This window comes from Oncorhynchus mykiss, chromosome 5 (assembly GCF_057628025.1).
Source record: "Oncorhynchus mykiss isolate SJ-2025 chromosome 5, ASM5762802v1, whole genome shotgun sequence".
Classification (NCBI taxonomy): Eukaryota; Metazoa; Chordata; class Actinopteri; order Salmoniformes; family Salmonidae; genus Oncorhynchus; species Oncorhynchus mykiss.
In genome coordinates, this window is record NC_143026.1 from 11980644 (window position 1) to 12047564 (window position 66921).

The 66921-nt window shown below is 43.6% G+C and overlaps 1 protein-coding gene across 1 annotated transcript; it reads right to left on the minus strand.

The window, feature by feature from the left end:
- Positions 1-2245: 2245 nt before the first annotated feature.
- Positions 2246-39226, minus strand: ajm1 (apical junction component 1 homolog). Its single transcript, XM_021601673.3, has 2 exons — positions 39015-39226; positions 2246-7702 (listed from the first exon to the last, which is right to left on the minus strand). Exon 2 carries the CDS (start codon positions 7643-7645, stop codon positions 4346-4348), a length of 3300 nt encoding a protein of 1099 aa, XP_021457348.2. The 5' UTR covers positions 7646-7702; positions 39015-39226; the 3' UTR covers positions 2246-4345.
- Positions 39227-66921: the final 27695 nt, after the last annotated feature.

A 66921-nucleotide genomic window follows, 5' to 3' on the forward strand; every position in this document is an offset into this window, starting at 1 on the left:
GGATGATAGCGGGGTGAACAGGCAGTGGCATAGCTGGTTGTTGTCCTTGATTATCTTTTTGGCCTTCCTGTGACATCGGGTGGTGTAGGTGTCCTGGAGGGCAGGTAGTTTTCCCCCGGTGATGCGTTGTGCAGACCTCAGTACCCTCTGGAGAGCCTTACGGTTGTGGGCAGAGCAGTTGCCGTACCAGGCAGTGATACAGCCCGACAGGATGCTCTCGATTGTGCATCTGTAAAAGTTTGTGAGTATTTTTGGTGACAAGCCAAATTTCTTCAGCCTCCTGAGGTTGAAGAGGCGCTGTTGCGCCTTCTTCACCATGCTGTCTGTGTGGGTGGACCATTTAAGTTTGTCTGTGATGTGTACGCAGAGGAACTTAAAACTTTCCACCTTCTCCACTTCTGTCCCGTCGATGTGGATAGGGGGGTGCTCTCTCTGCTGTTTCATGAAGTACATCATTTCCTTTGTTTTGTTGACGTTGAGTGTGAGGTTATTTTCCTGACACCACACTCCGAGGGCCCTCACCTCCTCCATGTAGGCTGTCTCATCGTTGTTGGTAATCAAGCCTACCACTGTAGTGTCTTCTGCAAACTTGATGATTGAGTTGGAGGCGTGCATGGCCACGCAGTCATGGGTGAACAGGGAGTACAGGAGAGGGCTGAGAACGCACCCTTGTGGGACCCCAGTCATGAGGATCAGTGGGGTGGAGATATTGTTTCCTACCTTCACCACCTGGGGCCGCCCGTCAGAAAGTCCAGGACACAGTTGCACAGGGCGGGGTCGAGACCCAGGGTCTTGAGCTTAATGACAGGTTTGGAGGGTACTATGGTGTTAAATGCTGAGCTGTAATCGATGAACTGCATTCTTACATAGGTATTCCTCTTGTCCAGATGGGTTAGGGCAGTGTGCAGTGTGATTGCGTCATCTGTGGACCTATTGGAGTGGGTAAGCAAACTGAAGTGGGTCTAGGGTGTCAGGTAGGGTGGAGGTGATATGATCCTTGACTAGTCTCTCAAAGCACTTCATGATGACGGAAGTGACCGCTACGGGGCGATAGTCTTTTAGCTCAGTTGCCTTAGTCTTCTTGGGAACAGGAACAATGGTGGCCCTCTTGAAGCATGTGGGAACAGCAGACTGTGATAGGGATTGATTGAAATGTCCGTAAACACACCAGCCAGCTGGTCTGCGCATGCTCTGAGGACTCGGCTAGGAAGGACGCGGCTAGGGACTGTTGTTGTTTGTGTCACACTCCTTTGCTTTATCTTGGCCAGGTCGCAGTTGTAAATGAGAACTTGTTCTCAACTGGCCTACCTGGTTAAGTAAAGGTGAAAAAACCAACAACCTTGAACTGTATAAAGAACTTGGTGTAGTACAATGACCAAACCAGGCTCTTCATAGGCAAGGGAATCTACATTTTACTGGTGTCTTGACTTAATATTATATATTATAACATTAATATGATATATTATATAACATTAATATATTATATTACAATATATAATATTATATAACATTAATATAGGAACAGTCTCTATTTGAGTACATTAATCATTATGTATCAGTAGTGACATTTTTCCACTCTCTCAAACATCATTTATAGTGCTACGTCTTTGGGCAACTTACCTCTCCAAAACTCTGCAAATGTTGGATACTTGAAATAGGACATAGCCTTTGGTGCTAGGGAGGCTCATGAAAGGAATGGGCCCAGTACACTTACTGCATGAGTTTCAAAGGCAATTGAATGGGCTGTTCTTCTGGCCCAGATCCTCCCCCCCCCCCCCACACACACACACACACACACAAACACACACACACATTGTCACATATGGGCCACTGTTGATCAAACGGGTTCACTTCCTTTCATGAACTAATGAGTGGGACTAGTGCCCCCTGCCAGCCTGCACTTAGCTTAACCCTCCACTTGCATTTTTACCTCACTCCCAGTGGCCATCCACTTAGTGATCAGCCACTTGGGGATATCTATGGTAGCTTTGCAGGGGAGCTGGGTAACAAGGGTAAATGGTGCAACGGGTAAAAGTGGTAACTGGTTTGCTTGTCCTGCTATTGGCTGGTGTGAGACCGAGCTGAAAGGAGCTCTTTCTTTATTTTTTCAGTGACTGAAACGGACACACTTGCACGCACGCACACACACAAACTCACAAACAACATTTTAGCCAAAGTCATGTGGCCCATCACACCAGAATCACGTGGTTGTATTTCCACCTAAAGAACAGGCAGAGAGCATTGACCAGTGTTCCCATTCCATTTATTAGATATGTTTATAAATATCACATACTCAGATACATATGATGAAAGTAGAAAAAATACAACAAACAACATTTTCTAAACATTTTTTAATTTGAGGTCTCTTTATTTCCTTGTTTTAACTTGAATGGCTGACACAATCAAAAATATCAATATTTTTTTCTATAGTATAATAGTTCTCAACCATGTTTAAATATCAAATCATCAAGCAGGTTATTGTATTTTGTCATCATTGAGGTTATGATAAAGCTGAGGAAAATAAATACAACGACATGCAGTCAGTTCGTTCTCATTGCATCTGTACACATCCAGTCAGCCAAACAAGTGTATCTGAAATATGTGCTACAGGCTATAAACAATAGTCCTTCCTCAGAAAGTGTTAAGCTATGATATGAATGTAAACTATGCTGATATCTATGTAAACCTGCTGCTGACAGATAGTTGAGCTCAAAAGAGCAGTAGATACTGAACATTGGTTTAAAATAAACTATAGAATTCATAGAGTAATGAAAAATTGTCAATTTCACGCAGAAACAATATATATGTATGTGAGACCCTTGTCAAAGAGATCTGTCTAAAATAACATTTTAGAGAAATGTTCTCTGTAACATTTCCTGGATACTGAGGTTTTGTTCGATATTTTAATCTGCAAACTAAGGCTAAATAAAATTATAATTATGAGACAACATAGCTGTTCATATCCCATTTTCTTTTTGAAGGTTCTCATTCTCATACAAAAAATATCACACACGTAATCAACCTAGTGCACCACAAATACACAACTAACTTCTTCAAGCATTTAAACTTTACATACCATACAGCTACTGTTGCCAAACCTGGCTCACCTTTTTCTAAGGACAATAACTGTAACAAATCTCGCTCGCTAATTCATATATATTATGCTCTGTAAATTATGTAAAAATAGCAATTTATAAACTAGCTTATGTGAGATTGCATGATTCCACGGTACCAACCATGTCTAAAGTTGATGAATGATTGACTTATTTTACTATTCACAGTGTTTCAAATTGAACAGTACAAGCCAACACCTATTGTGTATAACACACGACTGGTACCATATCAATCATTTTATGTTTATCTTCAAGTCCGTTATTGCTCCAGTAATTCTACCAAGCATACATTAAAGCACCATTGAAATAATTAAACTCACGTCAATAAAACCACTTTCAGGAATAAGGTAACAATTTACAGCACTACCAATCTAAGCAGTGAGACTTTGAAACCCCTTTCTAAGACAATTAGATTAGCACAGCTTTCCTTTTTTCTCATTAAACAGTGTCTTTCTGCGCATTCTGAGGAACTAGTAGTTTAAATCCACCCAAAGTATTGTATTTTGTTAATCTTATTTTCAATTACATCAAAAACGGTTTATTTTTGTTAGAGTTTAATAAAATATGTCACATTCTAAAAGAAGGATAGTTATGTCCCGTGGATACTGGATAATATAATATAATATTGTATAATATAATATAAATAGTATTTCTGTATCCTTTTATCAAGCGCAAATAACCGTTTTACTAGAATGTGGAAATGATCCTATTAAGCATTTTCCTTTGCATAGAAAGTATTTGAGTAGCTAAGAAAATAATACATGTTTTTTAAAATGTTCTGCGTTATATGCCACTTCAATCAGATATGAAAAATAGTCACGTTTTACTTAGCCTCAAATAATGCATTTAGAAATGTTTAATTAATACAAACAAAAAAAAGTTTTACTACCAAAAGTCCTGCCCCAAAAAGAATAATGCAGAATAATAGAATAGAAAATGACCTGGCACCAATACATGATTAATGTTGTGAATACATTTACCAAATGGTGAATTAAGTTGATGAAAGATGAAAGATGAAAATAAATAAATAATGGAGCCGGTGGTACTCATATCCGCATCTGACAGGCAATATTCCAAGAATGAATAATACTGACCACACAGACATGAATATATCTCTTTTCAATAGTAAAATACATATCTACAAACATTTATAATAAATAGGCTTGATATATAGATATGTATAACAATATATATGTATTTCTATACATATATATGTACAACCAAAGGTGCACTTAAATAATGTCATCGAGGAGATGGGGGGTGCCTACCCAGTCCAGTGTTCTGGGCTCAGAAGCAGCCATGATCATGCACATGAACTGCTTACCAGTCCTCTTGTCAATGGGGTAGATGGTTGTGGGGGTGAACCTCCTGTTACTTTCCACAAACTCGCAGAGCTGCTGGTATACCTTTGGATATTCGTGGCGTAGAAAAACTCCTCGAATTCGTAACTCCCGCTGGATGTTGATGAAGCAGATCTCCCTGGCCTTCCTGCCCTCCTCTCCCTCATTGTCGATGTCAGCCATTCCAGGGGGTGGCGTGAGGATCAACGTCTCCATATCCCTCTCTTTCTTAAGAACTTTACTCTTCTCCGGGCTGTAGGAGGCGAGCGCCACCTTGGCATATTTCCTGACAGTTGGGGCTTGATTCCTTGGTGAAGGTCCGTCAGGCATTTGTTCGCCAACGGCAATGGATACATTCAAGAGGAAACATTCGTTTGGGTCATAGTCCTTGCCTGCCTCCTGGAGCTCCTTGCAATACTCCCCCAGGTTGTCCTTGAAGCCGTCCAGCTCCCGTAGAGACAGGTAAGTCGGGGACATCTGGAGGCTCTCCAGGCCGTACTGTAGGAAGTTACCGGACAGCCCTGGGTTTGGGAATCCCAGAAAGAGCACTCCCCTTCCCCGGGAAAGGAAGCCAACTTTGGCAATGCGCGAGAAGGCTTTGTGGACCTCGACAGTCTCCCGGCAGTGCTTGATGACATGGCGGCACACGCTGCCGATTCGGCCATACAGGCAACTCTCTTTGTGAATGTCCCAGTCCTCCCTGCGGCAGTTGCGGGAGCAGTAGTAAGTGTAGCAGCTGTGGCAGGATTTGAAGTATAGGCAAGCATTGAATAGGGTCTCTGTCCGTCGGCATTTGTTGTTTGAGCACATCATGCTGTCGTCCTCGTCTGGGCTCTGGTCTGGGGAGCACTCGTCTCCACTCCTCAGGGCATCACTGCTGCAGTCCATATCTCGAAGGGCGTCAGGGTTCATTCTAATAGAGGTGGGTTGCTTGTCCAGGGGTGGTTCCTCTGACCCTGCCTTTGAACCTTTTCTGGACAGAGATGCTGCTTCTTCTTCATCGATCAGCTTCTTGAGTTGGTCCAGCAAATCCTCACTTGGCCTCCTAGTGGCAGGGGGTTTGTAGTCAGTAACGAGATCAGCTAGAAGCTCATCAAGTTGCTCCAGGCTTTGCTGTAGAGAGGCGCTGTTGTGCGTCTTTTCTTTGGTAGAGTCCACAGAGCAGGACATAGTGTCTGGCTGAGAAGCTTCTGGAACCACAGCACTTTTAGAGTGCAGCACATCCCAGCTGGCTCTTCGTGCCTCAAATTTGTTAAGGTTGCCTGGTCGAATGTCATTATCAGTGATGGTGATCTCAGGGGCGACGAACCAGAGCTTACTAGAAGTGGTCTTCCCTGACTCCGATGTTGGGCTTTTGTCAATTAGAGAGTTATCAGACAAAGACAAGGCTGCATAACGTCTCGGTGAACTGGAAAGGTTGACAACTACTGGCTGTGGTCTGTCATCTTCGGCCGCAGTGCGCTTTGCTTGGGCAATAAGATTCTCATAACTCCGACCCCGCTGAACTGGAATAGGCTGCTCCCTCTCCACACGGGAGTTGAGGATATTATCCCAAGACCTCGAGTAAGGTTTGGAATCGGTGCCGATTCGTGGTGGCTCAATGCACGGGTTAGCATACCATGGTGTTAGCGCTGGCTCTTGCCTAACAGCTCTGGTCGGGGTGACCTGAGAGCCATACGAGGCAGGGTGATGGGTGGAATAACCAGACACCTCAGAGCCGTACCAGTCATCTGGTTGAGGCTGGACGACTCGCGCATGTCGACGTCCCTCTGTATAATATGCCCTTGCTGGAATGTGATGCTCCTGTGAAGGTGTATACATCTCATTCGCGTAATATATCCGCGGGGGAACAGACTGAATTTGATAAGTCCTTAGATCATCTCCATAGAATGTTCTTGCCGGCGGGGTTTGAATGATATATGGCCCTGGTTCACTTGCTGCATAGGCTTTCGGATATGCAGCTTGAACTGGGTATGGGTAAGATTCTACTTCCGTGTAATAGGATCGGGCTGGTACAGTATGCACCACGCGGGTCCTTGGATCCTGTACATACTGCATTTTGGGAGTGAGGTTTTGGCTTGGCATACTATAGCGATCATCCTGATAGTAAGTCCTAGGTTGGGGAGGGGCTGTGGCCACATACCTCCCAGGGTCATCTGCATAAAATAATTTGGTTGGCACATTGGGGCTGGAATGAGCCCTGCGTTCCCTGCCATAATAATCACCTGGGGAAGGCATTCTTTGCAGAGGCATCTCCATGGGCTGAATGTAACTATTTGGCATGCTGCGGGAATACTGGTATGCCTGCCCATACTCACCACCAAAAGAGTCAGTGGGAGTTGAGGTCCTTGAGAAGGTGAAATGGCGAGGTACTGTCAGGCTCCTGCTTCCTCCACTAGGGTACCTCTGCCAAGGTATGTCAACTCTGGGTGTAGCAGTCTTCCGTCCAGCATTTTGCAAGACAGCCACATCTGGTTTGATGTCCACCCGACACCTGACGTGAGGGCTGGTGGCTGGCTTGTCAGGCCCTCCCTCTTCTACATGCTCAGCAACATAGAGGGGTGAATATCGGCTAGCATCACTCCTCTGTGGCTGGAGCTTGATGGGATGCACCTCATGCATTAGTGCCCTGGTTGCTGCGTAGGAGCACTCCCTACGTGGTGACACCTCTGGTCTCCAGTTAGGGTCCCTAGGTGCCCTCCGGGCCTCCCTACCCCTCCTCCCCATGGAAGGGGACTCCTCAAAGGACACAGGGGTAAGGTTAGTTTGGACTCTGGGGGCACTTTTTGACCTGGTCCTTTTCCTTTGCACCGGAACAACCACCTCACTAGCCATGTCTGAGACCAATGGCTGAGGGGTCAGTCTGTGGTTGAAAATGTCCGGTGCAGAAAAGCGGTATCCCTGCTGGCGGCCCAAGGCATTCCAGGCCATGTCTGGATTAGCAGCATGCCTGTCAGCCCTCCTGTACGGGTGCTCCATTGAGAATGTGTGGTGTTTAGGGTACTCCAGTGACTTGTAGTCAAAGGTACGGCAGTGCCTCTTGTTATCCTGATTGTTGTCCAGTGTGCTTCGGTTTGGGGAATCACATTGTTCGGGGGGTTGGGAGGACTTGGAGTGCGAAGAAACAGGGAACACTTTTATATCTTTATACACAGTCGATACCAGTATGTCAGGCGGGTCTGTGCGTGTCATCTTAAAGGGACTCTCCTAGTTTCCCCCATCAAGTTGGTTTAAGGTTGACGTTCCCTGCTGAGGTAAAAAGAAAGAAACATGTGTAAGCAAAATTCTTGTTCATGTGTGCAATGTAATATGCATCACATGTATTGAATATACAAATTCATAAAGGATGATTGTCAGAGTAGAGGGTGAAGAGCTTGACGTAAAACGTGGGACCATTATATAGTACACTCACATAGACAAAGAACTGGAATTACCACAGATTGAAACTGGTAAATCAAAGATATCCTCGATCAACATGCATTTGCTGTTGACACTGCATCTAGCCCTAAGGTTAAAATAAAACATTACTCAACACTTTTTGCCCATGGTGTACAGGAGAAGAAGCACACAGAGCTATCTTAATCCTGATCCCCATAGATAGACCGATTAGAGCTCTAGCAAGCAGTCAACACTGTCTATCTAACTGGTCCTTGTTTACGCTAACACACACCCACACAAGCTTCACACTAAATAAACCAGCGTAAATAATTCTGTCAAATCCCCAAATATGATGAAATGAGTTACGGATGAGTTAAGGGTGAGTTACGGAAGAGTTACGGATGAGTTAAGGATGAGTTACGGATGAGTTACGGATGAGTTACGGATGAGTTAAGGATGAGTTACGAATGAGTTACGGATGAGTTACGGATGCGTTAAGGATGAGTTGCGGATGAGTTACGGATGAGTTAAGGATGAGTTAAGGATGAGTTACGGATGAGTTACGGATGAGTTACGGATGAGTTAAGGATTAGTTACGGATGAGTTAAGGACTGAGTTACGGATGTTTGTAAATAGAATGGCAGTTAAAACCCCATAGACATAAATAATAAGAGGGTTAGTAAACATTTCTTTATGCATTTTAATCTTAATGTTGTTTGAGTATTGCATAGTAGGTTTGATTCATAACAGGCCTGTAATGACTACGTAATTACTAATATCAAAGCCGTGTGGATGGAACATTAATGGTATCAATGTGTTACACCTGCAACTGTTTTTCCATTATCATAAAGTATTCATATTTTGTGTATAAATGTAGATTGTTTTATAAACTTTTATCGGATCCCCAAATTAATATAAACTGCTGTATATTCCTAAACTGAAAATACTCCATTTCAAAATATGTAACTTCTCTCACTAAATGTTCCATTTGCACAACTTCATTAAAACACTTTTCTCAACTACTTGTTCTTATCACAGTTGACAGCAGAACAGCAAGAAATGGATTCAAGGCTCAAAATAGTTTCTCTTGAGGCTTTTCACTTCATCTCGTCTTAGATAAATGTCAAGGGACCAAGCTGCCAACACTGCCAGAGACGGAACAACAATCTCATTTACTAACGACAACAACCATGACATCAAGAGTACACCAAACTGCAAGAACACCATCGATTTACAAACGCCTGAAATAGTACTGAGCTCACTAACATACCTAATCTATCTGACAACAGACAAAGATAATGGATTTATGATTTAATTAAATACTTGGAAGCATAGCATGTTTTAAGGATTTGACCTACAGATAACCTTTGCTCCCAGTCAATGGGGGTTTAGTTATATTAGGGCATGAGTAAATACAGGTGTTCCCACAGCTTGGTGCTAAATCCATTTCCTCAGTCTAGACAGATATGCAGTGAAAAATGTACTGTACGTTCATATGGGCACCTGCAACGTAGCAACACCGCAACAACACCAGCTCTGTGACTCCTATGGGGCCCCAGGTAAGAGAACCAGAAACGGTTACCGCTGCTACTTGCAAACCAAGGTGCATTATTCTACCTAAAGGGCACACGATTGTTGTGGTATAATGTGCAAGTTGATTGAGAGACAGCATGTAGCATACCTGAAACGCCTCGCTGGCACATCAAAAAGCATGACACACTATGATACACATGATACACCTATGGCTAAAAGCATTAATGCTTGATGTAAGGTGAAGACTTATAGAAAGGCTTATAGAAGTTGATGGCTAAATGTTAAATAAGACAATACTTGTCATATACAGTACTTGTCATGTACCTCCTATTAATGCCTTCAGCCAAACCACAAGCTGCAACTGTGTTCCTGTGACACACAAGAGGAAAAAGAAAACTGGATTAAATTCGCTGTCCTCTGTCTACAAGAGGGAGGTTAAACCCCCCCCCCCCCCCCCCCTTCTTTCTATCCTTTAAGGGTTAACTGTTTTCAGCATTCATTAAAAACACGCTCAAGTGTGAGGAACAAGAAGCTCGTATTGTTTTGTGTTTCTGGTCCGACCTCAGGGATATGTAAATGAAGACCATCAAGCATCACACACGTTCCCCACAGGATTATGTTAATCCGTTCCGTGGTGTGTCTCACTTGGCGGCTTCTCATGATCCCTCAAGATCACGTGACCATCATGTGGCCCACAGCACTCAACCTCTGCAAAGAAATATCTAAAAACAACCCTATATACATCACACCGATCCACAACGGAATCCCCACGTGATCTTTCATGAATACGGCTGCATGTATACGTGCCAACGTGGGAAGGGAGATGCATTCTCAGCTCTCGTAACAGGATTATCTCGCCCTGTTTTAAATGGCTCAGCACAACTGGAACATAAAAGTGAATGACAGAGACACACAGTTGGCAAGGAGAGAGAAATGCACTGTAATAGTATTAGTAGTGACGTCAGTGTTTCCACTAAATGAGTTGCCACCACTGCAATTATTATTTTAAAAAATGTTTTCGTTTCTGCTAAGACTCGCTTTTAACATCAGAGTGACAAGTTACAACAAGTTACATATCTTCCTCAGATTCTACTCCCGGACACCTCCAGGAAGGAGCTAACTAGCGTTAGTGCAATGACTGGAAGCCTATGGTAACTGCTAGCATGCTAGTAGATACCATAGACTTGCAGTCATTTTGCTAGCGCTAGTTAACATTGGCTCGCGAAACTACGTCTAACTTCCTTCATACTGGACACAGAGACATAACAATCGTATCCATGAGTTCATCTGACTCTGGGGAACTAAATAAAGGGCTTCATTGCCAAAATCCCGATGTATCCCTTTAAGGTCTAGCCATTATATTACTACTCTATCATAGCACTACTGGGCCTCTCCATCCACCTTTCTCTTCCACGGCACTATGCTTTATTGGGGTCTTCACATCTGATCGTAATCATGTGAATGTGTGTGAATGGTTGCAGGTGCCAGCTGAGCCTACCTGCCCGTACTTCTGCCTGCGCAGATGGACATGAATTATTCAGCTAAGATTCTTCCTGGCTGTGCAGTTCATTCATGAGCAAAATTCCTTACATGGCTCATACAATCGCTACGCTGATCTGGCATGTGCACCGTCCCTATTTGCCAATTATTACAACAAACCTGGTCGTTCCAAAATGCTATTTTGGGAGAGAGAACTAAGTGGTCTGCTGCTGAAAATGTATTAAATGCCATATGGATACATTAAAATGCACCCGCATTGCCACCATGTCTGTACCAAGCTCATGCAGGCAGGTTCTTTATACAGTATTGTCCCCATATAGCATGTGACACAAACATTTTGAAAAACAAGCTAACAAACAAACTAAACAGCGAAGATATGAATAAGAGCCTTGTCTCTCAATCTTGAGGGACCGCGTAAAACAACGAGCTTTGGTAAGAAATGCAGCGATGTCACTTTGGTGAACAAGCAGTGGTGTGTAAAGCGAACTCATCAGATGTTCACGTCATTCAGCACATGGAAGGAGAAATAGGCCTACGCATTGTCACAGAGGGCTCTATTTTAACAAACCTAACGCAATGGTCAATCTAAGCATTGGTGGTAGAGCTATAGGTTCGGGGGGAAACCACGAAATAACAACTTGTTTTAAATATCACACTTACAGGCACCATCATTTCTCCATGTGGGCATCTGTTATTCAAACATCCAGCACCAAGCACATCCAATCAAGCACATCCAAACATTTCACAGTAGCTGGACAAGGATCCAATATAAAGAGAAAGGGAGAATGTCCACTCTGTTGTCCTGCTCCCAAATATGTTTCAAGAACATAATCGCAACCATTTTACAGATCAGATCCCATTCACACAACTCCAGAAGTTGATCTGTACACGTGCCACGGACGTCGTCACCATAAAACCAAGGTGAATCCTTCTAATATGTTTGGTTGTAATAAATTAAAACAAACAATCTTATATTTATTTGTTTACAACAATAAATACATGTGAAATGTAATGATATCATAACATGGCCAGGATTTTAAAAAAGACACTAGCCTTTGCTGTTGAACCAGCCTTCATTATAGTAGGCCTGGGGTAAAGGCAGCAGTTTCTAAATAGGAATTATACAAGCACCAAAAGTATATTATGCCATGTGCATATGGGCAGTGTGTGTCTAGACTGGTTAAACTGCGTTACCGATGTCAAAATTCAAAATGTTCTTAAGGACACACCTCAAATAGTTCCACCCCTCCTATCTGAGAACAAACGAGCAACAAACAATAAGACAGGTAAATGACCAATCCTTGTCATGTATTGTCATGTTGTGTCTTTCTGTCCTTTCCTTTCACCCTGTCTCCCTCTGCTGGTCGTACTAGGTTACCGTTTCTGTCCCTCTTTCCCCCAGCTGTTCCTTGTCTTCTCTGACTACCTCATTCACCCCTTTTCCCACCTGTTCCCTTTTTTCCCTCTGATTAGGTCCCTATATCTCTCTCTGTTTCTGCTCCTGTCTTTGTCGGATTCTTGTTTGTGTGTCTCATGCCTGAACCAGACTATCATCGTGTTTGCTGCAACCTTGTCCTGTCCTGTCGGAATCTACCTGTCCATCTGAGCCCACGTGTGTTCATCATTAAAGAAACTCTGTTTGTTAATTCGCTTTTGGGTCCTCATTCACGCACCTGACAGAAGAATCCGACCAAGAATGGACCCAGCGACTTCGGATCCTCTCCACTCAGCCGTCGAGATCCAGGGAGCGATGCTAGGCAGACACGAGCAGGAATTGTCTGCTGCTCGACATGCCGTTGAGACCCTGGCCACCCAAGTCTCCAACCTCACAGAACAGGTTCACCATCTCCGCCTCGATCCACCGGTCACTTCCAGGGCTTTCGAATCTCCGGAGCCCAGAATCAATAACCCGCCGTGTTACTCTGGGGAGCCCACTGAATGCCGCTCGTTCCTCACCCAGTGTGATATTGTGTTTTCTCTCCAGCCCAACACTTACGCCAGGAGCACTGCTCGTGTCGCCTACGTCATATCTCTCCTTACTGGACGGGCTCGTGAGTGGGGCACGGCAATCTGGGAGGCAAGGGCTGAGTGTACTAACCAGTATCAGGACTTTAAGGAGGAGATGATACGGGTTTTTGATCGATCTGTTTTTGGGGAGGAGGCTTCCAGGGCCCTGTCTTCCCTATGTCAAGGCAATCGATCCATAACAGACTACTCTATTGAGTTTCGCACTCTTGCTGCCTCCAGTGGCTGGAACGAGCCGGCTTTGCTCGCTCGTCTTCTGGAGGGTCTCCGCGCAGAGGTAAAGGATGAGATTCTCTCCCGGGAGGTTCCTTCCAGCGTGGATTCCTTGATTGAACTCGCTATTCGCATTGAGCGACGGGTTGATCTTCGTCACCGAGCTCGTGGAAAGGAGCTCGCGTTCTCCGTTGCCCCCCTCTCCGCATCACTACCATCTTCCTCTGCCGGCTCGGGAGCTGAGCCTATGCAGCTGGGAGGTATCCGCATCTCGACTAAGGAGAGGGAACGGAGAATCACCAACCGCCTCTGTCTCTATTGCGGTTCTGCTGGTCATTTTGTCACTTCATGTCCAGTAAAAGCCAGAGCTCATCAGTAAGCGGAGGGCTACTGGTGAGCGCTACTACTCCTGTCTCTCCTTCAAGATCCTGCACTACCTTGTCGGTCCATCTACGCTGGACCGGTTCGTCAGCTTCCTGCAGTGCCTTAATAGACTCTGGGGCGGAGGGCTGTTTTATGGACGAGACCTGGGCTCGGGAACATGACATTCCTCTCAGACAGTTAAGGGAGTCCACGGCCTTGTTCGCCCTGGATGGTAGTCCTCTCCCCAGGATTCAGCGTGAGACGCTACCTTTAACCCTCACTGTTTCTGGTAATCATAGCGAAACCATTTCTTTTTTAATTTTTCGTTCACCTTTTACACCTGTTGTTTTGGGCCATCCCTGGCTAGTTTGTCATAATCCTTCCATTAATTGGTCTAGTAATTCTATCCTCTCCTGGAACGTCTCTTGTCATGTGAAATGTTTAATGTCTGCTATCCCTCCTGTTTCCTCTGTCTCTTCTTCACAGGAGGAGCCTGGTGATTTGACAGGGGTGCCGGAGGAATATCACGATCTGCGCACGGTGTTCAGTCGGTCCAGGGCCACCTCTCTTCCTCCACACCGGTCGTATGATTGTAGTATTGATCTCCTTCCGGGAACCACTCCCCCCCGGGGTAGACTATACTCTCTGTCGGCTCCCGAACGTAAGGCTCTCGAGGATTATTTGTCTGTAGCTCTTGACGCCGGTACCATAGTCCCCTCCTCCTCTCCCGCCGGAGCGGGGGTTTTTTTTGTCAAGAAGAAGGACGGGTCTCTGCGCCCCTGCATAGATTATCGAGGGCTGAATGACATAACAGTGAAGAATCGTTATCCGCTTCCTCTTATGTCTTCAGCCTTCGAGATCCTGCAGGGAGCCAGGTTTTTCACTAAGTTGGACCTTCGTAACGCTTACCATCTCGTGCGCATCAGGGAGGGGGACGAGTGGAAGACGGCGTTTAACACTCCGTTAGGGCACTTTGAATACCGGGTTCTTCCTTTCGGCCTCGCTAACGCTCCAGCTGTCTTTCAGGCATTAGTCAATGATGTCCTGAGAGACATGCTGAACATCTTTGTTTTCGTTTACCTTGACGATATCCTGATTTTTTTCACCGTCACTCCAGATTCATGTTCAGCACGTTCGACGTGTCCTCCAGCGCCTTTTAGAGAATTGTCTTTTTGTGAAGGCTGAGAAGTGCACTTTTCATGCCTCCTCCATCACATTTCTCGGTTCTGTTATTTCCGCTGAAGGCATTAAGATGGATCCCGCTAAGGTCCAAGCTGTCATTGATTGGCCCGCCCCTAAGTCACGCGTCGAGCTGCAGCGCTTTCTCGGCTTCGCGAACTTCTATCGTCGTTTCATCCGTAATTTCGGTCAGGTGGCAGCTCCTCTCACAGCCCTTACTTCTGTCAAGACGTGCTTTAAGTGGTCCGTTTCCGCCCAGGGAGCTTTTGATCTCCTCAAGAATCGTTTTACATCCGCTCCTATCCTTGTTACACCTGACGTCTCTAGACAGTTCGTTGTCGAGGTTGACGCGTCAGAGGTGGGCGTGGGAGCCATTCTTTCTCAGCGCTCCCTCTCTGACGACAAGGTCCACCCATGCGCGTATTTTTCTCATCGCCTGTCGCCGTCGGAACGTAACTATGATGTGGGAAACCGCGAACTGCTCGCCATCCGGTTAGCCCTAGGCGAATGGCGACAGTGGTTGGAGGGGGCGACCGTTCCTTTTGTCGTTTGGACTGACCATAGGAACCTTGAGTACATCCGTTCTGCCAAACGACTTAATGCGCGTCAGGCGCGTTGGGCGCTGTTTTTCGCTCGTTTCGAGTTCGTGATTTCTTATCGTCCGGGCTCTAAGAACACCAAGCCTGATGCTTTATCTCGTCTCTTCAGTTCTTCAGTAGCCTCCACTGACCCCGAGGGGATTCTCCCTGAGGGGCGTGTTGTCGGGTTGACTGTCTGGGGAATTGAGAGGCAGGTAAAGCAAGCGCTCACTCACACTCCGTCGCCGCGCGCTTGTCCTAGGAACCTTCTTTTCGTTCCCGTTCCTACTCGTCTGGCCGTTCTTCAGTGGGCTCACTCTGCCAAGTTAGCCGGCCACCCTGGCGTTCGGGGTACGCTTGCTTCCATTCGCCAGCGTTTTTGGTGGCCCACCCGGGAGCATGACACGCGTCGTTTCGTGGCTGCTTGTTCGGTCTGCGCGCAGACTAAGTCCAGTAACTCCCCTCCTGCCGGCCGTCTCAGGCCGCTTCCCATTCCCTCTCGACCGTGGTCTCACATCGCCTTAGATTTTGTCACCGGACTGCCTTCGTCAGCGGGGAAGACTGTTATTCTTACGGTTGTCGATAGGTTCTCTAAGGCGGCTCATTTCATTCCCCTTGCTAAGCTTCCTTCTGCTAAAGAGACGGCACAAATCATCATCGAGAATGTTTTCAGAATTCATGGCCTTCCGTCAGACGTCGTTTCGGACAGAGGTCCGCAATTCACGTCTCAATTTTGGAGGGAGTTTTGCCGTTTGATTGGGGCTTCCGTCAGTCTCTCTTCCGGCTTTCACCCCCAGTCTAACGGTCAAGCAGAACGGGCCAATCAGACTATTGGTCGCATCTTACGCAGTCTTTCTTTTCGCAACCCTGCGTCTTGGTCAGAACAGCTCCCCTGGGCAGAATACGCCCACAACTCGCTTCCTTCGTCTGCGACCGGGCTATCTCCTTTTCAGAGTAGCCTCGGGTACCAGCCTCCGCTGTTCTCATCTCAGTTCGCCGAGTCCAGCGTCCCCTCCGCTCACGCTTTTGTCCAACGTTGCGAGCGCACCTGGAAGAGGGTCAGGTCTGCACTTTGCCGTTATAGGACGCAGACTGTGAGGGCTGCTAATAAGCGTAGAACTAAGAGTCCTAGATATTGTCGCGGTCAGAGAGTTTGGCTCTCCACTCAGAACCTTCCCCTTAAGACGGCTTCTCGCAAGTTGACCCCGCGGTTCATTGGTCCATTCCGTATTTCTCGGGTCATTAATCCTGTCGCAGTTCGACTTCTTCTTCCGCGATACCTTCGTCGCGTCCACCCGGTCTTCCATGTCTCCTGTATCAAGCCCGTTCTTCGCGCCCCCGCTCGTCTTCCCCCCCCCCCCCCATCCTTGTCGAGGGCGCACCCATCTACAGGGTCCGTAGGATTTTGGACATGCGTCCTCGGGGCCGTGGTCACCAGTACCTCGTAGATTGGGAGGGGTACGGTCCTGAGGAGAGGAGTTGGGTTCCCTCTCGGGACGTGCTGGACCGTGCGCTGATCGAGGATTTCCTCCGTTGCCGCCAGGTTTCCTCCTCGAGTGCGCCAGGAGGCGCTCGGTGAGTGGGGGGGTACTGTCATGTATTGTCATGTTGTGTCTTTCTGTCCTTTCCTTTCACCCTGTCTCCCTCTGCTGGTCGTACTAGGTTACCGTTTCTGTCCCTCTTTCCCCCAGCTGTTCCTTGTCTTCTCTGACTACCTCATTCACCCCTTTTCCCACCTGTTCCCTTTTTTCCCTCTGATTAGGTCCCTATATCTCTCTCTGTTTCTGCTCCTGTCTTTGTCGGATTCTTGTTTGTGTGTCTCATGCCTGAACCAGACTATCATCGTGTTTGCTGCAACCTTGTCCTGTCCTGTCGGAATCTACCTGTCCATCTGAGCCCACGTGTGTTCATCATTAAAGAAACTCTGTTTGTTAATTCGCTTTTGGGTCCTCATTCACGCACCTGACAATCCTTGCGCAACTTTTTGAAAATAGCAGATCGCTGTCTTTAATTGGTCGAAAATGCAAACTAACGTGCGTTTGACACTTGCGCCTCATTAACGCCAGCTGAAAATACAGACCAGAATGGACGCGCTAAGGACTAGGTTTAAATGGTCTCTTCCACAACTTGCTGAACCCAGCTGTGTGCTACTACAGTATGTGAAGACACAAGAAGCACTTAAGTCACCAAGAGGCATCACGTTCCTGTTGAAAGGCAATGGTCGTTACGATTCAAAGCCAGGGAGTCAAATCAATGGCTCCACTGAAAGTCCCTTATCCATCTGAATGTGTAACACTTAAAGACTAGTGCACTTGGAGCATTCAGTTTCCCTAAGCATTTCCCCTGCCAACCATAGTATTACGGCCTTCACCTGTTTTTGTGTTAAACCATTCATTAAAATCTAATAGACACTGATGAGCTGTGTAACAGATCTGGAAAGATAAAGTGGTATGAGTGACACGCATTGTAGCAACTCCCCCCCCCCCCCCCCCCCCCCCAAAAAAATATTTTCATATACTGTATCTTGGCCAAATTTAGACTTAGCAGCCTGCATTTTGAACAAGACGTCAGCTGTGCTTTCATGAATATGATAATAGAATGTAAGAAACTTAACCTCGAAAAAATGTCCAAACAAAGTCAACCCCACCACCTGGCAGTTACTTACAGAGCTGCCTCTTCCTATCGTAGACATTGCGCTGTGCGTAGGGCCACGACCCCCCCCCCCTTTTGGAGGGGGAACTGTTGAATTAGAAAAGTTGAATACACAAGGTGCCATTTTGAAATGTGGTAGTGCATCAGCAGTTTCCCACTTGTTATGTCAGTCACTCAACTAGCTATGTCAAAAAAAAATATAATAATAAGTTAGTCTAGCCAGCTATCTAAACCTTGGCCTAATTATCACCAAATTACTGATCAGGCATGCAGGGCATGTGTTCAGGGTCCCTGACCTGCAGGGGGCCCCCATTGATTTTGTTAGTCACTTGCACACAGATATCATATGAACATGGCATAAGTCGAAGGCAAACTGTGTTTTTTTTAAAGGAAAAATGTTCTCCCCTAGAAAATGTGCAACATTGTCTTTACACACCATGGCAAAATGTGTAGAATTGCAGGTAATTAATTAATTTTAACACTGCAAAAAAACGCTAGAAGTGGGCGGCACTGACTACTTACTATGACAATGGTGAGATAGCAGCGGATAGCTAATTGTAGGATCATAAAAGCCTCCATCATCACTTCCTCATCCACATGTTTCTGTCTGTTGCCACTGTGTTGCCTATTAAATCATATGCAGCCTTGCATACTGTCTAACCTCTTTCTGCCAAATGAGCTGAGTGTCAAAGTAATAGGTCAGCTCCATGAAAGACCTGGCTCTCCAGCAATTCCTGTGTAACCCGCCCATTTGTAAGATAACACAATGGCCAGCCTTGTGAATGGCATAGAACCCAAGCCCTGCTCACAATTACAACATACTGTCTATCTATATACGTGCGATGACCTGGACCTTCACTGTGTACAAAACAGTGCGGGCACAATAAGGACTAGCAGTACTTCCTCGTCGTATGGGAATTTGCAATTCTATGCAATTCTATTTTGTGGGAATTGTTTGAAAGAAGCAAAAAAACAAGTGAGTGGTGCAACAGGATGTTTTGTGAGGACACTATTGGAGTCCCATCAGTGGAAGGCTGATAAGTGCCTCTCCAATGTCCTCCTATTATTGGCTCCCTCCTGTCAGATCTTTCATAGGACCATCTGGCCATGCTGATCTGCCTGGTGACCAATCACAGCCACTCCACACCTCCCTCTAACACCACACCCTAAACCTCATCTGACCTCTAGCCTGACTCAGGGGACCACCTGGGACTTCTTCTTCACAACACACAACATTATCAAATGCACATTAGCAGACACTTTACCTCATACTAATTTACAGTAGTGAGCACATACATTGTTCCCTGTGGGAATTGAACCCACAACCTTGGCATTTGCAAGTACCATGTGCTACCAACTGAGCCACATCAGAGTAACAACACAACTAAACCTTTGTTTACCTAATAACACCTGGGGCTTTTTCAGTGGCGTACAACTTTCCAGAGCTTTGCAGATACTGGGAAAAGGAAATCTCCCTCCAACATTACACAGACTGTAATGAGACATGTTTTTCATTCAGTGGCTTTCATCAAAACTCCTGAGTGTCTGAGCTTCTGACCATGGTAACGCCGCAAGATTTACTGTAGTGTGGAGTATTCCTTTTCCACTGTCACTTCTTTGCACCTGCAGCTTCTCTAGCAGGTGTGCAGAGAATTATGCAGATCTGAATGTAGGCTAATGTATGGAGGTGAGGCACTTCTTGATTCTAAATGACAGTAAACCATGTCTGTTCTACACCATGTATTTCTCTATAGGATCTTTCTGTGACATCGTGCCCTCAAGAATAGTCCCTCCTGGCCTCATGTAATGTCAATGAGCTTGGCCCTTCACAGCTACAGTATGACTGTCTTGTCAAGTTGTGAGTTGGAGAAGTACTTCTGTCTTGATGTGTAACATCTTCCAGCTGGTTGTCATTCTGCTTAGCCATCTCACATGCAATATTACAACACATGATGTTACATTGACTGTAGTCCACATACAGAGTGGACAAACTGCTTGCTGAGGAGCAGAGAGAGCCTTTCTGAAAAGGTACCACTCGATCACGAAACAGTTTTAGAAGAGCTAGGCTCATATATAGGATAGGGGAAATGTTCAATCACTAGAGCTTAATATGTCACTTAACTGCGACAGCTGTCCAGGGGCAGTCACTCTAAAGTGTATTGGTGTAGCATGATTTGTAATCGAAAAGACATCTGCTGTCTCCACCCCCCCCCCTCCCCCCCAACATGCAAGGCTACTATCATTCTGAAGTCTTATTTTTTTAGATGATATATTATTAATGATCCAATATTATGAATTTTATCACAATTTCCCCAAAATGTTCATTAATGTAACAGTCCAAAACAGTTAAAAACAAATAAATGTTTTATATTTTTTAACATTGCTCCCCTAATGAAAAGGCCTGAGTTAAGCATAACACTGAAAATATAAATATTTAAAATGAAATCAGACGTTTTTTCTTCCAAATCTGAGCTTTTTTAGCCGTTTCAGTAATGAGAAGCCAAGCGGGGTGATGGGGTGTTTGAGAATAATAACCTAATTCTGAAGGCATATAAATTAATAAACTAACTTAGCTTCTACTACTCCACTAGATGATGCATCGTGGGTAAATCAAACTTTATTTAAAACTGATTGGTTTTTACAGGAACTTGAAAAAGTATTACGTTAATGACATACATGTCCACAGAAACTGTGTTTGATTATAATAAATATTATAGTTTAACGTAAACTTCAACTGGTATACAATTTTTGTGATTTATGGACAAACTACAACAACATGTTTTGTGTTTCATGAGAATCACCCACATAGAGATCTCTTGATAGAGAACTTTTAGCTTGGAGTAGAGATGCTCTATTATAAGCAGTACATCAACCTCAACCCCCTTATCACCTTTGTTAGTAAATGAATGCGTCAGAACAGCAATGCAACGCATTCATCACCTCTTCGTCTTGATACTCTGAGACCTCTATTAGCAAATGCCTGTCTTGTCTTCATCACAAAAGCTACAGCTTTGTGTCACCGCTGGCTGGGTAACAACAGATGAGAATGAGTGATCAACGTTGAGTTTGGGGCTAAGCATGCAGAGGACACACTGGATGGTCTTTCTACGAAAGGTTCTGTTGGGACGTCATTTGTGGCCTAGCAGTCCAGTTTACCATGCATTGCCAAAGGCCTCTCTCTCTTTCACTCTCTCTTTCCATCACCATATCCCTGTCTTTCTCTGCCCCCTCTTTCTCTCTTTATCTATCCCCCCATCTCATTCCCCAGTTGCCCCATTTTCACAGCCCCTAACCGGTCTCGTTAATTCCATCGCAATCAGACTCTCTGACAGCATTCTATCTGCCCTGTCGGAGGCTCGTCCCATCCCAATATTTGTCCTGTCACTCAATCCACCCCTCCACTTTCTAATCTGTCTAATCCAGCCAGAGGCCCCAGGTACTGCATGAAGTCATCTAAACAAACCCACTAAAAACGCAGAGCAAAGGCACCCAACGCCACTCCAGTCTTTCCCCTAACATTGCTTTCCAGGCGGGGCGCAAAGACACACCAATGAAACATATCTTTTAGGTGGATGGCAAATTGCAACAGAGTGGTTGAGGAAACACTGAAACTGTATAAATAGAACAGTCAAATATTGAGATTGGACTACACTTCATTGTAAAATCAATAGTACCAAAACCGGGTTCTTCGTTACAGAATATGACTATGTTGCCAGGTTTGTCATATTATGGCAATGTACGGTATATCCATTGAAAGGATTTCAATAGCCAATTTAAGGCTTGGACCTTCTTTATAGTCAAGTGATAATACATTTTTTATATGTTAGGAGTGATAATCCTGATATGTAGCTGTTTATTCTGCAGCCCAACAATACAAGTGTGTTTCAGCCTTTCTATCTGTGAGAGCTGGACTGTGTACTACAGTGGAAGCTATGTGGAGAGAAAAAAAATGAAGTATCACATTTACGTAAGTATTCAGACCCTTCACTCAGTATTTTGTTGAAGCACCTTTGGCATCGATTACAGCCTCGAGTCTACCCTTTGCGCACCGCCTGGAAAGCAATGTTAGGGGAAAGACTGGAGTGGCGTTGGGTGCCTTTGCTCGGCGTTTTTAGTGGGTTTGTTTACAAATGGTAAATCTCTTTCAAAGGGACAACATATTAATGGGCGCAACCTTGACGTAATCTCATATTCTCTCCATCTGTATAGGTTGGCAAGCTCATGATCCAATCATCTTCTTACTTTAACCACCACATAGTTTTTATTCCAAAGCGTGTGGCGGCCTCAGCCATGCTTCTGTGCCAGTGTTTCCCATCCTCAAAGGTGCAATGCATCAGTTTTACATCTGGTAGTCCTAGTGATCGCTCATGCTGACTGCGTCAATGGATTTGTCCTCGAAAGGAGTTCAGAATTATACAGTGCATTCGGAAAGTATTCAGACCCATTGACTTTTTCCACATTTTGTTACATTATAGCCTTATTATTAAATTGATTAAATAGTTTTTTCCCCCCTTTATCAATCTACAAGCTTTCCCCTTAATCAATCTTGTAGGTGTGCCAAGCTTGTAGCGTCATACCCAAGAAGACTCGAGGCTGTAATCGATGCCAAAGGTGCTTCAACAAAATACTGAGTGAAGGGTCTGAATACTTACGTAAATGTGATACTTCATTTTTTTTCTCTCCATTTTTTACATTTGCAAACATTTCTAAAAACCTGTTTTCGCTTTGTCATTATGGGCTATTGTGTGTAGATTGATGAGGGAAATGTTTTTATTTAATAAGGCTGTAATGTAACAAAATCTGGAAAAAGTCAAGGGGTCTGAATACTTTCTGAATGCACTATACATTCCAGATGTGCCTTTTATTGGCATATGTGTCATTTTCTGTATGTTCAAAATACCTCAAATCAGTTTGTTCAGTTATTAAATGTTGCACAAAATGTTTGGAGTTCAGATATCCATAACTACACTTCAAGGGGAATTTCACCCTGGGGGAATCTGGGCTTGTTGTCATCATATCTGAGGCATTTCTAGGACAGTGAGATGTGTTTCAGATATATTTGCCCTGAAGGAAGGCAGGTCAGGGCTTCGCGTGCTGAATGATACACCCTATGACGGCTTCCGGTGTATTGAAGGGGGGGATCTAAAAATACATGTAGTCCTGCTTTGTGGCATTTCGCGAAGGCTCTATGTTACACGGATCGGACTATACATTTTTTGTGGGTGTAGATATGTTGTCCTTGTTCGATAGAGCCATTGGACTTCTTTCAGCGATGTTCCTATCGGTGGATTCATTGCTAAATATACAAGCAGACATATTTTTTCCAGTCTCTGAAAGGCTACAGCTTGTGTTGGGAGGTCTTCGGTTCTCTGGCCCCCGTCCCTCCCCCAAGACGGCCTTTATTTAAAAGGTGGACACTAACAACAATAACTTGAGCAAAACTGGAAGAACTGACCAGTCGCAATGGCTTCAAGTGATTCCTCTCATTAACATAAATTTGATGATGAAGCATCTCTTAGCTAAGAGGAATCGAAACAAAGACTTGAATTTAGCTTACATTTGAAGCTCAGCTACAGCCGATGCCAGCACCAAGAGGGCAGATGAGAAATACGGTGCCTAGCTAAGTAATTTATTTTTTCCTGAAAGCCACATAGCTAACTTTAGTTTATCTACTAAAACCCATATTGTCTATTGCTGGCTAATATACTGCTGTGTTACAGTGGGGGAAAATCAAATAATTCAGCCAGCTTGTAGCTAGCTAGAGTGCTAAGTTAGCTAGCTAAACAACTACCGGTAGCCATATCTATGACTAAAAATACATATTTTGTATCTTGATTGTAAAACCTCTTCTCTTTTTAGTCATAGATATGGCTAACTACCAAACAGCAAGCTACAGCATTACAATCAGCCAACTAAACTAGGTTTACCAGCAAACAATAGCACATGACTGGAGTTGGCTAGCTAATTAGCCTGGCGCCTGCTAACAAATGCGCCACACCTCGCATTTGTAACTTTTTAGCAAACATTTCACATCAGCAACTTTAAATAATTTACTAGCTAGCTATGTAGCACAATTGTCAAGGGTTGACATTGGTTATGATTATGATTTCAATCACAAAATTATAGGCATGACGCAAGATATGATTCCAAACAGATGTAAATAACAATTATTGCATATCCAGCAAACTAGCTAAGTTTACTAGCAAACAGTGAGGAGAAACAATAATACAACAATTTACAGTTATAAACCTCTAAAATTGTAGTTGGTATTACTTTAAAAATCATTGCCTAAGCATGCCTGATAGACATAGCTGTAGGTAGATACTGTCTGCCTACCTACCTAAGCTCATTTGTACGGTCTGGTCACTGTGCAAAGGTTGAGGGTTATGCCCTGTCTCTTTCTATTAGTCTAGATATTGTTGTACATGTAATCTCTGTGTGTGTGCACATGTATGCATGTTCAACTAGTCTACCCTGAGGTTGACATTATGCTGGCATGGTTAAACTGTTGTCCAAACTGTATAATAGAGTATAATTTGTTTTGTTTTTTGTCTAACAGACAATACCGTGTGGTGCCTGGGCATCTTCCTGGAGTGGATTCTAGATACAGAAACATAATTCCTTTAACTGGGTGTGTCATTGTAGCATAACTGTATCCTGTGAACTGTATCCCTCTCGAGGGATTAGACATTATGCTCAATTTTTCAAGCAGGTGACTCATGATGAGCTGAATGGCAGCTTGATCATAACACTCCTCCCACAGCTTTACAAGTATTCCCTGAACTTACTGTATGTTTCTTTGGAATGGCAATTTCATCATGACCACCTCTCCCATCATCTGCTGATCACCAGTTCTCTTAGCTACAGATTGTTACACCAGATAATGTGATTTAACGTTGGCCTCAGTTTGGGGAAACAGGAGTCTCATAAAATGTATGTGACCAGCTGCAGGGGGTCAGTTAGAATTTAGAAAATTCTCCATTATGAAAATACATTTTTTGCTCCATAAAGTAATCCAATAACATGTGTGCCGCTATCATGTCTATTTCAACACTTCTCACTCATTGATCAAGACAGGCCTCTGTCATCATGACATGCAGCCCTTTGGGGTGGACACCCACCTGTCTCGATCAATGAAAGAAGACATGAAATAGACAAGATGTCTGCAAAAAGCTTTGGGTACATCACATTATCTGGTGTAACAATCTGTAGCTACAGTTCTCTGCGCTTGTGTCTCTACAGCTGAGACACACTCGGACACACTGAACTAGTGTTCATAGAATTGGTTTTGTATGTTACTTGTACCATTTAACATTGTTGTTGAGTTAGCATTACATAGTGTACACTCTTGTGTTTTAGAAATCCCAAAGAACGTTTGTTTATTTGTCAATCTGAATGTCTAGCATCTGTTTGGTGCTACAGAGCCATGCTTATACTGTATAAATATCTTCTGTGAATCCATAAAGGCTGACACATTTTAAAGATTGATAGAAAATATTCACATGTATTTTATGATGGTTCTACATCAGGGCTCTCCAACCCTGTTCCTGGAGAGCTACCATCCTGTAGGTTTGCTGATATTTGTTTAAATTGAACCTTTATTTCACTAGGCAAGTCAGTTAAGAACTAATTCTAATTCACAATGACGGCCTACCCCAGCCAAACCTGGACAACACTGTGCCAATTGTGCACCGACTTCCAATCACGGCCGGATGTGATACAGCCTGGATTCATGCTATTCAACCGATCACTGCCCGCACCTGCTCATCCGTCCAGCATAACTACTCTGGACGGCTCTGACTTAGAATACGTGGACAACTACAAATACCTAGGTGTCTGGTTAGACTGTAAACTCTCCTTCCAGACTCACATTAAGCATCTCCAATCCAAAAATGAAATCTAGAATTGGCTTCCTATATCGCAACAAAGCATCCTTCACTCATGTTGTCAAACATACCCTCGTAAAACTGACCATCCTACCAATCCTCGACTTCGGTGATGCCATCTATAAAATAGCCTCCAACACTCTACTCAACAAACTGGATGCAGTCTATCACAGTGCCATCTGTTTTGTCACCAAAGCCCCATACACTACCCACCATTGCGACCTGTACGCTCTCGTTGGTTGGCCCTCGCTTCATACTCGTCGCCAAACCCACTGGCTACAGGTTATCTACAAGTCTCTGCTAGGTAAAGCCCCGCCTTATCTCAGCTCACTGGTCACCATAGCAGCACCCACTCGTAGCACACGCTCCAGCAGGTACTGCTGGCTTTGGTCACCCCCAAAGCCATTTCCTACTTTGGTCGGCTTTTCTTCCAGTTCTCTGCTGCCAATGACTGGAACGAACTGCAAAAATCTCTGAAGCTGGAGACTCTCCCTAACTAGCTTTAAGCACCAGCTGTCAGAGCAGCTCACTGCACCTGTACATAGCCCATCTGTAAACAGCCCATCTATCTACCTACCTCATCCCCATACAGTATTTTTTTTTATCTTGCTCCTTTGCACCCCAGTAACTCTACTTGCACATGCATCTTATGCACATCTACCATTCCAGTGTTTAATTGCTATATTGTAATTACTTCACCACCATGGCCTATTTATTGCCTTAACTCCCTTATCTTACCTCATTTGCACTCACTGTATATAGACTTTTTGTTTTCTTTTGTTCTACTGTATTATTGACTATGTTTTGTTTATTCCATGTGTAACTCTGTGTTGTTGTATGTGTCGAATGCTTTATCTTGGCCAGGTCGCAGTTGCAAATGAGAACTTGTTCTCAACTAGCCTACCTGGTTAAATAAAAAAATTCACACCAGGAACTATAGTGATGACTCTTGCACTGTCAACTAGCCTACCTGGTTAAATAAAGGTGAAATACAAAAATTCACACCAGGAACCATAGTGATGACTCTTGCACTGAAATGCAGTGCCTTAGACCGCTGCGCCACTAGGCGCATATCTAAGCCTTTACACTTAGGCATGAACAAATCCACATATTTTCAGAAATGTATCATTACCTGATCATTTAAGTATCTGAACCCCCCCCCCCTTCCCCCGAAATAATAATTTCAACAGAAATCCTTACATGATATGTACTATTCATCCTCATATGTCTAAATCGAAATTATGAAATGTCCAGCCAAATTATTTTACCTGTTCAGGTGCCAAAAATCATAGTCCTTCTTCACAAGAAGGTGATGTATCTGAGCATACATTTGCACCATATTCAGTAGTTGTCACGCTCTGACCATAGAGAGCCCTTGTTTCTCTATGGTGTAGTAGGTCTGGGCGTGACTAGGGGGTGTTCTAGTTTATCATTTCTATGTTGTGTTCTAGTTTATATTTTCTATGTTGGTGTTTTGTATGATTCCCAATTAGAGGCAGCTGGTTATCGTTGTCTCTAATTGGGGATCATATTTAAGTAGCTATTTTTCCCACCTGTGTTTGTGGGATATTGTTTTGTGTTTGTGCATGTGCACCACGTAGTCACGTTTAGTTGTTTATTGATTTATAGTTATTTTTTCTTTGTTTCACTTTGCAATAAATATGTGGAACTCAACATCCGCTGCGCCGTGGTCCCGTTCTTACGACAACCGTGATAGAATATCCCACCCACAAAGGACCAAGCAGCGTGAAAATGAGGTAAGGAAGTTATGGACTTGGGAGGACACGAGACCCTTTCTTGGCGGGAGTCGCCAAGGAGCATGGAAGGACAGCGACAACACCGGGGACCACGGCCACAGCAACCCCAAGATTTTGGAGAGCTGGCGGACGAGCAGCGGAGAGTGCCAGAGCCTGTTTGGGAGTCGGGGGAGGAATTTGAAGAAAGATTCCGGAGAGAGGTGGTAGCGATGAGAATGCTGCCGTAAAGGTGTGCTGAAGAGCGTGACGCCAGTCCAGTGCCATCTGCACCGGTTTCATGCACCAGTTGCGCCTTCCCAGTCCGGTACGTCCTGTGTCAGCTTCCCGCACTCGCCCTGAAGTGCGTGTCACCAGTCCGGTACCACCTGGACCGGCTCCACACACTAGGCCTCCAGTGCGCCTCCCCAGTCCAGTACGTCCTGTGTCTGCTCCTGGCACTTGCCCTGAAGTGCGTGTCACCAGTCCGGTACCACCTGGACCGGCTCCACACACTAGGCCTCCAGTGCGCCTCCCCAGTCCAGTACGTCCTGTGTCTGCTCCTGGCACTCGCCCTGAAGTGCGTGTCACCAGTCCGGTACCACCTGGACCGGCTCCACACACTAGGCCTCCAGTGCGCCTCCCCAGTCCAGTACGTCCTGTGTCTGCTCCTGGCACTCGCCCTGAAGTGTGTGTCACCAGTCCGGTACCACCTGGACCGGCTCCACACACTAGGCCTCCAGTGCGCCTCCCCAGTCCAGTACGTCCTGTGTCTGCTCCTGGCACTTGCCCTGAAGTGCGTGTCACCAGTCTGGTACCACCTGGACCGGCTCCACACACTAGGCCTCCAGTGCGCCTCCCCAGTCCAGTATGTCCTGTGTCTGCTCCTGGCACTCGCCCTGAAGTGCGTGTCACCTGGACCGGCTCCACACACTAGGCCTCCAGTGCGCCTCCCCAGTCCAGTACGTCCTGTGTCTGCTCCTGGCACTCGCCCTGAAGTGCGTGTCACCAGTCCGGTACCACCTGGACCGGCTCCACACACTAGGCCTCCAGTGCGCCTCCCCAGTCCAGTATGTCCTGTGTCTGAGCTGGGACTTGCCCTGAAGTGTGTGTAACCAGTCCGGTGCCACCTGTACCGGCTCCACGCACTAGGCCTCCAGTGCGGATTTCACAGTGCAGAGCTTTCGGCGACGGTTCACAGTCCAGAGCTTCCGGTGACGGTCCAGAACCTCCCGGCGACGGTCCGGAACCTCCCGGCGACGGTCCGGAACCTCCCGGCGACGGTCAACGGTCCGGAACCTCCCGGCGACGGTCCACGGTCCGGAACCTCCCGGCGACGGTCAGCGGTCCGGAACCTCCCGGCGACGGTCAGCGGTCCGGAACCCCCCGGCGACGGTCAACGGTCCGGAACCTCCAGCGACGGTCAACGGTCCGGAGCTTCCAGGCAAGGCGTCCAGTCCCGCTCCAAGGCCGGAGCCTTCCTCTGCACCGATGCCCAGTCCAGGCACGGCGTCTAGTCCCGCTCCATGGCAGGAGCCTTCCTCTGCGCCGATGCCCAGTCCAGGCACGGTGGCCAGTCCAGCTCCATGGCCGGAGCCTTCCTCAGCGCCGGTGCCATCCAGGCACAGCGACCAGCCCAGCTCCAAGGCGGGAGCCTTCCTCTGCGCCGGTGCCCAGTCCAGGCATGGCGGCCAGTCCAGCTCCATGGCCGGAGACTTCTTCTGTGCCGATACCCAGTCCAGGCACGGCATCCAACCCAGCTCCAGGGCCGGAGGCCTCCTCTGGTCGGATCCGGACCTTGGGCTACGACCCGCACCGGAGCCGCCACCGCCACTAGTCACCCATCCTAACCCCCCCATTTGGTTTCAGGTTTTGCGGCAGGAGTCCGCACCTTAGGGTTGGGTACTGTCACGCCCTGACCATAGAGAGCCTTTGTTTCTCTTATGGTGTAGTAGGCACAGAAAGGCTATACAAGGCACAGAAAGGCAAACATCGTCATATTTAATCTAAATCTAAATAATCTAAATCTTTCCAAAGTACCACTATTTCTGTTTAAAAATGCAGCATAGCAAATCCAGAGCTCCAATCAAAACATGTTTTCTGTAAAGATGCAAAAGTAGGCCAATCTTTGCTAAAAATGTATTTAATTTATTTAACAGAAAATAAAAGTTGCACACCCTCAATCCCCCTGTCTGCCCTGTTTGTTATGGACGATGGATGCAGATTGGGTCGTCAGCGATGGTCCCTCGCAGTCCAGATCCAACGTGGTGGTAGTGTTGGTCTGTGATCCACTCCAAACTGTCAATGCCTAAAACATGAATCCAAATTGTGTCGATATTGCAAGAAAATATTGTCATTTCACATAACCATCTACCTGCTTCATTCATGATGAGAAAACTAACTGGAACAAGCTAGCTATCTTATATTAACCAGCAATACAAATACAAAAACCAGTAATACAATATTAACCAGTAATTAAATGTTAGCTGTCACGTAAAAATGATTTTCCCTGAAGGGAAAGCAATTTTGTTATTTGTTAGCTAGCTAGGCTACCAGTTAGCTTTTACTTCCCAAACAAGTCTGGATAGCTAGCTCTCCCTACTGGCTGTTTGCCAATTTAGCTAAATTTCTTGATTCTAGTTACTAAAATAAATAAAACATCTCACTTTAGCGTTAGGTGAGGTATTTTCTGAACAGCTTCTCACTTCTTTGTTTCTCCAGTCCTCAGTTTGAGCACACACCGTTTACACACTAATTTGTGGCGCCCCAATAAAAAAAAAAACAACAGTTGGAACTCTTGTTGCTAGGCTACCAGTTACAATGCTTTTAGCTTGAGGTTTGTGCACTCTTTATCCAGAGGGAAAACAAACATTATAGCTAGTGTCTGAAAGAATTATATGAACGTCATATTGGTCAAATTACTGACGATGTCGTCAACTCAAATAACCATCAGAAATGTATTTAGCTAACCAAAATGCATATCAAGACCCTAATATGGTCCTCAGTCAAGATAATATGCATTGTATGTGCTGAGAAAATATACCATGTAGGCCTACTGTCAGTAATAAAATGTCCACATAGGCCTATCACAAGATATCTAATGAGTCAATATCCGCCCATACCATGTATGATATCCAATGGGAATCTAAAACTGATTTGTGCATAAAATAAAAATATGGATTGAGCATGTGCTCATTTTCAGCATATCAAAAAGCATACCAATATCCAGATATGGACCTCAGCCAAGGGAAGCATATCTGGAATCAATCTAGCTTCATATCTTGAATGTGTTGAGAAAACCAAGATATGCGATGTATACAGTCAATATTCATCAACATGAAGAGAGAACATAGGATGTCTCATATCTCAGGATATTCAATGAGTCACAGGAAATGCCCATGTGCGATATTGGGAGTAATCCCAATATCATATATGTCTAAAAGACACATCTAGATTCAGAATTTGTCAGGATATGGTGCAAATCCACAAATGTAAAATATGCATTGGAAATGGTCTGTATTCTGTAGAATATCAAAAATGTGTCAAGTAAAGATATCCCCTGATATGGAAACATTTTGCCCAGTGATAAAGCTTGTAAACAGTGGGGATGTGTCATTGTTATTAGGCCACGGTAGGGTAGGGGCGAAGGACACAGAAGGCCATGTTTTTCAATTTGTAGAAACACACATTACATGGCATACTCCAGCCCTCAGGGCAGTTCAGCTGGCCTAGTGAGTCAGGCTAGCGGCTAACCATTAGCAACTGAGCTGTACTCAAATAAATGGTATGGATACTTAGCAACATGCTACACGTGGATAGTGTAGGTCAAGTGAGTGAAGCCCATTTTAATTTAGCCATGCAGTCAACCAAACATTGCCAGTGCTCCATGATCCTTAGAGCTGAACATAAAGACATGGCCAGCTACAGGGGGAAATATCAGGGCTTTCATGTACTGGGTTATGTGTGAGACAGTGATATCTAGGCCAACATGGATGAAGGAATGAATGAATAAGTCATCACAGCTGTACAGTGAGGCTATGTTCAAGATCACTTGGTCGTCTTGGGTTTCCAAGAGGTTAGGCCTATGTTAATTGTAAGGTGTTAAAGTACATCATGTATTACTGGTCATGAGTTGAGAAGTATTGAGAACTTTGATATGCCCGTAGAGTACATTATGTTAAACAATATATTGGAAAATTTGCCAAATTAACAATTTCATTTTTGTATATTCATGAACACAGCAAAACAACAAACGTCCTCACACTGTCGACTGAGTTTATTTTCAGCAAACTTAAAATGTGTAAATATTTGTATGAACATAACAAGATTCAACAACTGAGACATAAACTGAACAAATTCCACAGACATGTGACTAACAGAAATTAAATAATGTGTCCCTGAACGAAGGGGGGTCAAAATCAAAAGTAACAGTCAGTATCTGGTGTGGCCACCAGCTGCATTAAGTACTGTACTGCATCTCCTCCTCATGGACTGAGCCAGATTTGCCAGTTCTTGCTGCGAGATGTTGCCCCACTCTTCCACCAAGGCACCTGCAAGTTCCCAGACATGTCTGTGTGGAATGGCACTAGCCCTCACCCTCCGATCCAACAGGTCCCAGACGTGCTCAATGGGATTGAGGTCCGGGCTCTTCGCTGGCCATGGTAGAACACTGACATTCCTGTCTTGCAGGAAATCATGCACAGAACAAGCAGTATGGCTGGTGGCATTGTCATGCTGGAGGGTCATGTCAGGATGAGCCTGCAGGAAGGGTACCACATGAGAGAGGAGGATGTCTTCCCTGTAACACACAGCGTTGAGATTGCCTGCAACAAGCTCAGTCCAATGATGCTATGATGGACCCTCGACCTCAAAATCGATCCCACTCCAGAGTACAGGCCTCGGTGTAACTTTCATTCCTTCAACAATAAACACGAATCCGACCATCACCCCAAGTGAGACAAAAACGCGACTCGTCAGTGAAGAGCACTTTTTGCCAGTCCTGTCTGGTCCAGTGACAATGGGTTTGTGCCCATAGGCGACGTTGTTGCCGGTGATGTTTGGTGAGGTCCTGCCCTACAAGCCCTCAGTCCAGCCTCTTTCAGCCTATTGCGGACAGTCTGAGCACTGATGGAGGGATTGTGCATTCCTGGTGTAATTTGGGCAGTTGTTGTTGCCCTCCTGTACCTGTCCCGCAGGTGTGATGTTCGGATGTACTGATCCTGTGCAGGTGTTGTTACACGTGGTCTGCCACTGCGAGGACGATCAGCTGTTCGTCCTGTCTCCCTGTAGCGCTGTCTTAGGAGTCTTACAGAACGGGCATTGCAATTTATTGCCCTGGCCACATCTGCAGTCCTCATGCCACCTTGCAGCATGCCTAAGGCACGTTCACGCAGATGAGCAGGGACCCTGGGCATCTTTCTTTTGGTGTTTTTCCAGGCAGTAGAAAGGCCTCTTTAGTGTCCTAAATGTTCATAACTGTGACCTTAATTGCCTACCGTCTGTAAGCTGTTAGTGTCTTAACGACCGTTCCACAGGTGCATGTTCATTAATTGTTTATGGTTCATTGAACAAGCATGGGAAACAGGAGTAATCCCAATATCATATATGTCTAAAAGACACATCTAGATTCAGAATTTGTCAGGATATGGTGCAAATCCACAAATGTAAAATATGCATTGGAAATGGTCTGTATTCTGTAGAATATCAAAAATGTGTCAAGTAAAGATATCCCCTGATATGGAAACATTTTGCCCAGTGATAAAGCTTGTAAACAGTGGGGATGTGTCATTGTTATTAGGCCACGGTAGGGTAGGGGCGAAGGACACAGAAGGCCATGTTTTTCAATTTGTAGAAACACACATTACATGGCATACTCCAGCCCTCAGGGCAGTTCAGCTGGCCTAGTGAGTCAGGCTAGCGGCTAACCATTAGCAACTGAGCTGTACTCAAATAAATGGTATGGATACTTAGCAACATGCTACACGTGGATAGTGTAGGTCAAGTGAGTGAAGCCCATTTTAATTTAGCCATGCAGTCAACCAAACATTGCCAGTGCTCCATGATCCTTAGAGCTGAACATAAAGACATGGCCAGCTACAGGGGGAAATATCAGGGCTTTCATGTACTGGGTTATGTGTGAGACAGTGATATCTAGGCCAACATGGATGAAGGAATGAATGAATAAGTCATCACAGCTGTACAGTGAGGCTATGTTCAAGATCACTTGGTCGTCTTGGGTTTCCAAGAGGTTAGGCCTATGTTAATTGTAAGGTGTTAAAGTACATCATGTATTACTGGTCATGAGTTGAGAAGTATTGAGAACTTTGATATGCCCGTAGAGTACATTATGTTAAACAATATATTGGAAAATTTGCCAAATTAACAATTTCATTTTTGTATATTCATGAACACAGCAAAACAACAAACGTCCTCACACTGTCGACTGAGTTTATTTTCAGCAAACTTAAAATGTGTAAATATTTGTATGAACATAACAAGATTCAACAACTGAGACATAAACTGAACAAATTCCACAGACATGTGACTAACAGAAATTAAATAATGTGTCCCTGAACGAAGGGGGGTCAAAATCAAAAGTAACAGTCAGTATCTGGTGTGGCCACCAGCTGCATTAAGTACTGTACTGCATCTCCTCCTCATGGACTGAGCCAGATTTGCCAGTTCTTGCTGCGAGATGTTGCCCCACTCTTCCACCAAGGCACCTGCAAGTTCCCAGACATGTCTGTGTGGAATGGCACTAGCCCTCACCCTCCGATCCAACAGGTCCCAGACGTGCTCAATGGGATTGAGGTCCGGGCTCTTCGCTGGCCATGGTAGAACACTGACATTCCTGTCTTGCAGGAAATCATGCACAGAACAAGCAGTATGGCTGGTGGCATTGTCATGCTGGAGGGTCATGTCAGGATGAGCCTGCAGGAAGGGTACCACATGAGAGAGGAGGATGTCTTCCCTGTAACACACAGCGTTGAGATTGCCTGCAACAAGCTCAGTCCAATGATGCTATGATGGACCCTCGACCTCAAAATCGATCCCACTCCAGAGTACAGGCCTCGGTGTAACTTTCATTCCTTCAACAATAAACACGAATCCGACCATCACCCCAAGTGAGACAAAAACGCGACTCGTCAGTGAAGAGCACTTTTTGCCAGTCCTGTCTGGTCCAGTGACAATGGGTTTGTGCCCATAGGCGACGTTGTTGCCGGTGATGTTTGGTGAGGTCCTGCCCTACAAGCCCTCAGTCCAGCCTCTTTCAGCCTATTGCGGACAGTCTGAGCACTGATGGAGGGATTGTGCATTCCTGGTGTAATTTGGGCAGTTGTTGTTGCCCTCCTGTACCTGTCCCGCAGGTGTGATGTTCGGATGTACTGATCCTGTGCAGGTGTTGTTACACGTGGTCTGCCACTGCGAGGACGATCAGCTGTTCGTCCTGTCTCCCTGTAGCGCTGTCTTAGGAGTCTTACAGAACGGGCATTGCAATTTATTGCCCTGGCCACATCTGCAGTCCTCATGCCACCTTGCAGCATGCCTAAGGCACGTTCACGCAGATGAGCAGGGACCCTGGGCATCTTTCTTTTGGTGTTTTTCCAGGCAGTAGAAAGGCCTCTTTAGTGTCCTAAATGTTCATAACTGTGACCTTAATTGCCTACCGTCTGTAAGCTGTTAGTGTCTTAACGACCGTTCCACAGGTGCATGTTCATTAATTGTTTATGGTTCATTGAACAAGCATGGGAAACAGTGTTTAAACCCTTTACAATGAAGATCTGTGAAGTTTTTTGATTTTTACGAATTATCTTTGAAAGATAGGTTCCTTAAAAAGAGGCGTTTCTTTTTTTGCTGAGTTTATATTAGAGGTCGACCGATTATGATTTTTCAGCGCCGATACCGATACCAATTATTGGAGGACCAAAAAAACAGATACAAATCGGCCGATTTAAAAATGTTTTTATTTGTAATGATGACAATTACAACAATACTGAATGAACACTTATTTTAACTTAATATAATACATATAAAATCAATTTAGCCTCAAATAAATAACGAAACATGTTCAATTTGGTTTAAATAATGAAAAACAAAGTGTTGGAGAAGAAAGTAAAAAGTGCCATGTAAGAAAGCTAACTTTTCAGTTCCTTGTTCAGAACATGAGAACATATGAAAGCTGGTGGTTCCTTTTAACACGAGTCTTCAATATTCCCAGGTAAGAAGTTTTAGGTTGTACTTATTATAGGAATTATAGGACTATTTCTCTCTATACCATTTGTATTTCATTAACCTTTGACTATTGGATGTTCTTATAGGCACTTTAGTACTGCCAGTGTAACAGTATAGCTTCCGTCCCTGTCCTCGCTCCTCCCTGGGCTCGAACCAGGAACACAACGACAACAGCCACCCTCGAAGCAGTGTTACCCATGCAGAGCAAGGGAAACAACCACTCCAAGGCTCAGACCGAGTGACGTTTGAAACGCTATTAGCGCGCACTAACTAGCTAGCCATTTCACTTCGGTTACACCAGCCTCATCTCGGGAGTTGATAGGCTTGAAGTCATAAATAGCGTGATGCTTAACGCACAACGAAGAGCTGCTGGCAAAATGCACTAAAGTGCTGTTTGAATGAATGTTTACGCGCCTGCTTCTGCCTACCACCGCTCAGTCAGATACCTAGATACTTGTATGCTCAGTCAGATTATATGCAACACAGGACACGCTAGATAATATCTAGTAATATCATCAACCATGTGTAGTTAACTAGTGATTATGATTGATTGATTGTTTTTATAAGATAAGTGTAATGCTAGCTAGCAACTAACCTTGGCTTCTACTGCATTCGCGTAACAGGCAGTCTCCTTGTGGAGTGCACAAGGACTAGTTAACTGTAAGGTTGCAAGATTGAATCCCCCGAGCTGACAAGGTGAAAATCTGTCGTTCTGCCCCTGAACGAGGTAGTTAACCCACCGTTCCTAGGCCGTCATTGAAAATAAGAATGTGTTTTTAACTGACTTGCCTAGTTAAAAATATTAAATAAAGGTGTAAAAAATAAATAAAAAAAATCGGCAAAATCGGTGTCCAAAAATACCGATTTCCGATTGTTATGAAACCTTGAAATCAGCCCTAATTAATCGGCCATTACGATTAAGCGGTCGACCTCTAGTTTATATTCATGTTTATATTTTCCTATTCATAAATTAATGTACAAATTGTTTTATTTAAATCAAAATACTAATCATATTACAGAGCAAGATGTAAAGTTTCTTATGACACCAATTTTTTCTTTGTAACATCAACAGAGGAAACATTATGGAGTCTTAAAAGAGGCCTAGGTAAGGCAAAAATGTCATTAATATGCCAACTTTAATTATTTCTAAATTATGCTTTTATATACAAATGTCAAACATGTGTCAACAATCCTTCCTCCAAAGGACTTTTCTATGGATTACACTTTGGGGTTCATAGGGAATCATAAGGAATCACTCAAAAGCAGGGTGTGTGTGTGTGTGTGTGTGTGTGTGTGTGTGTGTGTGTGCGTGCGTGTGTCTGTCACATGCCACGTGTGAGTTCATGTGGGCATGGCTAGTCAATGTGTAGTGCACATAAAGAACAATCATTTTTCACATGCCAACCTCAAGGGACACTTTGAGTCCAGAGAAACAGACTAATAATACCATCTACCACTTAGGCATATTATGAACGAAATATTATTTATGAATTTTAACAAACTTTACAAAAATAACTCAAGACCAGGGCTGGACTACAGCATTTGGGGCCCCCTGACACCGACCTCCCCCACCCCCCAAAAAAATACTTTAATATTTTGTTTGTTTTTTACTATTATTTTTGGAAATAAGTGCATTTCCTGCTATTACACACATTTTGCCATGAGGCTGAGAGAAAATGTTGCAGTTTAAAAGCTAATTTCCTGTAATTCTATATGCTCTCTGAGGGCCCCCCGACTTCCAGGGGGGCCCCAGCCCTGCGTGCTCATTTTGTTATCTGTCCCTGCTCAAGACAAATTATATCTACTCTTCATCCACTGTGAAAGATGTGCACGGCACCCTACAAAAAAGCATGCTGGCTGTGGCGTGTGTGTGTGACTAAGTATCACTTAATTCATAAGAACATCTGCTAAAAATGCCATTAGTGATCGATATTAGGACTTCACTTACTCTAGGAAGGTTCAATGCAATGTTGGCCCTGTGCCATTTGTCACTTCACATGGATGATTGTTCACTGTTAGCCTGGTCACAGATCAGTTTGTTTTATCTTGCCAACTTCTATGGTTGTTGTCAGGCCAAACAATGACCATTGGAGTTGCAAAGACAGCACAAACATATCTGGGACCAGGCTAGTCCACTGCCACTGATGCAAGCTGGCCTGGCCCTTTCTTAAATACCACAGACCATCCATTCCATATCCCTAATCATGGCATTGAGTATATTTATTCATATTGCATATTTTATGCGAATATAATTTCACAGTCAACAGCAATACTGCCTGTGGATGTACTGCTACACACCTTATCTACAAACCTATCCTTAAAACGGATATCTCAATTGTAGCCTAAACATGGAATAATTTATACTCAACAGTGATGAGCCAAGAAAAAGGCATCATACCTCCTGGAGTTGTATGCTTCATTGACTGCACCCAGTAATGCATTATGGACCTATAACACTCTGCTCTTGTTGCAAGGCAAGGCATGCATTGAGTCTCAGCATCCAGCGCCACGTGACCTGAGCAGGCCATTTCATCATGCTTAGCTGGAGGTTAATCTCAGTTGGGAAACCCATGAAGCTTGTTTTTTTTTTCTGAGTCACGTGGTTACTGTGTAGTAACAGTGTAGTAAAGCTACGTGCTTGGGGGATGATAAGGTTATTACCATGACAGCACATGCTTTGAATTCGTCGAGTTGTGAGGTCCCACGTTATCAATTCCAGATGTGAAACAGGCTATTGCGGGAACCAGATGGTTTTATTGTGGAGGAAGAATGCTATATTTAAGGATATTTGACCTCTCTATAAGAACGCAAAATGCAGCAGTAAGCATTAGCCTATATTCGGTGAAAACAGATGAGTTGGTAGTCTATATGGTTGTGAATAGGACAGATGCTGACTATTAATGATGGTCTTATAGGTTATGATGGTAGAGTTCAAACACATTTGATGCGCATTTTAAGCACATCGAAATTGCGTTAGGCTACCAAAGTGTAAAATTGATTTTAAAACGTAAATTAATTGTAATCGATCCAGTATGGAGTATGGACGCAGTCGCTCTGTGAAGCGCGCTCAAAATCATTGCATGATGATCTGTCCTTCCCGTGATTAGTTTAAGCATGCATCCATAGTTTGCCAATGAGTAGATGAACGCTAGAAAATGGGGATGCGGGGACAGAGGACGCTTGAGATGCAAACGACTAACAACTATAGAATGTTACATCCCCTGAAATGTATTTTCTTATGTCGATATCTGTTGAAAGAACCGTGAAGAACCAATAACGTGACTCTTACCGCTTTAGTCCATATTCCAAGCGAATGCTTGTCCATTTTTGACAGGGATGTAATGCTGCTACACAATGACGACATCGAGCATCTTTAGAGGTAGAACTGTAATCCGCCTTATCGGTGAACCATGTACTACTCTTCCTTCTTTCCCAACTGCTAGTGGATTTCTGCGTATGCTCTGCACCATCTAGCCTACGATGGATGACTGACTACACACTACCTGCACCCGGGGCTTCCAATGCGTCTAATATGCATTTAAAAGGGGCGTGCTGATTCGTGTGTGTGTGTGTGCGTGCGTGTGCAAAAGAGAGAGACTACACGCTAGGCTACCGCTACACTGACGCACTACATTATTACTGCTCATCCAAGGACCTATCTATATAACATCTAGTACTGATGTTAGACCTATGTGCTATCGACGCATGACAATCAACCTTGACATTTTCTAATTCTAGGCATACATTTCGTAGATGTATTATATAGCCTTCATAATCAATATGTATTATGTTGTAGTCCACATTTGTACATGGTTACATTTATAATGATTGCCTCATGATCTCGCTCATCAATTTAATTATTGAACTTGATTAATTACTTAAAGACACAAGCATATATTATATACCCTTTCTTTTAAAGTATCACCCTACATTTTTTGGAGGACTGAGTCTAAGGGGGAGGGTCTTTGAATATAAAGCCAAGGAAGAAGAGGTGCAGTCATTGGCATGGTAAATCGAACTATATTCTTATAAGTGTGTTTTATTCTTGGTGTTTGTTCAACAATATCCATAGTGGAGTTTAAGATAGTTTCCATGACCATGATTTTACATCTTACCCAGGAGAGCAAGATGTAAAGGGTTATTGTGATTGAGGAGCTTACTGCTGGTCATGGAGTGTCAACTTGGAGTATATCCCAATGGACTATGTTATTTCTGCAGCATGGTTACCCATAGCAATGTAAAGTGTCGGTCGGCTAGTACAGTGGTTTGTAGCCTTAACCTTAAAGAGACACATGGTATGTTCTGATTGCAAAACAATTGAACTGAACATTCCCTGTTCAAGAGTATTTGTTGAAATAAGTGACATTTCCTGATAAAACAAAGCAAATTAAACGTCACATTTTTATGTCTAGACTCCAAAACAACATTATGCCTAATTTCAACAATGTCAACAATGTTACAAACATTCACATAAAGGGAATCAACGATGGAATCTTAGCTCACTGTCTCACAGCTTAAAATAAATAGTGTCTGCCTTCTGATTCTGTTTAGACATGGGTTTTTAGAAATGGAAACTCATTACTACATCATTAATATTCATAAGTAATGTGTATCTGGAATTGTGGAGGCGGGCCTTGCTGTCTCAAGTGGCTGGATATGCTTTGAGATTAACTCTCAGTACGAACCCTGGGGGGATATTTTTGAAAGTAGGGACCTCATCATGAACAAGCCCAGACTTGTAGTTAGGTCAGGTGGATCAAGAAACGTTCCCATCTTATCAACAGCAAGGACTTGGATAACTCTAGTTATATATTACTTAGCCTCTGCCTGTCCATCTAGTCAAGGACACACACCACTGTGCCAGCTGGTTACTCTATTAGTAAGAAAAGTAATTGGGATGAGTAATCCCTCTCTGGGGTTTGTGTAGCTGTTGGGACAATAGTTAACATGCTGACTCGCATACCTGACTCAGACTAGCGGCAACCCAAACTGTACCGCGCTGGCCTGTTATTGTCCTTTCATATTGTCCTGCATGCTTCCGGGAACTATAAACCAGGCTTCCGATTGTTCCTCAGAAGTGCAGTAGTAGGATGCTGAAACATAGTAATGTCCATACTTTGAGGTTTCACCATAAATAATGTTGAAGATGCTGTCCATCAATATATTTTACAGTAGCTGTTTAACCTCTATATACAGTGCATTCAGAAAGTATTCAGACCCCTTGACTTTTTCCACATTTTTTTACATACATCCTCATTCTTAAATGGATACAATACATTTTCCCCTCATCAATCTACACACAATATCCCATAATGACAAAGTGAAAACAGGTTTTTAGAAATGTTTGCAGATTTATAAAAATAAAAAAAACAGAAATACCTTATTTACATAGGTATTCAGACCCTTTACTATGAGAATGAGCTCAGATGCATCCATTGATCATCCTTGTGATGTTTCTACAACTTGATTGGAGTCTACCTGTGGTAAATTCAATTGATTGGACATGATTTGGAAAGGCACACACCTGTCTATATATGGTCCCACAGTTGACAGTGCATGTCAGAGCAAAAACCAAGCCATGAGGTCGAATAAATTGTCCGTAGAGCTCCGAGACAGGATTGCGTCGAGGCACAGATCTGGGGAAGGGTACCAAAACATTTCTGCAGCATTGACGGTCCCAAAGAACACAGTGGCCTCTATCATTATTAAACGGAAGAAGATTGGAACCACCAAGACTCTTCCTAGAGATGGCCGCCCGGCCAAACTGAGCAATCGTGGGAGAAGGGCCTTGGTCAGGGAGGTGACCAAGAACCCGATGGTCACTCTGACAGAGCTCCAGAGTTCCTCTTTGGAGATGGGAGAACCATCCAGAAGGACAACCATCTCTGCAGCACTCCACCAATCAGGCCTTTATGGTAGAGTGGCCATTAAAGAAGCCACTCCTCAGTAAAAGGCACATGACAGCCCGCTTGGAGTTTACCAAAAGGCACATAAAGGACTCTGACCATGAGAAACAAGATTCTCTGGTCTGATGAAACCAAGATTGAACTCTTTGGCCTGAATGCCAAGCGTCACATCTCAAGGAAACCTGGCACCATCCCTACGATGAAGCATGGTGGCAGCATCATGCTGTTGGGATGTTTTTCAGCGGCAGAGACTCGGAGACTAGTCAGGATCGAGGTATTTCCTTTAGCGTCTCCTTATTTGATTCAAGTGTGAATTATCTCAAAGTGATAGTATATCTTTAGATGTTTGGACGCTCCAGGTTTACAACACCTAGGAGAAACACAAACAGGAGAGCACCTCCTTTAACAGGCCATTAAACAAGTGATTTGTGCCTGTTTGACTGAGGGTCTACCACAGTGAGATGGGTAATGTGTGGGGGGTTGTGTGTGCGCGCGTGTGTGTGTGTGTGTGTGTGTGAGAGAGAGAGAGAGAGAGAGAGAGAGAGAGAGAGAGAGAGAGAGAGAGTGTGTGTGCATGTCTACAATGGAACAAGATTGCCTCCCGTCCTTGGGGTGGGTAACGTGTGTGTGTGTGTGTGTGTGTGTGTGTGTGTGTGTGTGTGTGTGTGTGTGTGTGTGTGTGTGTACTACTGTATCCCGACTCATTACTGTTTGAATAGAATGACCTTAGGGTTTCCAATTTTCATGCCCTCTCTTTCATTCAAAAAAGGAGGAAAAAAATTGTGCTTTTAAATGTAACACTCTAAAATGCATTTTGTTCGGTTCAAATGGAATTATTTGTGACAACGTAATTTATGAAATGTGGATGACTTCATGCTGCGTTGAATCTCTCTTCAATTCAAATCACAAGAATTTCAGGGTTCTAAGTGGGTGGTAGATACTTCAATTCAAGAGCTGGCTTATCAGTTGCTATGCTGGTTTATCAGTTGCTATGCTGGTTTATCAGTTGCTATGCCAGTGAGTTCATGTCTACCTATTGCTAGTATTGACTTCTCAAATTCCTAGGGAGAATTTCTCCCATGTTTGCTGTGTTTTGTGGAGATTACATGGATTTGCCAAGGCCTTCAGGGCTCTCATTGTACAGTAATGTGATTATTTTCTAGGCTCTCATTTCTACAGTCATGATGCAATAGATTCTTTATTTTGCATGGAAAATACAAATATGGAATTGATAATGAATGTACTCGACAATACATACAGTGCCTTGCGAAAGTATTCGGCCCCCTTAAACTTTGCGACCTTTTGCCACATTTCAGGCTTCAAACATAAAGATATCAAACTGTATTTTTTTTGTGAAGAATCAACAACAAGTGGAACGACATTTATTGGACATTTCAAACTTTTTAACAAATCAAAAACTGAAAAATTGGGCGTGCAAAATTATTCAGCCCCCTTAAGTTAATACTTTGTAGCACCAACTTTTGCTGCGATTACAGCTGTAAGTCGCTTGGGGTATGTCTCTATCAGTTTTGCACATCGAGAGACTGACATTTTTTCCCATTCCTCCTTGCAAAACAGCTCGAGCTCAGTGAGGTTGGATGGAGAGCATTTGTGAACAGCAGTTTTCAGTTCTTTCCACAGATTCTCGATTGGATTCGGGTCTGGACTTTGATTTGGCCATTCTAACACCTGGATATGTTTATTTTTGAACCATTCCATTGTAGATTTTGCTTTATGTTTTGGATCATTGTCTTGTTGGAAGACAAATCTCCGTCCCAGTCTCAGGTCTTTTGCAGACTCCATCAGGTTTTCTTCCAGAATGGTCCTGTATTTGGCTCCATCCATCTTCCCATCAATTTTAACCATCTTCCCTGTCCCTGCTGAAGAAAAGCAGGCCCAAACCATGATGCTGCCACCACCATGTTTGACAGTGGGTATGGTGTGTTCAGGGTGATGAGCTGTGTTGCTTTTACGCCAAACATAACGTTTTACATTGTTGCCAAAAAGTTCAATTTTGGTTTCATCTGACCAGAGCACCTTCTTCCACATGTTTGGTGTGTCTCCCAGGTGGCTTGTGGCAAACTTTAAACGACACTTTTAATGGATTTCTTTAAGAAATGGCTTTCTTCTTGCCACTCTTCCATAAAGGCCAGATTTGTGCAATATACGACTGATTGTTGTCCTATGGACAGAGTCTCCCACCTCAGCTGTAGATCTCTGCAGTTCATCCAGAGTGATCATGGGCCTCTTGGCTGCATCTCTGATCAGTCTTCTCCTTGTATGAGCTGAAAGTTTAGAGGGACGGCCAGGTCTTGGTAGATTTGCAGTGGTCTGATACTCCTTCCATTTCAATATTATCGCTTGCACAGTGCTCCTTGGGATGTTTAAAGCTTGGGAAATCTTTTTGTATCCAAATCCGGCTTTAAACTTCTTCACAACAGTATCTCGGACCTGCCTGGTGTGTTCCTTGTTCTTCATGATGCTCTCTGCGCTTTTAACGGACCTCTGAGACTATCACAGTGCAGGTGCATTTATACGGAGACTTGATTACACACAGGTGGATTGTATGTATCATCATTAGTAATTTAGGTCAACATTGGATCATTCAGAGATCCTCACTGAACTTCTGGAGAGAGTTTGCTGCACTGAAAGTAAAGGGGCTGAATAATTTTGCACGCCCAATTTTTCAGTTTTTGATTTGTTAAAAAAGTTTGAAATATCCAATAAATGTCGTTCCACTTCATGATTGTGTCCCACTTGTTGTTGATTCTTCACAAAAAAATTGTTTTATATCTTTATGTTTGAAGCCTGAAATGAAGCCTGAAATGTGGCAAAAGGTCGCAAAGTTCAAGGGGGCCGAATACTTTCGCAAGGCACTGTAGTTAAGTACATGTAGGCTGTTGGTTTCCTACCTTATCGTTGTTCCACAATATGCGATAAATGCATCATATCAAACTTATCCCAATGTTTTCTTAAAACCATATTTTACCTAATATTGCAGTCCCCTGCATGTCGCCATGCAGATATAATCCTATCGGGGTATCATACTCCAAACCTACAACCTAATTTTGACCAAAATTAACCCGGAGAGATTACTGCTTCCAAGGTTTCCTTTTTCCAAGCTATACGGAGGGTGCTCTAGACAAAACAAACAGCAGAGACCTGTGGACACCATCCAACCTGGAATTGAGTGAGTAGTGTTTGGTCTGATGCTATTTTGAAAGCCAAGAATGTATATATATATTTTTAAAAAGGATATTACAATGATATATTTGACTTTATGGGGACTGAATGCTGAGTTAAGGCTGCCAGGCTTGCAAGGACAGACAAGATACAACTTCACTTGGCACTAAGGTGTGAAGTAAAAGGTGTTGAGGCCTTTTGGACCAACAAGTGGCAGGAGTCTTTGAAGCGTCCTCTGAAGCCCCCACCTGATGTTCAAAGACCATTCACTGGCATTTTCTACAAGAAATCTGCACTGTTGGTGCGAGTTACTGAGCTTACAATGGCTCGCCCCAAGGCATTATATATTTACATTTGTTCTTGTGCATTTTGCTATTTGCCTCATCACTCCTGCATACTTTGTTGACTACAAACTTTCTTTACCCAACCATGGAACAGACATTGTTTGTTCCCACACTCGGGGACTCTGACTCTCTATTTGTTACATAGACTTTTGGCATCCCATCCTATTCTAACCACCTCTCGCCGGCTTTGTATTCATGTTACCTAATGACATTTCTGGACAATATGATCTTTTTGCCATCTGATGTACATTCAGATGTCATAAATCAGCACTGCAGAGCTCTCCATGTCCTATGTCGTGCCTTGATTGTATTACTGTGGATGATATCTGGAAATGTGCATGTACACCCTGGCCCATCTACTGTTGCTAGCCCCAATTCTGACTTGTGCTCTGATATCTGCTTCACTGATTTCTGCTTTCATAAAAGCCTGGGTTTTCTGCACATTAACAGTAGAAGCTTATTCGTTAACACTAGAAGCGTATTACCTAAAATTGATCAATTGAAAGTGTGGGTTCACAGCTCAAATCCAGATGTGTTGGTCATTACTGAGATGTGGTTAAGGAAGAGTTGTTTTAATACTGATGTTAACCTTTCTGGTTATAACCTTTTTAAGGTTATTACCAATCCAACATGGTATGACTCCAAACACCCAGAAAAGGCAACTCTCCTCGACAAAATAACTCAGGCAGTAGGAAGCTCTCTCATCCATTTATATGCAGATGAGACAGTTTTATACTCAGCTGGCCCCTCCCCGGATATTGTGTTAAACACTCTACAACAACGCTTTCATAGTGTCCAACAAGCTTTCTCTACCCTAAACCTTGTTCTGAACACCTCCAAAACAAAGGTAATGTGGTTTGGTAAGAAGAATGCCCCTCTTCCCACAGGTGTTATTACAACCTCTTAGGGTTTAGAGCTTGAGGTAGTCACCTCATACAAATACTCGGGAGTATGGCTAGACAGTGCACTGTCCTTCTCTCAGCACATATCAAAGCTGCAAGCTAAAGTTAAATCTAGACTTGGTTTCCTCTATCGTAATCACTCCTCTTTCACCCCAGCTGCCAAACTAACCCTGATTCAGATGACCATCCTACCCATGCTAGATTACGGAGACATAATTTATAGATTGGTACTTAAGGGTGCTTTCGAGCGGCTAGATGTCCTTTACCATTCGGTCATCAGATTTGCCACCAATGCTCCTTATAAGACACATCACTGCACTCTATACTCCTCTGTAAACTGGTCATACCTGTATACCCGTCGCAAGACCCACTTGTTGATGTTTATTTTTTAAACCCTCTTAGGCCTCACTCCCCCCTATCTGAGATATCTACTGCAGCCCTCATCCTCCACATACAACACCTGTTCTGCCAGTCACATTATGTTAAAGGTTCCCAAAGCACACACATCCCTGGGTAGCTCCTCTTTTCAGTTTGCTGCAGCTAGCAACTGGATTGAGCTGCAACAAACACTCAAACTGAACAGTTTTATCTCAATCTCTTCATTCAAAGACTCAATCATGGGCACTCTTACTGACAGTTGTGGCTGCTTTGTGTGATGTATTGTTTTCTCTACCTTCTTGCCCTTTGTGCTGTTGTCTGTGCTCAATAATGTTTGCACCATGTTTTGTGCTGCTACCATGTTGTGTTGCTACCATTCTGTTGTTATGTTGTGTTGCTACCATTCTGTTGTTATGTTGTGTTGCTACCATTCTGTTGTTATGTTGTGTTGCTACCATTCTGCTGTTATGTTGTGTTGCTACCATGCTGTGCTGTCATGTGTTGCTGCCTTGCTATGTTGTTGTCTTAGGTCTCTCTTTATGTAGTGTTGTGTTGTCTCTCTTGTCGTGATGTGTGTTTTGTCCTATAGTTATATTGTTTTGTATTTTTTAAATCCCAGGCCCCTGTCCCCACTGGAGGCCTTTTGCCTTTTGGTAGGCCGTCATTGTAAATAAGAATGAGTTCTTAACTGACTTGCCTAGTTAAATAAAGGTTAAATAAATAAAATACGCTTCATGCTAGCATTAGTGATAGATAGCATCCCTGTAGATAGATGCTTAACATGTTTGCACTCCACTAGCTTAGCCATAGCGCCTGCTAACTACATGCAGATGGATTCTTAATGGGCTATACACCAGTAACATTAGCGCAAGCCAGCTGTGCATTCACCGAGCTATCAGTGTGTAGAATGGAGGCGGCTGCAGGACAGGATCAATGCCCCTCTTCCATTCGGCCTGCCTTGGTGAAGAGGCCTCTCAGGAACTATCAGTCAATCTAGCGCTGGCAGGACCAAAGAGCATAATCTGCCTCAAATAGGATTATGCAGGGATTTGCAGAGTATAGTTTAATCAATGACTATCATAGGGGACAAACATGCATGCCTCCCAGACAGATAGTATTATTTGGGGGGAGGGGTTGTTGGTATATGGGTGGTGAAAATCCCAATAATATTGATTTACATCAACTAGTTTCGATCAATATGAAGAGTAATGTGCTCGGATCATATACCTGCATGTACAGTACAGTATGGGATGTATGCTGGATATCCAGCCCGTTTTTTTTCACGCAACAATTGACAGCAATGATATTCTATTCAGTGTATTACTCATGCTAGGCCACTGGTCTACCATTACTAAACAAAACTTGCTTTTTGCAATAGGAGGAGAACACTTTAGTAGATATTGACTAAAGATCAGAGCTTTTGGACCATTGTAGCAAGACTAAGATAAGCTATACGTGCCACGGGATGTAAGGGTGCTGAGCCTGAAAAATCGTTTTTTTTTTTTTTTTTTAATTAAACAATATTCTTTGAGAGGGACAACAACAAAAAATCTCACGGAAGTTGTGCCCTGGGGCTTTACTAGACCTGTATTAGTGGTCTGATATAGCCGCCCCCCAGAAATTGCAGAAAATTGCAGCACCCCCACCCCCAAACTACTTCCTCCGACCATGTACACGTGGAAAGTAACAGGTCACATTTCTGCTTGTGCTCCTCAAAGTTAATTGATATCTACTGTGTATCATTTAACACTACTGAAACAATTCTGTAAAGGTCTGATATACCCCCTTCGATTAAATCATTTCCGGACAGAAAGAGCTACAACATAGTCTAGACATACTATCTGGCATCAAAATCGCCAATGCTTGCAATGACCTTGGAATGAATGCACACATTGGCCACGTTAATTCCCACAAGCGCTCATATGGATATACGATTCCCCCAGACCCACGGCAACACGCATAATGTAGGAAGCTACAGCAGGATCTGGTGAAACAAAGTATTGATTGGACTCTGCAGGGGAAATGTGCAACTTGACAACACCCACATGCCTTTATATCACAAGACGGGCAGCTAGTATATTTGGCAGGTTTGAGAAATACAACCAAAATGGAGGGAAAAACCAATGTTAGCCTAGCTAGCGTGGCATAGCCTAGCGCGTTGCTAATAACTTAGCACATTAGCCTATTAGCATTCATCCCATCCTGCTCTGTGGGAGAGGGTTTCCCCCAATCATGAGCGCTCTGCAGTCCTGATGCTCAGCTAACGCTCAGCCCTGTCCATGAATTATTAATGCGCCCTGCTCCTTGTCTATGACTGCTGTACCCATCAGCCTCCTATACACCCCTGGGTCGACGAAGAGAAGAAGACAGAAATACAGGCGAAAAAGAGCCTGCTAAGCAGATCAACTTCTGAATGGAATCCATCGGTACGACTCACACACACACACACACACACACACACACACACACACACACACACACACACACACACACACACACACACACACACACACACACACACACACACACACACACACACACTCACTCAATAGGTCATTCATCTCGGCAGGTTCTTCCACTGGCTCAAGATCTATCACAGTCAGGTCTTTGGTATTGACCTGGAATACAGCCATCTCCTGCTGGGTAACATAATGTACATAGTGAATACAGCATCTCCTGCTTGGTAACATACTTTATATGGTGAATACAGCATCTCCTGCTTGGTAACATACTGTACATAGTGAATACAGCATCTCCTGCTGGGTAACATACTGTACATAGTGAATACAGCATCTCCTGCTGGGTAACATACTTTATATGGTGAATACAGCATCTCCTGCTGGGTAACATACTGTACATAGTGAATACAGCATCTCCTGCTGGGTAACATACTGTACATAGTGAATACAGCATCTCCTGCTGGGTAACATACTTTATATGGTGAATACAGCATCTCCTGCTGGGTAACATACTGTACATAGTGAATACAGCATCTCCTGCTGGGTAACATACTGTACATAGTGAATACAGCATCTCCTGCTGGGTACCATACTGTACATAGTGAATACAGCATCTCCTGCTGGGTAACATACTTTATATGGTGAATACAGCATCTCCTGCTGGGTAACATACTGTACATAGTGAATACAGCATCTCCTGCTGGGTAACATACTGTACATAGTGAATACAGCATCTCCTGCTGGGTAACATACTTTATATGGTGAATACAGCATCTCCTGCTGGGTAACATACTGTACATAGTGAATACAGCATCTCCTGCTTGGTAACATACTGTACATAGTGAATACAGCATCTCCTGCTGGGTAACATACTGTACATAGTGAATACAGCATCTCCTGCTGGGTAACATACTGTACATAGTGAATACAGCATCTCCTGCTGGGTAACATACTGTACATAGTGAATACAGCATCTCCTACTGGGTAACATACTGTACATAGTGAATACAGCATCTCCTGCTGGGTAACATACTTTATATGGTGAATACAGCATCTCCTGCTTGGTAACATACTTTATATGGTGAGTACAGTATCTCCTGCTGGGTAACATACTGTACATAGTGAATACAGCATCTCCTGCTGGGTAACATACTGTACATAGTGAATACAGCATCTCCTGCTGGGTAACATACTTTATATGGTGAATACAGCATCTCCTACTGGGTAACATACTGTACATAGTGAATACAGCATATCCTGCTGGGTAACATACTTTATATGGTGAATACAGCATCTCCTACTGGGTAACATACTTTATATGGTGAACACAGTATCTCCTGCTGGGTAACATACTTTATATGGTGAATACAGCATCTCCTGCTTGGTAACATACTTTATATGGTGAATACAGCATCTCCTGCTTGGTAACATACTTTATATGGTGAACACAGCATCTCCTACTGGGTAACATACTTTATATGGTGAACACAGTATCTCCTGCTGGGTAACATACTTTATATGGTGAACACAGTATCTCCTGCTGGGTAACATACTGTACATAGTGAATACAGCATCTCCTGCTGGGTAACATACTTTATATGGTGAATAAAGCATCTCCTGCTGGGTAACATACTGTACATAGTGAATACCGCATCTCCTGCTGGGTAACATACTGTACATAGTGAATACAGCATCTCCTGCTGGGTAACATACTGTACATAGTGAATACAGCATATTCTGCTGGGTAACGTACTGTACATAGTGAATACAGCATCTCCTGCTGGGTAACATACTGTACATAGTGAATACAGCATCTCCTGCTGGGTAACATACTGTACATAGTGAATACAGCATATTCTGCTGGGTAACATACTGTACATAGTGAATACAGCATCTCCTGCTGGGTAACACACTGTACATAGTGAATACAGCATATTCTGCTGGGTAACGTACTGCACATAGTGAATACAGCATCTCCTGCTGGGTAACATACTTTATATGGTGAATACAGCATCTCCTGCTTGGTAACATACTGTACATAGTGAATACAGCATCTCCTGCTGGGTAACATACTTTATATGGTGAATACAGCATCTCCTGCTGGGTAACATACTGCTCATGGTGAATACAGCATCTCCTGCTTGGTAACATACTTTATATGGTGAATACAGCATCTCCTGCTGGGTAACATACTGCTCATGGTGAATACAGCATCTCCTGCTGGGTAACATACTTTATATGGTGAATACAGCATCTCCTGCTTGGTAACATACTGTACATAGTGAATACAGCATCTCCTGCTGGGTAACATACTTTATATGGTGAATACAGCATCTCCTGCTTGGTAACATACTGTACATAGTGAATACAGCATCTCCTGCTGGGTAACATACTTTATATGGTGAATACAGCATCTCCTGCTGGGTAACATACTGCTCATGGTGAATGCAGCATCTCCTGCTTGGTAACATACTGTACATAGTGAATACAGCATCTCCTGCTGGGTAACATACTGCTCATGGTGAATACAGCATCTCCTACTGGGTAACATACTTTATATGGTTAATACAGCATCTCCTGCTGGGTAACATACTGCTCATGGTGAATACAGCATCTCCTACTGGGTTACATACTTTATATGGTGAATGCAGCATATCCTGCTGGGTAACATACTTTATATGGTGAATACAGCATCTCCTGCTTGGTAACATACTGTACATAGTGAATACAGCATCTCCTGCTGGGTAACATACTGTACATAGTGAATACAGCATCTCCTGCTGGGTAAAATACTGTACACAGTGAATACAGCATCTCCTGCTGGGTAACATACTTTATATGGTGAATACAGCATCTCCTGCTGGGTAAAATACTGTACACAGTGAATACAGCATCTCCTGCTGGGTAACATACTGTACATAGTGAATACAGCATCTCCTGCTGGGTAACATACTTTATATGGTGAACACAGCATCTCCTACTGGGTAACATACTTTATATGGTGAATACAGCATCTCCTGCTGGGTAACATAATGCTCATGGTGAATACAGCATATCCTGCTTGGTAACATACTGCTCATGGTGAACACAGCATCTCCTGCTGGGTAACATACTGTACATAGTGAATACAGCATTTCCTGCTGGGTAACATACTGTACATAGTGAATACAGCATCTCCTGCTGGGTAACATACTGTATATAGTGAATACAGCATCTCCTGCTGGGTAACATACTGTATATAGTGAATACAGCATCTCCTGCTGGGTAACATACTGTACATAGTGAATACAGCATCTCCTGCTGGGTAACATACTGTACATGGTGAATACAGCATCTCCTGCTGGGTAACATACTGCTCATGGTGAATACAGCATCTCCTGCTTGGTAACATACTTTATATGGTGAATACAGCATCTCCTGCTGGGTAACATACTGCTCATGGTGAATACAGCATCTCCTGCTGGGTAACATACTGTACATAGTGAATACAGCATCTCCTGCTGGGTAACATACTGTACATAGTGAATACAGCATCTCCTGCTGGGTAACATACTGTATATAGTGAATACAGCATCTCCTGCTGGGTAACATACTGTACATAGTGAATACAGCATCTCCTGCTTGGTAACATACTGTACATAGTGAATACAGCATCTCCTGCTGGGTAACATACTGTACATAGTGAATACAGCATCTCCTGCTGGGTAACATACTGTACATAGTGAATACAGCATCTCCTGCTGGGTAACATACTGTACATAGTGAATACAGCATCTCCTACTGGGTAACATACTGTACATAGTGAATACAGCATCTCCTGCTGGGTAACATACTTGATATGGTGAATACAGCATCTCCTGCTTGGTAACATACTTTATATGGTGAGTACAGTATCTCCTGCTGGGTAACATACTGTACATAGTGAATACAGCATCTCCTGCTGGGTAACATACTGTACATAGTGAATACAGCATCTCCTGCTGGGTAACATACTTTATATGGTGAATACAGCATCTCCTACTGGGTAACATACTGTACATAGTGAATACAGCATCTCCTGCTGGGTAACATACTTTATATGGTGAATACAGCATCTCCTACTGGGTAACATACTTTATATGGTGAACACAGTATCTCCTGCTGGGTAACATACTTTATATGGTGAATACAGCATCTCCTGCTTGGTAACATACTTTATATGGTGAATACAGCATCTCCTGCTTGGTAACATACTTTATATGGTGAACACAGCATCTCCTACTGGGTAACATACTTTATATGGTGAACACAGTATCTCGTGCTGGGTAACATACTTTATATGGTGAACACAGTATCTCCTGCTGGGTAACATACTGTACATAGTGAATACAGCATCTCCTGCTGGGTAACATACTTTATATGGTGAATACAGCATCTCCTGCTGGGTAACATACTGTACATAGTGAATACAGCATCTCCTGCTGGGTAACATACTGTACATAGTGAATACAGCATCTCCTGCTGGGTAACATACTTTATATGGTGAATACAGCATCTCCTGCTGGGTAACATACTGCTCATGGTGAATACAGCATCTCCTGCTGGGTAACATACTTTATATGGTTAATACAGCATTTCCTGCTGGGTAACATACTGCTCATGGTGAATACAGCATCTCCTACTGGGTAACATACTTTATATGGTGAATACAGCATCTCCTGCTTGGTAACATACTGTACATAGTGAATACAGCATCTCCTGCTGGGTAACATACTTTATATGGTGAATACAGCATCTCCTGCTTGGTAACATACTGTACATAGTGAATACAGCATCTCCTGCTGGGTAACATACTTTATATGGTGAATACAGCATCTCCTGCTGGGTAACATACTGCTCATGGTGAATGCAGCATCTCCTGCTTGGTAACATACTGTACATAGTGAATACAGCATCTCCTGCTGGGTAACATACTGCTCATGGTGAATACAGCATCTCCTACTGGGTAACATACTTTATATGGTGAATACAGCATCTCCTGCTGGGTAACATACTGCTCATGGTGAATACAGCATCTCCTACTGGGTTACATACTTTATATGGTGAATGCAGCATATCCTGCTGGGTAACATACTTTATATGGTGAATACAGCATCTCCTGCTTGGTAACATACTGTACATAGTGAATACAGCATCTCCTGCTGGGTAACATACTGTACATAGTGAATACAGCATCTCCTGCTGGGTAAAATACTGTACACAGTGAATACAGCATCTCCTGCTGGGTAACATACTTTATATGGTGAATACAGCATCTCCTGCTGGGTAAAATACTGTACACAGTGAATACAGCATCTCCTGCTGGGTAACATACTGTACATAGTGAATACAGCATCTCCTGCTGGGTAACATACTTTATATGGTGAACACAATATCTCCTACTGGGTAACATACTTTATATGGTGAATACAGCATCTCCTGCTGGGTAACATACTGCTCATGGTGAATACAGCATATCCTGCTTGGTAACATACTGCTCATGGTGAACACAGCATCTCCTGCTGGGTAACATACTGTACATAGTGAATACAGCATTTCCTGCTGGGTAACATACTGTACATAGTGAATACAGCATCTCCTGCTGGGTAACATACTGTATATAGTGAATACAGCATCTCCTGCTGGGTAACATACTGTATATAGTGAATACAGCATCTCCTGCTGGGTAACATACTGTACATAGTGAATACAGCATCTCCTGCTGGGTAACATACTGTACATGGTGAATACAGCATCTCCTGCTGGGTAACATACTGCTCATGGTGAATACAGCATCTCCTGCTTGGTAACATACTTTATATGGTGAATACAGCATCTCCTGCTGGGTAACATACTGCTCATGGTGAATACAGCATCTCCTGCTGGGTAACATACTGTACATAGTGAATACAGCATCTCCTGCTGGGTAACATACTGTACATAGTGAATACAGCATCTCCTGCTGGGTAACATACTGTATATAGTGAATACAGCATCTCCTGCTGGGTAACATACTGTACATAGTGAATACAGCATCTCCTGCTTGGTAACATACTGTACATAGTGAATACAGCATCTCCTGCTGGGTAACATACTGTACATAGTGAATACAGCATCTCCTGCTGGGTAACATACTGTACATAGTGAATACAGCATCTCCTGCTGGGTAACATACTGTACATAGTGAATACAGCATCTCCTACTGGGTAACATACTGTACATAGTGAATAAAGCATCTCCTGCTGGGTAACATACTTGATATGGTGAATACAGCATCTCCTGCTTGGTAACATACTTTATATGGTGAGTACAGTATCTCCTGCTGGGTAACATACTGTACATAGTGAATACAGCATCTCCTGCTGGGTAACATACTGTACATAGTGAATACAGCATCTCCTGCTGGGTAACATACTTTATATGGTGAATACAGCATCTCCTACTGGGTAACATACTGTACATAGTGAATACAGCATCTCCTGCTGGGTAACATACTTTATATGGTGAATACAGCATCTCCTACTGGGTAACATACTTTATATGGTGAACACAGTATCTCCTGCTGGGTAACATACTTTATATGGTGAATACAGCATCTCCTGCTTGGTAACATACTTTATATGGTGAATACAGCATCTCCTGCTTGGTAACATACTTTATATGGTGAACACAGCATCTCCTACTGGGTAACATACTTTATATGGTGAACACAGTATCTCGTGCTGGGTAACATACTTTATATGGTGAACACAGTATCTCCTGCTGGGTAACATACTGTACATAGTGAATACAGCATCTCCTGCTGGGTAACATACTTTATATGGTGAATACAGCATCTCCTGCTGGGTAACATACTGTACATAGTGAATACAGCATCTCCTGCTGGGTAACATACTGTACATAGTGAATACAGCATCTCCTGCTGGGTAACATACTGTACATAGTGAATACAGCATCTCCTGCTGGGTAACATACTTTATATGGTGAATACAGCATCTCCTACTGGGTAACATACTGTACATAGTGAATACAGCATATTCTGCTGGGTAACGTACTGTACATAGTGAATACAGCATCTGCTGCTGGGTAACATACTTTATATGGTGAATACAGCATCTCCTGCTTGGTAACATACTGTACATAGTGAATACAGCATCTCCTGCTGGGTAACATACTTTATATGGTGAATACAGCATCTCCTGCTGGGTAACATACTGTACATAGTGAATACAGCATCTCCTGCTGGGTAACATACTTTATATGGTGAATACAGCATCTCCTACTGGGTAACATACTGTACATAGTGAATACAGCATCTCCTGCTGGGTAACATACTTTATATGGTGAATACAGCATCTCCTACTGGGTAACATACTTTATATGGTGAACACAGTATCTCCTGCTGGGTAACATACTTTATATGGTGAATACAGCATCTCCTGCTTGGTAACATACTTTATATGGTGAATACAGCATCTCCTGCTTGGTAACATACTTTATATGGTGAACACAGCATCTCCTACTGGGTAACATACTTTATATGGTGAACACAGTATCTCGTGCTGGGTAACATACTTTATATGGTGAACACAGTATCTCCTGCTGGGTAACATACTGTACATAGTGAATACAGCATCTCCTGCTGGGTAACATACTTTATATGGTGAATACAGCATCTCCTGCTGGGTAACATACTGTACATAGTGAATACAGCATCTCCTGCTGGGTAACATACTGTACATAGTGAATACAGCATCTCCTGCTGGGTAACATACTGTACATAGTGAATACAGCATCTCCTGCTGGGTAACATACTTTATATGGTGAATACAGCATCTCCTACTGGGTAACATACTGTACATAGTGAATACAGCATATTCTGCTGGGTAACGTACTGTACATAGTGAATACAGCATCTGCTGCTGGGTAACATACTTTATATGGTGAATACAGCATCTCCTGCTTGGTAACATACTGTACATAGTGAATACAGCATCTCCTGCTGGGTAACATACTTTATATGGTGAATACAGCATCTCCTGCTGGGTAACATACTGCTCATGGTGAATACAGCATCTCCTGCTTGGTAACATACTTTATATGGTGAATACAGCATCTCCTGCTGGGTAACATACTGCTCATGGTGAATACAGCATCTCCTACTGGGTAACATACTTTATATGGTTAATACAGCATTTCCTGCTGGGTAACATACTGCTCATGGTGAATACAGCATCTCCTACTGGGTAACATACTTTATATGGTGAATACAGCATCTCCTGCTTGGTAACATACTGTACATAGTGAATACAGCATCTCCTGCTGGGTAACATACTTTATATGGTGAATACAGCATCTCCTGCTGGGTAACATACTGCTCATGGTGAATACAGCATCTCCTACTGGGTAACATACTTTATATGGTGAATACAGCATCTCCTGCTGGGTAACATACTGTACATAGTGAATACAGCATCTCCTGCTGGGTAACATACTGTACATAGTGAATACAGCATCTCCTGTTGGGTAACATACTGTACATAGTGAATACAGCATATTCTGCTGGGTAACGTACTTTACATAGTGAATACAGCATCTCCTGCTGGGTAACATACTTTATATGGTGAATACAGCATCTCCTGCTGGTTAACATACTGCTCATGGTGAATACAGCATCTCCTGCTGGGTAACATACTTTATATGGTGAATACAGCATCTCCTGCTGGGTAACATACTGCTCATGGTGAATACAGCATCTCCTACTGGGTAACATACTTTATATGGTTAATACAGCATTTCCTGCTGGGTAACATACTGCTCATGGTGAATACAGCATCTCCTACTGGGTAACATTCTTTATATGGTGAATACAGCATCTCCTGCTTGGTAACATACTGTACATAGTGAATACAGCATCTCCTGCTGGGTAACATACTTTATATGGTGAATACAGCATCTCCTGCTTGGTAACATACTGTACATAGTGAATACAGCATCTCCTGCTGGGTAACATACTGCTCATGGTTAATACAGCATCTCCTGCTGGGTAACATACTGCTCATGGTGAATGCAGCATCTCCTGCTTGGTAACATACTGTACATAGTGAATACAGCATCTCCTGCTGGGTAACATACTGCTCATGGTGAATACAGCATCTCCTACTGGGTAACATACTTTATATGGTTAATACAGCATCTCCTGCTGGGTAACATACTGCTCATGGTGAATACAGCATCTCCTACTGGGTAACATACTTTATATGGTGAATGCAGCATATCCTGCTGGGTAACATACTTTATATGGTGAATACAGCATCTCCTGCTTGGTAACATACTGTACATAGTGAATACAGCATCTCCTGCTGGGTAACATACTGTACATAGTGAATACAGCATCTCCTGCTGGGTAACATACTGTACACAGTGAATACAGCATCTCCTGCTGGGTAACATACTTTATATGGTGAATACAGCATCTCCTGCTGGGTAAAATACTGTACACAGTGAATACAGCATCTCCTGCTGGGTAACATACTGTACATAGTGAATACAGCATCTCCTGCTGGGTAACATACTGTACATAGTGAATACAGCATTTCCTGCTGGGTAACATACTGTACATAGTGAATACAGCATCTCCTGCTGGGTAACATACTGTACATAGTGAATACAGCATCTCCTGCTGGGTAACATACTGTATATAGTGAATACAGCATCTCCTGCTGGGTAACATACTGTACATAGTGAATACAGCATCTCCTGCTTGGTAACATACTGTACATAGTGAATACAGCATCTCCTGCTGGGTAACATACTGTATATAGTGAATACAGCATCTCCTGCTGGGTAACATACTGTACATAGTGAATACAGCATCTCCTGCTGGGTAACATACTGTACATAGTGAATACAGCATCTCCTGCTGGGTAACATACTGCTCATGGTGAATACAGCATCTCCTGCTTGGTAACATACTTTATATGGTGAATACAGCATCTCCTGCTGGGTAACATACTTTATATGGTGAATACAGCATCTCCTGCTGGGTAACATACTGCTCATGGTGAATACAGCATCTCCTGCTGGGTAACATACTGTACATAGTGAATACAGCATCTCCTGCTGGGTAACATACTGTACATAGTGAATACAGCATTTCCTGCTGGGTAACATACTGTACATAGTGAATACAGCATCTCCTGCTGGGTAACATACTGTACATAGTGAATACAGCATCTCCTGCTGGGTAACATACTGTATATAGTGAATACAGCATCTCCTGCTGGGTAACATACTGTACATAGTGAATACAGCATCTCCTGCTTGGTAACATACTGTACATAGTGAATACAGCATCTCCTGCTGGGTAACATACTGTATATAGTGAATACAGCATCTCCTGCTGGGTAACATACTGTACATAGTGAATACAGCATCTCCTGCTGGGTAACATACTGTACATAGTGAATACAGCATCTCCTGCTGGGTAACATACTGCTCATGGTGAATACAGCATCTCCTGCTTGGTAACATACTTTATATGGTGAATACAGCATCTCCTGCTGGGTAACATACTTTATATGGTGAATACAGCATCTCCTGCTGGGTAACATACTGCTCATGGTGAATACAGCATCTCCTGCTGGGTAACATACTGTACATAGTGAATACAGCATCTCCTGCTGGGTAACATACTGTACATAGTGAATACAGCATCTCCTGCTGGGTAACATACTGTATATAGTGAATACAGCATCTCCTGCTGGGTAACATACTGTACATAGTGAATACAGCATCTCCTGCTGGGTAACATACTGTACATAGTGAATACAGCATCTCCTGCTGGGTAACATACTGCTCATGGTGAATACAGCATCTCCTGCTTGGTAACATACTTTATATGGTGAATACAGCATCTCCTGCTGGGTAACATACTTTATATGGTGAATACAGCATCTCCTGCTGGGTAACATACTGCTCATGGTGAATACAGCATCTCCTGCTGGGTAACATACTGTACATAGTGAATACAGCATCTCCTGCTGGGTAACATACTGCTCATGGTGAATACAGCATCTCCTGCTGGGTAACATACTTTATATGGTGAATACAGCATATCCTACTGGGTAACATACTGCTCATGGTGAATGCAGCATCTCCTGCTGGGTAACATACTGCTCATGGTGAATGCAGCATCTCCTGCTGGGTAACATACTGCTCATGGTGAATACAGCATCTCCTGCTGTGTAACATACTGTACATGTTGCTAGCCAATGATGATCATGTCAGAGAATTCCGTACCCAACTAAGGTCCTGCATTCTCCATTCAATGCTTTACATGTACCAGTGTTACCCCAGACAGCACCGATGGAACACCTCAATTGTAAACTACACTATTTCAATGGTGGAAATGACCTTACTCACCATGGGGTCTCAATGTTGTGGTGTTTAGAATATTTAAGTCTATCTAAAGCCCCTTACACCCCTACAAGGACTGATTATTGTTTTTGGCATTCAGGACATCATGTGGTAGACAGCCCAAACCAGGCCCATTATTAATAGATTAACCCCCCCATAGAGTTTGGCGATGGATTATTGTCATTTCCACACTCTGATGGTTTGTTTAAAGGGGGAGCACTTCCAGCCGCCTCACAAATCTGTAAAATGTTGTGGTTTTGATTATTTGTTTAGTTACAGTCTACGGCAATAGTGGTGGAGGCTACTGAAGGGAGAACGGCTTATAATAATGCCTGGAATGGTGCAAATGGAATAGAAACCATGTTTGATACCATTCCAATTATTTCACTCCAGCCATTACCACGAGCCTGCCCTCCCCAGTTAAGGTGCCACCAACCTCCTGTAGTCAATAGCATTTCTGTAAACCCTTGATGTAGCCTGCCATTATTAGTTGTTGTGAACTCTCTATGAACTTCTTTCTCTCTTGCCAAGTTTGAGTCAGTTCCGCAATGCTTGGGAGCCTGGCGCCCTCGAGCTCCAGGGGTCAAGCTGGCTGGGCGTAAACTCCCGACGAACCGGCAGGGGCATGAGAGCCTGGCAAGCCGGCTAAGGCATAGGATCCCGACAATCCAGCTGAGGCGTGAATGGCTGTTGATCCCGCTGGGCAAGCCGGCTGGGCGTTAACTCCCAACGAACCGGCAGAGGCATGGGAGCCTAGCAAGCCAGCTGAGGGATAGGATCCCAACAATCCGGATGAGGCTTGAATGGCTGTCGATCCCGCTGCGGCGTGGGAGCCCGATGAACTGGCGGAGACGTAGCAGTCTGACAAGCCGGCTGGGCGTAAAAACCTGACGATCCGGCTGAGGCCCGACGTGGGAAGGGTGCCTTCGGAGCCAACCGGGGCAAGAACCTTTTGATCCATATAGGGTGGTGTGACATCCCGACGAGCTGGCTTAGGTACCCTCGGTTCCATCGGTGTCGGCCCCCGGACCAGACGTCGCCACCAACCGGAACGCCAGCACTCCCCGATGCTTCGTATGGTGGCTTCAGCATTCTATTAGAACCGACGCCGGAGATGAGAAACAGGTAGAGGGAGTCAACATTTAATCAGGAACAAACCGTTAACAAGACAGGCACACAGGTAAACAGGGACAGGACAATCATTACTGAAGCCGGGAACAGAGCGGGGAACCAGACACATATAGGGATGGTAATGACAGAGGTGATAGAGACCAGGTGAGTCCAATAATCGCTGATGCACGTGACGGGCAGAAGGCAGGTGTGCGTAATGATGGTGGGAGGAGTGAGCAATGCTGGGGAGTCTGGCGCCCTCGAGCTCCAGGGGGGAAGAGCGGGAGCAGGCATGACAATGCCCATGTGTTACATTGAAAGGAAATTAAACCAACCAATCAATCAATCAGTCAATCAAGTTGTCTTCGTACAGCTCATGAAACCTGCTGGGATCTGACCTTGTTGGGTGACAAGGTCAAAGTAATTGACCTGAAGGGACATTCGTGTAAAAACCAAGTTAAGCAACATGTGGGTGAATGTCTCGGCAACACATTTCATAAATCCGTTCATTTTTGGGGCCCACTTGAGAGAAGTTGCAAAAATGTAATGAAATGGATCAGTTAATTGGAAGATGATTTGTTGCAATGGGGTCCATCAAGGCCAATCTTGTCTGAGCAGAGCTGGGAGACTGGGTCATGCTGGTGGGTTAGTCATAGTCAGTTATGTAGACAAACACAGCGTCTGCTCAAAGGGCACATCCCTGGGATCAGACGACACTTTGATCAGCTAATAGCATCTCTGCTCTGATGAAATGCACACACACACACACACACACACACACACACACACACACACACACCAGGGTTTCTGTTAGGAAAATGTGGCTCTGGACATTTGACCAGCAGCATTTTAATTTACCAGCCCCGTATGCATCCTTACCAAATTCCTATGCACAAGATGATAGAATAACTGTCCACATGAACTTTTCCTCAACCAACAAGATGAGTAACATACAGAAAAATCCCTAGCCTATGTGAATCTACTATCCCCCGTAGTAGAAACGTTTGCCTATTCTATTGGTCAGCTTGTCGTTCTGTTCGAGAAAGAAATAAGCTAGCCTATTCCAAACAGACTCTTGGGACATTTGTGGAACGATAGATCCCAAATTCATACAACCAGTCGGCCACATAAAAATAAACGTTCAAAAACAAGGAGGCTCATGCAACAGAGCAGAATGTTTAGCTTAAAATGTGCAGCAATGTGCACAAGGCAGTAGGCTTAATTCCATAATGCAATTAGCCAGAAAACACTGTTGTCAAAAGCGCACCGCACATGCGAGCCATTTCATGAAACAGAGATAAAAATGTAGAAAGCCTGGAGATCTAAAGATGCAACAACATGGGTTGCTAATATGACTAGGATTGTGCCTTTGGCTACTGGACAATGAAAGAAAGTTGATTTGAATACCGATAGAACATGTCTTTATAAAATAATGGCCTGCACGTTTGGTCTGATTTTGGCTAAGCTACTTTGAAGCAAGGTAAGACATGCCTCATAATATGTAGTAAAACCTTCAGGTTTCAAAGATATTAAGTATATATTTAAAAAATGCATACTGCCTCCAGATCACCAGCTCCCGAGTGGCGCAGCGGTCTAAGGCACTGCATCTCAGTGCTAGAGGTGTCACTACAGACCCTGGTTTGATTCCAGGCTGTAACACAACCGGCCGTGATTGGGAGTCCCGTAGGGCGGCACACAATTGGCCCAGCATCGTCTGGCTTAGGGTTTGGCCAGGGTAGGACGTCATTGTAAATAAGAATTTGTTCTTAACTGACTTGCCTGGTTAAATAAAAAAATATAAAAAACAGCTCATTGCAAAATGGTGTGTGACTCGCTAAAGCCTGCCTAGATGCTTATGCACTTGAATGGCAAATGGGAAGTGCGCTTCAATAACCAGTTGAGAAAGCAGCCCTTTAGTATGGGCTCTGGGTAGAAAGTGATCCTATAGGCAGAGATCTAGGATCAGCATACCCTACTCCCATCCTTACTTTAACAATCAATGACCGTTTGCACCAGTTGGGCGGAAAACAGTTAGTCTTAATCGCTAGGTCAGGCGTAGCTATGTCCGATTTTAGGATCAGAATTTACACCTGTTGCACCAACCAAAAATAAGACTAGTGTCTGAGTGGGCATTCTATGTTGTGTGTCTAGTTTGTCTGTTTCTGTGTTTGGCCAGATATGGTTCTCAATCAGAGGCAGGTGTTAGTCATTGTCTCTGATTGGGAACCATATTTAGGTAGCCTGTTTGGTGTTGGGGTTTGTGGGTGATTGATCCTGTGTTAGTGCCACACGGGACTGGTTTCACTTTGTTGTTTTGGTTATGTGTTCAGTTTTCTAATTAAAAAAACATGGACAACTACCGCGCTGCATTTTGGTCCGCCTCTCCTTCGACACAAGAAAGTCCGATGTAAGCAATATGCGTTCATAGGTACCCGTTTTCCCTTTCATGAGATTTGAGGCTTCATAATGATGGTTGCTAGGCAGCGCCCATTGCTAGGCTGTTACCATCCTTGTGGCAGTTCTAAACATAGGCTATGGATCATTTGATTGAGACCACAATAAATAGCCCATAGGCACATTTGATATTGTGTGCCCAGTGGAGAATCAGAGATGAGAGGGGCACTGGGAACACATCAATACATAGCCTAATAAGCAACAAATTCTAAAACACTGAGAAATATTGACATTTCATCAATAACAAATTACATGACCCTCCCCTGGACTACATTTAAAAACTAACTAAACCCTAAGCATGATCCTTCACCCATTTCCCTCCAGGTAATCGTTCTGTAAATTGTAAAAATCCCTTACTGAAACTCCCAAAGTCATCCAACCGTTTTAAATACTTTTAAGCAATAGCCGTGTGTGGTCAACCATAATTTCAGCACCGTTATGATTGGGACAGCGTTATTACGTTGCTGTAATGAATACTTGGGGAGAAAAAGCTTAGATTCACGTGCAGAGCGCGGCAGGTGTTTATTTCGCCTTCACGGAAAGCAGGAATCGTGGTCACAGGCAGGCAATGGTCATACACAGGTAGGCAAACAGGCAGGTGAGTCAAAACTGAAGGCTATAACGGGTTCTCACAAACGAGCTAGGAAAAGGCTGAGTAAAGTCAAAATGAACAACACCTCACAAAGGCACAAACAGAATGAACTGAACTAAATAAGGAGCTGATGAGACCAGGCGAGTAACTAACACAGGTGAAATCAATGAACAAAAATGACAGACGGGGCTATGTTCAAGAACACAAAGAAACAGGGCTACGTTCAAGAACACAATGAAACAGAACACAAGGTTGACTAAGAAAAAGTATATACCCAGGTTGCCTGGGTATACACTTCCCAAACGACCCACCCGGTGAAGGAAAGGCAACCTGTGTGAAAAATGATATGACAAACAGTGACATACACTCTGAATGACCTAAAATTATGAATCCCATATTGGTCTTTGACAGTCAGGCCAACCCCAGTTGTACTGTGCAAGTAGGCTAATAGTAGTCCTACTATTGAAACAGATAAATGAGGCTGTTAAAGGAGTCAGAAATTCACAGGTTTCAGATTTTGTAAAAAAAATATGTGCTCTCAAAGTCACACTTTTTTTAAAATAGATAAACATCAACATTGGCTGTTCTAAGTCCATTTTAATATATATATATATATATATATATATATATATTTTAACAACAGTTTAAACCAAACTGTTGTTAGGTTAGAGGTGATTCATTCCTTTACTTAGATTTGTGTGTATTAGTTATTTCTTGTGAAATTGTTAGACATTTTTTTTCCCTCTATTTAACTAGGCAAGTCAGTTAAGAACAAATTCTTATTTTCAATGACGGCCTACAAACAGTGGGTTAACTGCCTTGTTCAGGGGCAGAACAACAGATTTTTACCTTGTCAGTTTGGGGATTCAATCTTGCTATCTCTCGGTTACAAGTCCAATGTTCTTACCACTAGGCTACCTGCCGCCCATATTGCTGCACTGTTGGAACTAGAAGCACAAGAATTTCGCTACACCCGCGATAATATCTGTTAAACACGTTTAATGTGACAAATAAAATTTGATTTGATTTGATTTCTGTAGCACATGACATACTTTGTAGCTAGTTAACATTTAATTGAGAAGGTTTTTAGGAAAGCCTTTTTATCTACCAACAGATGGTTAGGCCAATCATTAGCATGTTTTTGTCACTTCAAGATGTTTCCTGTTCCTTGTTTGAAACCTGGACCTTAACTTTCCATCTCTGTCCATGAAATCAAATCAAATTTAATTTGTTACTGTGAAATGCTTCCTTTACAAGCCCTTAACCAGCAATGCAGTTGAATAAATAGTGTTCAAATAATATGTCAAATAAAACCGAACCAATCAAAAAGTAACGCAATACATTTACATTACAATAACGAGGCTCTATACAGAGGGTACTGGTAACAAATCAATGTGAGGGGGTACAGGTCAGTTGAGGTAATTTGTATTAGTGGCTATGCATAGATAATAAACAGTAAGTAGCAGCAGTGTGAAAACAAAGGGGGAGGGGGGGCAATGTAAATAGTCCAGGTGGCCATTTGATTAGTTGTTCAGAAATATTATGGCTTGGGGGATAAAAGCTGTTCATGAGACTTTTGGTCCTACACTTGGCGCTCCGGTACCGCTTGCCGTGCAGGAGCAGAGAGAACAGTCTTTAACTTGGGTGACTGGAGTCTGACAATTTTTAGGGCCTTCCTCTGACACCGCCTAGTATATATATGTCCTGGATGTATGGAAGCTTGGCCTCAGTGATGTACTGGGCCGCACGTGCAGTGCCTTACGTTCAGATGCTGAGCAGCTGCCATACCAGGCGGTGATGCAACCGGTCAAGATGCTCACGATGGTGCAGCTGCAGAACTTTTTGAGGATCTGGGGACCCATGCCAAATAATTTCAGTCTCCTGAATGGGAAAAGTTGTTGTAGTGCCCTCTTCAGAACTGTCTTGGTGTGTTTGGACCATGTTAGTTTGTTGGTGATGTGGACACCATGGAACTTGAAACTCTCGACCCGCTCCACTTCAGTCCTGTTGATGTTAATGATGTCCTTTTCAGCTTGCATGGGTGTGCATTTTAGAATGGTGTTTTCCCGCAAATTGCATTTTAGAACATTCACACATAGGCCAAACGCTGTGTGCACATCATGCTGCACATGAAGAAATAATAGTTTGTAATAATAATAATAATAATAGTTTGTTAACCTTTTAAGATAAACATTCTGATCTGTTCCTCCACTATACAACTTTGATAAGCATCGTGGGGATTAAAAAGTGAGTATATGCAATAACCACAAAAATTAAAGTGGGTATACAGCATATACCTGCCTATACCCTCCACTACATTACTGCTCATCATGATAAATCAATCAATGTCAGATTTTTTGTTTTCACAGAATCAACGTTTTGATATTTGGTAACAATTAGACTGGGAAAATATTTGCCAAATTGAGGTGCGT

What these genes read in the sequence shown, in the direction of transcription:
- ajm1 (XM_021601673.3), bottom strand. Translation starts at nt 7,645, where the DNA reads ATGACACGCACAGACCCGCCTGACATACTGGTATCGACTGTGTATAAA.